The 64,663-nt window shown below is 32.2% G+C and overlaps 3 protein-coding genes across 3 annotated transcripts in view; 1 reads left to right on the top strand and 2 right to left on the bottom strand.

Annotated features, from left to right (window-relative positions):
* The window catches only part of LOC107909946 (putative disease resistance protein RGA4), a 4,224-nt gene extending 859 nt beyond the window's left edge, over nucleotides 1-3,365 (bottom strand). The window contains exon 1 of the mRNA XM_016837656.2: nucleotides 1-3,365. This exon is cut by the window's left edge and continues 859 nt beyond it. Within this exon, the coding sequence (XP_016693145.2) occupies nucleotides 1-3,193 (3,193 nt within the window). The 5' untranslated portion in view covers nucleotides 3,194-3,365.
* An 11,206-nt stretch (nucleotides 3,366-14,571) lies between these two features.
* On the bottom strand, nucleotides 14,572-16,899 carry LOC107909945 (glutamate decarboxylase 4). Its single transcript, XM_016837655.2, has 6 exons — nucleotides 16,682-16,899; nucleotides 16,388-16,592; nucleotides 15,868-16,283; nucleotides 15,512-15,765; nucleotides 15,373-15,425; nucleotides 14,572-15,268 (listed from the first exon to the last, which is right to left on the bottom strand). The coding sequence occupies exons 1-6, from the start codon at nucleotides 16,765-16,767 to the stop codon at nucleotides 14,783-14,785; spliced, it is 1,500 nt and encodes a 499-aa protein (XP_016693144.1). The 5' UTR covers nucleotides 16,768-16,899; the 3' UTR covers nucleotides 14,572-14,782.
* A 28,356-nt stretch (nucleotides 16,900-45,255) lies between these two features.
* LOC107909944 (NADH dehydrogenase [ubiquinone] 1 beta subcomplex subunit 7) lies at nucleotides 45,256-47,994 on the top strand. The gene is made up of 2 exons (XM_016837654.2): nucleotides 45,256-45,802; nucleotides 47,792-47,994. The coding sequence occupies exon 1, from the start codon at nucleotides 45,482-45,484 to the stop codon at nucleotides 45,788-45,790; it is 309 nt and encodes a 102-aa protein (XP_016693143.1). The 5' UTR covers nucleotides 45,256-45,481; the 3' UTR covers nucleotides 45,791-45,802; nucleotides 47,792-47,994.
* The last annotated feature ends 16,669 nt before the right edge of the window (nucleotides 47,995-64,663 follow it).

A 64,663-nucleotide genomic window follows, 5' to 3' on the forward strand; every position in this document is an offset into this window, starting at 1 on the left:
TTCTCAAGGTGCGGAGGCATTGCAGTTCCATGACATTCTCTTCCAAATCTTTTGACAGATCCAGCTCTCTGCATTCTTTGATTTCAAGCTCTTCAAGGGCTGTTAGATGTTTAAACCCTTTGAAAAGTGACTTGAGCATTTCACAACATCGAATATTGAAAAATCGGAGTGAAGTTAAACTCTTCAGGCCTTCCTCAGTTAGGCATATTAGATCAGGACAATTTTCTATTGATAGATGTTGAAGAGATATAAGATGATGAAGCCCTTTCTCTGGAAATGACACCAAATCGATGATACCATCAATATGCATAACCTTTAGCTTGGAAAGATACAATGGATACACCAAATTTGCTCCTGCTGCTACCATTGCTGACTGTTGCAAAAGCCTTGCAGGCGTATTCTTTAGCTCCAGTTCTTCCAAAAATGGATGCAATGGCATATGTGACAGGTTGGTGCAAATCCCAATTTTTAATTTCGAAAGACAAGGGAATGAGGGCATTGATTCCTTCTTCTGCAATGGCCTTTGTGATGATGCTGCTGCGCCATGATTATCATTGGTAACAAGAGGGGCTTCCCTCCACCATCCCTTCAGATTTCGCAAGTCAAAAAACACTAATTCTTCTAGGCAAGGGAAGAATTCTTTACCTTCTCTTCCTCTATTCATTGGATTTCCCTTGAATGATAAAGATGAAGAAGATTCGGCATTGCTATCTTCAATGTATTCGATAGCAGTTATCTCTTCAAGCCTAAGCACCTTAAGCTTGGGAAGCTGACTGAACAACGGGAGATGTATGCATTTTAAACAATTCCATATGGTGATTTCAAGTAAGTTTGGGAGTAGCAAAGCCATGTCCAAGCTCATCCACTTTGGGAACCTTTCAGCTCTATATCCATAAATGTGAAACTCTTGAAGATTTGAATGTGGCTGCAGGCCTTCCAACAATGCTTCATCTTCTTCAAAAGTTACATGACTATTACCTTCTCGGCTCCAATCTAAAGTCAACACCTCAAGGTGTTGTTTCTCCTTCAAGTTTGCTTCCTTGCATTCTGCTGCAACATTTCTCAAATTTTCCAGCTTTGCTATCATTAGTTCTCCCCTCAGCTCATTTAGGTCTTTTAGTTCCCTTAGACCTCCACTGGCCATTTCGAAGGAACTCGTGCCTACTACAAATCGTGTTAATGTTTGAAGCGAAGTTAGCTGCCCAATCCCAGATGGCATAAGTGTCAAACCAGTACATTGACCAGTCTCAAGATGCTTAAGACTAATCATGTTACTTAATTTTCTCGGAAGCTGTTCTAATCTCTTACAAGAATAGATTTTTAGTGTCTGCAAATTAAGCAACTCAGTAATGGAACTTGGGAGTTTTCTGATGACTTCATTCTTGGAGAGATCAAGATACCTCAAATGTTTCAACTTACCGATGATCCTCGGCAGGATGTGAAGCCCAGTATTGTGTAGATCCAATACACGCATAAGCCTAAAACTTGAAATGATTGCTTCATGATCAACCTTGTCCAAAACTACACGATGAATAGGTTGAATCGGAAGAAGAAATGTCCGTATTTTGTTTGCGTTGAGCAAAGTGGTTGGGATTTTCCAGGATGAATCTAATTTGGCACTCAACGACACATGACGAGTTCTTTCAGATATGTTTTCACAATCCAGATCTACCATGGAGCAGTCACTCCCTGCAATTAATTGAGCAAGGTCATGCATGAGGTCATGCAGTTTGCAACTTATTACATTGCCCCATTCATCATATTCCACATCTTGAAAAAAGGACCGCCTGAGTAGATCCATGAAATACTGGTCCCCCAATTCCTCGAGGCATTGAATTCCCTGCAATGGTTGTACAAACCCTTCTGCAATCCAAAGTGAAATAAGCATTTGCTTGTTTATCTCATAGTCCTTAAGAAACAATGAACAGTAAACAAAGCACTGTTTTAAATAGGATGGCAGTTGTTCATAGCTTAACATCAGTACGGATAATATATCATCTTCATTTCGAGTTACCGTTGACAATTGCCTCTTTTTTAAAGAGAGCCACTCGGTTTCAGTATCTTTGGTATATAGAACGCCACCTATGGTCCTTATCACAAGGGGATTACCGGCACATTTTTTGACAATGTCCTTCCCAATTGCTACTAATCTTGAATCATTTGGCTCTTTGCTTTCTTTAAATGCCACTTTTTCGAACAAGGACCAAGACATGTCTTCTGGAAGGCCTTTCAACAGGTAAGGCTGGCTTGTGCCTGTAATGGAAGCAACCAGTTGAGCACGTGTAGTGACAATTATCTTACTCCCCCTTGCACCATTCATCAATAAATCTGCCAAATTCAGCCACCTCTTCCGACTATCATTCCACATATCGTCTAACACAAGTAAGTATTTCCGGCCATCGATCCTTTTACGAAGGTGAGTTTTCAAGGAATCCATCTCAAGACTTTCATACCTGGAACCAGTAGCAGACTCCAAAATCTTCCCAACTATCATTTTCACATCAAAAACATCGGAAACACACACCCACATCCTCAACTTAAAATGCTTCACTGTTCTCTCATCATTGTACGCTAGTTGAGCTAGAGTGGTCTTGCCTTGTCCCCCTATCCCAACAATTGGTATCACTGAAACATTGTCAACGCCATTACTCTCCAACAACCTTTTCATGATGGCATCTTTGTCACCTTGTCTCCCAACTACATCTTCCTTTCGGACAAACGAATGTGTCTGCTTCCTCTCAACCTTTACAAGTGGTATGCTTATAGGGGATCGGTCCGTAAAGTGGTATTTAATTTTATCAGCAGCTATTGCATCTAATTTCTCCCTAATGGCCTCGATTTGATGACTTATTTTAAGATTGTAAGCTACTTGACTAACTTTTGAGAATAGAAAGCTTACCTGTTTTCCCCTTTTCCCCTGTTGACGTTTCAGAAAATGAGTTGAAAAATCATCCAACAGGTCATCTGCATCATAAACTGCATCTTTAAGCTTTCCAAGCCAATCCCTAACCTCATGGCTCTTGGCATGCTGATCCTCTGCATCCAAAAGTACAGCTTTAATGGCGGAAACTGTGTTTTTCAGTTTCTCAAGTTGTTCTTTGACACCCCACACCAATCCGATTTCCTGGAGGGCAAGGTTGCCTATCTTTCCCAGGATCCCATCAGCTATGTTGAACAAACCTGCTTCTGCCATTCTTCTCTTCACGTAAAACACTAACAGCAGCAATGGTTAAAATGCAAAGCTTTTGTTGATCTGGTAAGCAGTTTTGCCATAAATACAAAGTGTTGACATCAATTTCATTTTCAAATTAGATTAGCTGGCTATGTCAACAAGTCTAGATTAAATATTAAAATAATCTATGAGGAGGATAACATGGAAAGTTTATTGCAAGTAAAGGAAACCCATTTTTAATTAGGCCCCAGATAGGTAAGACAAAAACATGCTTGACCTTTATTTATGCTTTCAAGTGGTTGTGGAAAATACCCCACAATCCAGCCGTGTCAAAAGGGACAACTCAATCTTAGAAAACTACGAAATATGTGCATCAAAATGAAGGATTCCATTAAAATCGAATGAGTCGATTACTACAGTAACAGGATAACAGGATGAAACATCAATCATAAATACCATGTTTGGCTGAAGGGAATAAAATAGCACTAATCATCCTTATTCTTTGTCCTCCCATAATAGCTAATTTTAGTATTGTATGTAGGGGTGAGTGTTCGATCAGAAATAAAAAAAAATTGAGTTGATAAATCATATTTTATCATACTAACTCAATTTAAAATTTTCTCAAATCGAGTCTAGTGAGATAGAATTCAAACTGAATTGAATATATTTGTTCGAGTTAAATTAACAAAATATATTTTAGGTTCTTATAATCACTGTCACTCACTGTAATCAAATTTGTTATTAACTTTAATCCCTTTATAATTTATTTATTAATATTTTATATACAGGTTAACTTCTTTTCTTGCTTAATTGTTTCAATTATCTTCTTATCCTAGTCACTATGTATTTTGAAATTAAAAATTATATTAAATATAAAAATATAATTTTTTAATAAAAAATTATTTTAAAGATAAAATGTGAAATTGATACCAATATAAAATTTTAATATAAATCTTTTATGGCATCATCAATAATTCAATTTTAGCAAAAATTTATAAAGATTCGATATGATAAAACAATTCAATAATATAAATAATACAAAATGTGAAATTTAATTTAATAATACAAATAGTAGATGTAAATAAGTTTAGAGGGAAAATAAAAGGTTTTGGAGATTGAGGGAGTAAAATTGGAGGGAGAGGAAAGTGAAGAGCTTTAGGAGTTTGGGGTAATAATGTAAATTATTATAGTTTGATAATTGATTTATTCGAATTATTCAAGTTATTTGAATTCAAAAACCAAACTTGATTCAAATTCTAAATTCGAAAAAAAATTCGAGTTGACTCGAATAACTCGATTAATTTAGATAACTCGATTCGTTTAACTCAAAATTTGAAAAAAAATTCGATTTTTTTTAGTCGAATTAAGTTTTGCTCTCCCATAATGGTATGACCAAAGAATGACTATTTCATGTATGAATAACAAAACAAATTTAATTTCCAAATTACTCCTTTAAAGCTTGTACTCATAAAATATAAAAACAAAATATTTGAGATATTTTAACATAGTTTAATATAAAATATTTTATTTCAAAGTATAATTTAAAATAAAATATTTTAATATAATTTAATAAAAATAATTATATTAAGAATGTTATTAAATTTTTTATTTTTATTAAATTATATTAAATAATAATTATATTAAATTATGATTAAATTATTTATTATTTTTATTAAATTATATTTAATAGAAAAAATTCTTCTAAGGTTACTTTGATAATTTCAACCTTTTTTCTCATGTTATTACAACATTTATTCCATTCAATCAAGCACAAGAATATTATTACAGTTTTATTTCATTTTATTCAACCAAACAATTAACTTACTGATTACAATTCTATTTCGTTACAGTTTTATTCTATTCCAGTGAACCAAATATATCGTAAATTTCTTATAAAATGACATTCTTGTTTTAATCTCCAATTTAAACATAGTTACTTTAATGCAACCCATATATTTGCTTTGCGAAAATAGATCTTACCTTCTGTTTTTTTTTAAAAAGTTTTTATATTTAGTTAAACTACATCCAACTTTCATAAAGAATTTGTAACCCGTGTGTTTTTAAGTTTTTATATTTAATGCAACCCATGTGTTTTGGACATTGAAAAGGAATTTGAAATATTTTTATCATTTTACTCATCTGCCATTAATTTGTCACGTCTTAGTCAACCAATTTTACTAATTTTTATCATTTTGGTCTCTCAATTTATTCTTTAGAATTAATTTTTTTTGTTTTAAAAAAAGTTAAAAAAGATAAAATGAGTAACGAAAATAAAAACTTATTAAGATTGGGTGACTAAAATGAGTGTATGTAATAGTAAATTAACAGTGGGTGACTAAAATGATCAAAATATATAAGAACATTGTAAACTTTATTTTAGTGCCCAAAATGAAAACTTATGAAAATTAGGTGACGAAATGTGTAACCCTTTATTTTCTAACTTTATCTATATATATGTTTTTTTTTGGCTTAATGCTCAGTTTGGCCTCTTAACTATGTCTATTTTCCTACTTTGGCACTTAAATTTTTTTTTTGGTCCCAGATTGATAGTTAAATTATTATTCCGTGACCCAATTCAACCAATTATTTTCTAACGGTGTTAAAAAATCTTGTTGCCACATGACACTAATAAAAATATGGCACATGGCACCTTTAAACCAATTAAATAATATGCCATGTGGCACTTATGTTTATTTAAAATAAAAATTAATCAGTCATTTACTATCATTGACAAACTTTAACTGTCAATGTGGCTCTAATAGAATGTGTCATGTCACCCTTATTTTTTTAAATATTATATAATATATTGTTAAAAATGTAAAAGATCATATATAATATAAATAATTCAAAAAAATTAAAAAAATTTAAAAATAAAATAAAATTCTAAAATATATAATTTAAAATTTAAAAAATCAAAATATTATATAAAAATTGAAATTTTGTCATAATTTTTTTTCAAAAATTCTAAATTCTAAAATTAATATATATATATTTCTAAACATTTAAAATTATATATATTTGATGAAATTTGTCTATTTTGGAAATTTAGATATATATTTTTGAAAATTTAAAATTTAGAGTTTTTTGAAAAAATAAATTTTATGACAAATTTTTTAGAATATATATTTTTTGAAAATTTAAGTTTTCTTCTGCAATTTTTTAAAAGTTAAATACATTTTTATATAATTTTATAAAAATTTTCAACTTTTATATAATCTTTTGATTTTTAACATTTATATTTGTATATTTAAGATTTTTTAAAACTTTTTTGATTTATTTTATATATTATATATGATTTTTTTACATTTTAAAACAATATATTTTTTATAATATTTAAAAAAAAAAGGTGATGTGGCGTATTTTAATAGTATCACGTGAACAATTAAAGTCGATTAATCATGAGTTGATGTTTTTATTTTAAATAAATTTAAGTGTTCCGTGACACATTATGATTGGTTAAAAGTTGCCACAAGGCATATTCTTATTGGCACAATGTGGTAATCCAATTTTTTAACATTTTTAGAAAAAATGGATTAAACCGAGTAGCAGAATGATAGTTTAAGTACCAATTTAAAATAAAAAAAAATTAGGTAGCAAAGTGAGAATAAACACAATTCGAGGGCCAAATTGAGCATTAAACCTTTTTTTTAAATACAAATTATTTGAGGATACGTCGAATACAAATAAAAATAACTAACAAACAAAAGGGCAAAATACCTATAAAAGCCATTTTTTAAAAAAATTTACTGAAATGGGCCCGGTAAATAATTAATTACTGGAATGGTCCTATTTCCCCGAAAACACGTCCACGTCAGCTAATTGTCAGGTGACGTAGCAAAAAAATGCTTCCTCAAGGATGCGTTTTGTCTGTTTATCCTGCGTTTGATTTTTGGTTTTGGGTGAATGGTTTAGGGTTTTTTTGGTGAATGGTTTAGGATTTAGGGTTAGGGTTTTTAGGTTTTAAAGGTTTAGGGTTTTAAAGAAAAAATTAAATAAATAAGGGATTAGGGTTTTTCAATTAAATTGATTATAATTTTTTCAAAATTGTATTAGGTTTCGTGTTTATGGTTTTTAAAGAAAAAATAAATTAAATTAGGGTATAGGATTTCTTGAGTAAATTAATTAAAAAAATGTTTAAAAATTAGATTAAGATTTAGTGTTTAGGGTTTTTAAGTAAAAACTCAATTAAATTAGGGTTTGGGATTTAGGGTTACTTAATTAAATTATTTGTTAATTTAAAGAAGCTCCCACGTGGACGCACTTTTGCTACAGTTGCTCCTGAAAAAATAATTTCGAGTAAACATTTCTGAGCAAATAAGGTCAAAAACGCTTTAAGCAGGATGCTTTGTCAGCAAAAGTACTGAAAGAAGCTCTCAGTGGATGCGCTTTTGCTACAGTGGCTCCTGAAAAAATAATTTCGAGTAGACATTTCTAAGCAAATAGTGTTAAAAACGCTTTAAGCAGGATGCTTCGTCAGCAAAAGTACTGAAAGAAGCTCTCACGTGGACGCGTTTTTGCTAGAGTAGATCTTGAAAAAATAATTTTGAGTTGACGTTTCTGAGCAAATAGTGTCAAAAACGCTTTAAGTAGTATGCTTCGTCAGCAAAAGTACTGAAAGAAGCTCCCACGTGGATGCGCTTTTGCTACAGTAGCTCCTGAAATAATAATTTCGAGTAGACGTTTCTGAGCAAATGTGTCAAAAATGCTTTAAGCAAGATGCTTTGTCAGCAAAAGTACTGAAAGAAGCTCCCATATGGACGCGTTTTTGCTACAGTAGCTCCTGTTTGGCCTAAGGCTACAAATGAGGTAAATTTTTTTCTCAAATTGCATAAGTTACAGCCAAAAAATTTAGAGAGTGTAAGAAGGATAGAAATTGAAGATGAGTGAACGTATTTTAGCTGTTATTTACTATGATGGTAAGATTCGCCACACTGAGAACGATGTTGTTTTTTTTATCAAAAAATACAGTGCAACTGGTTTTTAATTAGAACATAGATTTGACAAAACTACGTAAAAGGATTAGGCGTAAAATATTGGGACGACGCTAATGAAAGTTCTGTCTATTACGTATCGAGTTTGTTCTTCTGTTGATCCGGTGACATATGACTCGTTCGACATAAAAGGTGCTTGTAGCTTGGAGCCAATGGTGCAGACTCATCTTGCTAGTGGAGCACCCTATATGGAGTTGTATATACAATTTACATCGCCAAATGATGCACTTACGACTGTTGTTTGAGCCCAACACTCGGTTAGTGAGTTACAAAACACGGAACAACCTATGTTTGGTAGTAATATAGAATATACATCCCCTGCACGACACTTTGTCAGTGGATAAGACATGCACCTCGGTGGGTCAATGTTTGATGCTGGAAATACGTATTGGGGAACGACATCAACTTCTAGTGGTTGACAACTAGAATCCAGTTGGGAATATTATGAAATGCCCAGAAGAAGGGATGATGTACTCCCTACGACGTCCACAGGTGAGAGGACCTCGTACGTTGCAGATGATGGTGGGTTAGAAGATGAGTCTAATATGGATCCACCTCTATAGCCCGGCCCGATGGTGCAGAAGTTGCATTATTTTCTGAATCGGAGTCTATTCTAACCGAACCTGAAGATGTTGAAGGGGGTTCAGATGAAGAAGAAGATCCACGATTTAGGGCATACTCACCTCCAGCCCACATGTATAATGTCGACCTGTCTACAGATGATGTGTTGGAGTTTTCAGATCTACCGCACAGGTTACGTGATCATACAAGTTCGCCATTGGATTCGGGTGAATTTGAAGTTGGTAATTAGTTTTACAACAAGCATAGTTTTATTGGTGCTTTGAAACAATATAGCATCAATAACAGCGTTAACTACCACGTGGTTAAATCTAAAGCTGATAAGTTTGAGGCGAAGTGTACAGTGAAAGACAGTACATGTTCATGGAAAATCTACACCTCGTAGAGGAAAAGGACAGGGTTGTGGGAGATTAAAAAGTACAAAGCTCCACATACATGTGTTGCAGGAACAGTATTTAGGGTTTTTGAATAATACTGTTTTTATATAATGTTGCATTATTTAATGTACTCTGTTTATAAGTATTTCACAAGATCATTCCAAGATGGATTCAGCTATGTTAGCTAGCTTGATACTACCCACGATGAAGGCAGATCCCAAGACTTCGGTGCCAATATTAATTGCCAATATTCGTAACCAAATGGGGTACAGGCCCTTTTACCGCAAGGCTTGGATAGCTAAGCAGAAGGCGTTGGAGAATATGCATAGTGGCTGGGACACTTCATATAATGAAATATGGCAGTGGTGTCAAGTGATAGAAAGATACATCCTAGGTTGTATAACAAACCTTGAAACGGAATATACGTACTACAACGACTAATTGCTACGTGGATGCCAAATGTTCAAACGCCTATTTTGGTCCTTTAAGCAATTCTAAGACGTATTTCCCTACTGCAAGCCATTGGCATAAATTGACGGCACCTTTATGTTTGGTAGTTATACCCATCGACTATTGCTAGCAGTGGCACAGGATGGCAGTAGGCGAATTGTTCCAATTGCATTTGCAATAACACCATGGAAGTCAGCTGATGACTGAGATTTCTTTCTATCTAGGTTAATGAGGCATGTGTGCCCCCAACCTGATAACTGTGTTATTTCAGATTGGGACACCGGCATACTAGCTGCAATTGATCAATAGGGAAGTTTATGGCAGTGCACACACTATCGGTATTATCTAAGGCACATTACTTCCAACTACTACAGGCAATATTCATCTAAGAGTGAATGACGACAAGTGACCAACATGGGTATTTAGTCTCAATTAATATAATTTTATTTTGTCATTTTTAATTTATTCTAATTGAAAGAGTGGTATGTAATATTCGCTATGAACTTATATTGGCAGGGTATGAAATAAATAAAGATCGTTTTCATGAGATGTTGGGAGTTTTTCGTTCAATTAAAGGCGAATACGCGGACTACCTTTGTAACATACCTTTCGAACAATGGGCAAAAGCATACAACGGCGGCCTACGATATGGTCATATGACCTCAAACCTGGCTGAATGCATAAATTCTGTTCTAAAAAGAATGTGCCATCTACCGATAACATCGGTTATGCGAGAGACATATTTCCGTTTAGCGGCACTATTTCCAAAGCAAGCAGCAAGTTATGCAGGCCAAATGTAGGGAGGCCATGTCTGGTACAGTAAGGTAGTGCAAGAAATTAACAAGGCTAAGGCGCGTGCGAACACCATGCACACAGCCTGTCACGATCGAGACAACCTATGGTTTCATGTGACAGAGTTTGATAGACCGCACCAAGGTGTTATTGGCGAGCAATATCGTGTACACTTGCGAAATAACACTAGCGACTGTGGGATGTTTAACGCACTTTGTTATCCATGCGCTTATGTAATTGTAGCTTGTCAGAATCTCTGTCTGGATCCGATGAGTTATGTCGACGAAGTGTACAAATTAAAAAACATGTACAACGTCTGGAGACACGTATTCCCACCGGTCCCAAAAGAACGTAAGTGGTCGTCTGTATCGCTTGCTCCCTTTAAGCTGTTATAGGATAGAGAATTACGTCGTAAACCAAAGGGTCGACCTTGCTTGACTAAAATACGTAACAATATGGATATCCGAGATCAGCCAGCCAACAGAAGTTGTGCGGATGGTGTAGGAACCTAGGCCATACAAGCCGATCATGCCCAAATCGCAATAGTTGAACATTATTATAAAAAACGTTGTATTATTTATATATTTTTAAATAAATAATTGGTACAAATATTCAAAATATTGACTTATTTAAAAGAAAATCTATTCTATTAAAAATATTAAAGTAAATTACAATTACTTTATTCTATTAAAAATATTAAAATAAATTACAATTACTTTATTCAAAACAATGTTTTATTTTATTAAATGAAATAATATAGAAATATTGAACATATTTCCTTATTTAAAATAATTTATATTATATTAAAAATGTAAAATTAAATTTCTATTTTATTACATGAAAAAATATAGAAGAATTTTTATTTTATTACATCAAATAATATCAAAATTTGGTACAAATATTTGTACAAATATATTAAAATAAAAATCAATCTTCGTGCCCACCGGATTCAGTGCTACATGGCGACCGTTGACGGTTACGCACTGGATTCCTCCTTTGTCTAGCTTCCAGTAAGAGTTGTGGTTGCTCCGACGAGATTCTGGTTCCTCCGGTGGGGATTCTGGTTCTTCCGGTAGGGGATCTGGTTGTCGGTGTTAGGAGGATGAGCCACCTTGATAGAATAGTGAATGTGGAGGTGTTTGCATCACCAACGGTGAAAGTGTTTGAAACCCCCCACAGTGATGGGATTGGAAAAAAGAAGAGCTCTTCGACGGCCACTCTTGCGATCCCTCGTGCGACGCTGGCCTAGACATTGGTGGTCCACTCGGCGTAATCGAAAATGGAGATGAACCAGGCCATTGACTCCAACCCGCTATAGGACTACAAAAAGGAAACATATAAGGGCTAGGATACATAAAAGGGCTAGGATACGCACCTGGCATCATCTGAAAAGGTTGTGCCATTGGTATCGTCAGTTGAACTGCTAGGTCGAGTGACTGTGTCGGTGCTGTTGCTGGGCCTGGTGATTATATGGGTGCTGATGATGGGCAGGAGATTGTCTGGGCCTCGTTGATGGGCCTACGTTGTTGTCTCTTCTTATTGGATTTAAAGGGCCACGTCATTTCCTTTGGACACGCAATTGTCGATGTCTCTCCTTTGCCGACAGTAAATCTGGCTTGCCATAGATCCTAAATCATGGCATGTATTCCGGCACACACGCTAACTCAGGAACAGTGATCGGTTCTCGAGTAAGTATATAATCATACTGATCTTTCCACATTTGGATGTAGTGTGACCAGAATCTCGATCAATCCGTATGCAATTACCGTAGGTCGATTTTGTGATGATCATCCAACACCTCAGGTGCCACGGGGATCGGTTGTCGGAATCTAAATTACCGTAATACTCTGTCTGACTAGTGCATTTCCACGGTCGCATAGTTGACCAATACGACTTTCACATGGCAAGCGTTTGGATTTTGGAAGTACTCATCCGGAATTACTACCCGAATTTTCGGATCCTCGTATGGTGTCCATTGAAACTATATGAACATGATAGAAATATTAGTTATATATACATAATACATAATACTAAATACTAAATATTAAATACCAATCGACTAGCTCATGATGGAAATATTTATTTTTTTAATACTTACTTGTGCTTCCGGCTGTTGGTCTAATAGAAGCCATATATCTTCAAGAGAGGTAGGTAATCGAGCATAACTTGCCGAATGGTTCCACCTAATTAAATAAATTTTTAGCATATTATTATATTTTAAATCTACGTAATAATTGTAAAATCTAATATAAAATTTACCTCGTTATGAATGGGAATGTATATGAGTGGTCCACTCGATGACATAAAAATGAAAAGCGAAATCGTGCCCATGACTGCAGTAGTGACAGGCAACTTTAATTTTCGCTTTACTTGGTCGCATCGCCCCGCACATCTCCCAGTACAATGTGGCCAAAACGGTATACCCCCAACTCAATTCACCAGCTGCTCTAAAATCAACGAGTTTCAGTAACCATCTTAGATGTACAAGGTTCTGTGACAAGTCCGACATCAGATGACCTCTAATTATCTGAAGAATGTATGCCCGAGCACATCGGATTCTTTTTAGTTCGGTAGAATCATCATCCGAATCTAGGAATGTGTCTCGTAATCAGCCCATCTAAATCCAACCTCCGTTAATATTCTCCGGAATAGCGCCCAAAAGCTCGTAGCATACCGCTCCTCAATCATCAAATTGAACAGACCCGGTGACTGCGTACTCGTCCATCGGCAATCCCAATTGCAAATTGACATCTTCCAAAGTGATGTACACTCTCCACATGGAAGATGGAATATGTGCGTCTCGGGTCTCCACCTCTCAATCAACGCACTGATGAGTTTTAGGTCAAACTTGCATCCCCGGCCTACCGTCGCCACGTTCCAAAAACCCGCCTCCCGCAAGTAGTTCTCTACCAACGATGATAGAGGACCATGCATGTTACGGATATAGCATTGCAATATCCGATCTACAGACTTTTATAACAAATAATAAATTAATAATTATTTAAAATTGCATAAATAAAAAATATCTTAAATAATATTTAAAAGTTAAATTTAACACTTACCATTTTCATTTGCTTGACGAATATGTGCTTGTCATCAAGACGAATTAATTTCTCGGCCATTGCTAACACGATCAAATTTTTACGATCTAAAAAAATTAAAAAAATAAAATTTAAAACTTTTTTAAAAATAATTAAAAAATTAAAGCTTTTTTAAAAATAATTTGAGAAGAAATTGAGAGGAAATTGAGAAGAATTTGAGAGAATATTAGAGAGAATTTGAGAGAAAGGATTTAGTTGTGAAAAAAAATTGAAGGGGGTTTCATAGTTTTTTTTTTACCGTTGGGGGGCTCACCAACAGTCAAAAAAGTAGCCGTTGCTACTGTTCACGCGCGGGCAAAGCGCGTCCACGTCAACGCCCTTCTGCTGACGTGGCAAGAAAACGCATCCTTGAGGGCGCGTTTTGTCTACGTGGACACAAAGCGTGCCCTTAAGGAGGCGTTTTCTTGCCACGTCAGCAGAAGCGCGTTGATGTGGACGCACTTTCAGGGAGGGAATTGGGTCATTCCGGTAAATATTTATTTACTGGGCCCATTTCAGTAATTTTTTTTAAAAAATGACTTTTAATGGTATTTTGCCCATGTGATTAAATCAAAATTAAAGTTCGAAGTATACATTTGAACCAAAATTAGAGTTTCACTTGTATAATTACACCAAACTAAAAATCATGTATGCAATTGCACATTAAATCAAAATTAATGTATAAATTAGATTTTTTTTCCTTTTAAATTTGCACATATTGGAATTAATTGAGTCATTGTGACTTTTCTTCTATATTCCCTCCATTTTCTGTCTTCCTGTTCCTTGACTCTATTTTTCTTTGACACGTTTTCTTGACTCATTAAATAAATGAGCTTCCATTGACTAGTTCTACATGACAGATGCGTATTTAAGTTATTGGATTCTTTTTTGAAGTATTCATTTTAATATTTATATTTAGACATGAAGTAAAAATATAATATTTTAAATATATGAAGAAATTTAAAATTTTGAATATTATTGTATTAAATCATTAGTTGAAATTCAAATAACATATAACAATACTTCCATTAATAAAGACTGGTTTGATTACATTAGCAATACCTGGATTATACTGCACTTCTTTGATTGGTGATTTACTGGAACAGAGAGTTTCAAAATTACAAAATTTCTTGAATCACAAGCATTGTATTGAAGTCAAATTTAGTATTGAGAAATTATTTCGATTACATTTAATTGTTCAACTCCGAAGTAACATGCTTCATTTGCTCACTATGCTGAAGCTTGAAGAATAATAGGGTAAAAACCAAAAGGCAAAAAACAAATAACTAAAAGTCAAAAAAAGAACAGATGAAAAATTGAGTATAGGTGTTAGAACAAGTCCTAACAAATCTGGGTTTTGTTGTTAGATTTCCTCTCAGTGACATATTTCTTCCAGTAAGCAGTGATTTCCCTTTGGGTCTCAATAGCAGTCTTCTTAACAGTGCCATTTTTAACTTGTTCCTGTTTCTCAGTGGCCAGTCTGGCATTGAGCTTTGCAGGGAGGGCATCGAGCTCATGGACCACTTTTTGGATGTCAAGCACAAGGCGCTCAGCCAAGGTTCGAGAGAAGTCTTCCCTGATGACAACACGAAGCACGGTGATGTGCTGAGCATCTGCTGGCATGGTGTATGCAGGCACAATCCAACCGTATCGGCGCAACATCTCCGATATCTCGAACTCGTCGTGCCGCTTGTTGTCCTTGAGAGAAAATGCCACTAAAGGCACCCCATCGTCCTTTGACACGATGTTGAAACGCCCTGTTTTCTCCAATCCTTCTTTAAGGACCATAGCGTTTTCATGGCAGTTCTCCATCACGTTTTTGTATCCCTGTAGTTAAATAAAAACATCATTGCACCACATTAGGCCTATACGTTGAAACGTGAAAGCAAAAATTGTACAGTAGAAAGCCCTAACTATAGCCAGTTTCTCACCTCATGACCCAATCGGATTAATTGATAGTACTGAGCAATAACTTGGCTGGAACCTGCAGATAACGGATTAAAAACAAGCTTAGCGTTGGTTTTGATTATTGTCAAGGAAATTGGGATGGATAAACAGCGAGTGATTCACCTTTGGAGAAATTGAGAGTGAAAGTGGGTTGATCAGCTCCAAGGTAGTTAATGTGGAAAATAAGTTCTTCAGGCAAGTCATCCTTGCTTCTCCAGATAACCCAACCGATTCCAGCATAAACAAGACCATATTTATGGCCACTAACATTAATACTCTTCACAAGAGGAAGCCTGAAGTCCCATTCAAGCTCTGGGTACAAGAATGGTGCAATAAATCCACCACTAGCTGCATCAACATGAATTGGAGTATCCCATCTGTACAAGAGACAAGTGGAGATGGACATATTAATAAATTTAGCACTTAATAATATATCAAATTATTGAAATTTTATGTTAGTGGAAAATTGATATATGTACCCAGTTTCCTTATTTTTCTCCACCAAGAGATCATTTAGAAGCTTGACATCTTCGAATTCTCCATTGAGGGTGGAACCCAAGATAGCTGCAACACAGATGGTGTTTTCATCAACCAATTCAACAGCTTTGGCAGGGTCCATCACATAGTATCCTTCCCTCAGCTTCACTTCCTTCAACTCCACTTCAAAGTAGCGAGCAAATTTCTCCCAACACACCTGAACATTGGCTCCTGTCACGATGTTGGGCTTATCATAAGGTTTGCCTTCAGCCTTACGTTTGTTCTGCCACTTTCTCTTGAAAGCAAGACCAGCCAACATGATTGCTTCCGATGACCCAACTGTTCCCACTCCAACAGCAGCCTCCGACTCCCCAAGCGGTGCGTTGAACAAGTGTGCTATCATGTTCACACAACGATTCTGCATTAAAAAAAAAAGTGCAGTCTGTTAAACCTTCTTTCAGGATATCAAAATAAAATGAAAATTTGCTAAAAGCAAAACGAAATATATATATATATATATACCTGGAGCTCGGTGGTGACAGGATACTCATCCATGTCAACATAGTTCTTGTTAATGGCATCCATTATAAGCTTATTACATTCGGGTTCCATCCAGGTAGTAACAAAAGAGGCAAGGTTTAACCTTGGGTTTCCATCAAGCATCAGCTCGTCATTGATGATCTGAAATGCAGCCTCTTTTGGTATTGAGTTCTCCGGCATCTTGAACCTGCAATATTTTCCATACAAGTTAGCATGAAGTCATTATCATGCATCCAGTCCATGGAACTGAAAGTTGGATTGAGATGATGGGATTACCTGGGAAGTGAGTTGCGGACATAGCGAGAGGCAAAAGTGGAGTGAATTGAGACATCGGTCTCAGAAGCTGTCTTAGATAACACCATGGTTGATGTATTACCAAATTAAGGAAATGGAAAAATGAATGAAATGAAGTTTGAAGAGAACAGAGAGAGAGAGAGAGATGAAGAAGGAAGGTAATCTTAAAGCAAAAGCTGTTTGTTTGCTTGGTGGAGGAGACATCTAGAGGCCAATGATATTTATAGTGATATCTAAACAGCGTGGAATCGGTATTGTCCAAAGACTTAGCCTCCCCTATTCGGTCAATTTTCTTTAAACAAACACAAACTACCACTTTCACACCTTTCCAAATTCGACCCATTATTATTATGTAACGTATGGACTATTATTATTATAATAAAATACAGATTTGCAAATTATTCTATACATGGAGTTGTATTATATATTGTACTCTTAGATTTATGTTATCTTTAAATAAAAATATACACGTACTTTAACGCATTTGAATAAATATTTTTTTGTAGTATAAATGATATCAATATCAGTCGAGTTAAATTAGGTTAAGTTTGGATAGGTAGTGAGGTGCCATGTGATATGTTTAGTTTACTTTTTATCTCACGTTATGATATTTAATTTTACTGTCACTGTTATTTTTATACTAATTATAAGTAAACGCATCATCTATCCAAATTTACATTTAATTGATACAATTAATTAATTTCTTTTTAATATATAATAACATGAAATATAATTATATATACAAAATTGAATTGAAAGTAATATATTTATTGTAAATATAACCATAAAAAACGTATATTATTTACTTTTGAAAATTGAAAAGGAAAAAGTTAATTTTGAATATTTTGCTTGAAAAGTAAAAGTAACAAAAAAAAACACATGGCAGGCTATGAATAGGTGCAAAGGTCAAAGCAAAACATGGGCATGGCCTCCGAATTTAGACGGTGGTGTTTGTTAGTGAAAGGAGTAGCCCACCCACTGAAACGCAAAGGAGAGAGGGGGGTCGCTCGCGGTTTTCCGCGTATCGCAACTTTAATTACGATCCGTGGCTTTTGCAACCCCACATCAAAGCATCCTTTGCTTCCTTCTATTTCTTCTCAGCTTATCTTATTTTACTTTCGCTTGTTTTATGTTTCCTTTGTGGAATAAGACCACATTAGTGGGGAATTTGGTTTAACTTTATTTCTGAAATTTCCACATTTTACCTTTATAAAACACGGCTTGAAAGTGTATATATATATATAAAATGTAGACAGGGCGAAGTTAGAACAAATTTTTAGGGGGTCGAAAAAAATTTTAATTCTTTATAGCTTATGTATTTATAATTTTTAAAAGATCAAATCAAATTTTTATAATTTTAGGGATCAAAGTATAATTTTACCTTTACTATTTAAAATTTTAGAAAAAGTTTAAGGGTTTAAATAAAAATTTTCTATTTTAGGAGGGGGTAGGGCCCCTGCCAACCCCTGTATCCGCCTCTGCGTGTAGATACATATAACTAAGCTAGATTAGATTTTCGAAGAATAAAAAGTGACGGATATATGTTTTTTTAGTTAAAATTAATAAACTTTTTTAAAATTTTAAATTACAATATCAAACCTTCAATATTTATGTGATATAAATAAAATTAAAATTAAAATAATATATTACGATATTAAAAATTGGTTTATTGATCCACCCATTTTTAAACAAGTTTAATATATTTTTTTTGGTCTTATTTAATTTTTATATTTATATTTTGTTCAAACCTCATAAAAAATAGGGAGGCTGTCAGATTTGCATATAGTGTAACCCTTAGACAAGCTTAGATATAAGATGTTTAGTTTAATCAATGATATTGTCCCATTTATATGATCCTAATTTTCTCAACTCTAGCAATTCCATAACGAAAAATTTTACATTAACCAAATTGAGTTATTAGGGTTTTTAAATTTGTTGGTAGCTGTTTATCATTTAGTCAAAATTAGCAATAAAAACAACATTAAAAGACTATTGTGATAAATTATTAAGGCTTAATTATGTTCCTAATTGGGCGAAATTGAGGGTTGGTATTAGTGGGTGTTAGATTAAAATATGCATTTTAAAAGACATCCAAACAGGTCCTTGAATAATATCGATGCTGTCACGACTTTTTTGGGCAAACTTTGAGTGGACCGGGAACAAGTCAAAAAATAGACCCCAAAGGCCATTGAACATGGAATGCTCTCCCAATCAGCCTACAAGTTTTGAAATTTATAAATATAAGTTATTTTCCCCAACATCATTACTCAAATAAATAAATAAATAAAATCAACAAACGAATTTAGAAGGATCCCATTTATTTTTCTTAGTATAGTAGGATAATAATAATAAAATAATTAAAAATATCACTTGACATCATTCTATTTTTATTTTTTTATTTTTTTTCTCCACTAATAATAAATAAAATAATTACCCTTTTAGTCGGCAATCAATATTATGCGTCCCAGCCAAAAGTTGAAACAAGTTTTGGTGTTATGGTATAGAGTTAGTAATTGAGGCCAATTTACACATGGTTAATTTGGATTGCTGGGTCAAACATTAGTCAAGGTTTATAATTCCATTCAAGCATTAATTTAATATAAAATATTTTTATTTTTAATATTATAGTTTAAGTCAAGCAAAAAGCATAAACCTAAAAAAAATAGAATTTGTGTTCTACGCCAACCCAATAGAGTTACAGATCTATTTAAACAAGGCAATGGGAAAAGAACTTTTGTCCTACCCAACTCTCCATAATGTATCTTTGGGAAAGGAATTAACGATAGAATAATGTTGGGGTGAGGTGACAACTTGATTCGTGGGAAGAGATTATCAAAAAGCAAGATTGGAATATTATTATTAAAGATAGGGTCCTTTTCCATATATTGACCAAACTAATGAAGGTCCCAAGTCTTCGGTTAAACACAATTGAAATCAAAGTCATATTTTAAAGTATAACAACTACACATTCGGATTCCAAAATTCTAGGAACATTAGTGATTTGTGAGCTTTTTCATTTTCCTTCCATTTTTTATTTCCCTTAGAAATTTATTTTTTAAAAGACTATGACACCTACAAATACAAGTTTTACCTACAATATTTTGCTTAACTTTGATATCTATGAGTGTTAAGGTCTAAATATTTTTTATAACGCCCTCAAAGTTTTCAGTGTTGTAAGTCGTAAAGTTTTAGACATAGATAGTTAAATTTTTGAGAATGTGCATCGTATTATTAGTATGATATTGTTGGATTAATTTAGACGTGTTTAAATACCAAACGTCAAATTAAGGTATGAATTAAATTAAAAAGAGATTGAATTAGAAGGAATAAAAGTGAGATAATGAATTGTCATTAATGTGTAAAGTGAAGGACCAAAGCTGATATTCTGAAAAGGATTATGGTGGTAATTAATCCATAGTACATAGATTAGAGCAGAAGCTCAATCATTTGTTTAAGCCTTCCTAATCCCCCATCGTTGGATCATAAATAGTGGAAAGTCATAGATTTCCATCAAGTAAAAAAGGGTAAAATTTTGGAACATTCTTACCATTATATTCGTCCCTTGTCGGCAAAGAAAGAAAGAAAGAAAACAAGAAAATAGAGGAACTTCCCTAGCCGTGAGTTCCATAGTTAAATTCATGAGATTTTGTTGTTCAAATAGCTAAATTGAGCCATTGAGATTCTTAAATGTTCCCTTTTTTTCTGAAGAAAAGATTCTTAAATGTTAACCCATTGTAGAGGACCAAAAACTGAAACACAAGGATGAAGTTTTGAGGGGTCTTTTTAGGTCTTTCGAATAAGAAAAAGAGAGGTAAGGAAGGCCTCGTCATCTCATGCTTTCATAGTTTAATTTATGTTTTAGGGGTAATTTGTCTTGGATTATTATTTAATCCGAAGAATAATTAAATAATTTAGCTAAAAATGAAAATTAATTAATATAGTCATTGTAATTTAATTTTATTAAGATAATTAAATAAGTTTGTACATAAATTTTAATACGATAAAATTATAAATGAAATTAGAATTGATTTATGTAAATTATTTAATTAGAATTAATTAATTTTTGGAAAAGCATTTAACTATTAAGTTAATTAAATATATGAACTTGCCTTCTTTTTTAAATCAAGAAAGTTAAGTTCACAAAATTGGATTGGTCCAACTAGCCCACTAAGGTATGTGTGCCATAGAACGTAGAAGTATTATCCCCTTGGAGCCACTAGCGATGTAGCATAGAAAGACCTAATTGGACTTCAACTCTTCCAATTTAATTAATTAATATACTTTGAATGAGGATTAAATTCTTGCAGATATCTCTCTGTAAATATCTCACAGTAGCTAAAAAAAATTATATGAATCAATATGCTAGGAAATGTTTATCAAAATTTAGTGAAAGATTATGAGTAAATTTTTTATACTCAAATTAAATTCTATTTTTTCTTGATTTTAGGTTCTCGTTTTGAAGGAATTATAATTGTAATGATCTGGTGATCATAATTCAAATTTAAAAGTTGAATTTTTAATTTTGGGATCACATGAAGGATTTTAACTTTTACCCCTTGAGAGTATCATTTTTTTGTCCTATGCTTGATTCTTTGAGTCAGAGCCCATTCTCTAAGCATGCTAAAATTTGAGAATAACGGAGAAAATCAATTGGTTGAAATCTTGAAGACTTTAGATTTCAATTCAAGTTGATCAAAAAATTTAAGCACATCCCCAAAGCCTTCTGTGATTTGAACACATCTCTCTATGACTCGGAACATAGATATTTGAACAAATTTATTACTTTAGATATCATGATAAAGTCTATTTCATAAAAATTCTATTTCACAGGGCCAACTCTAACATGTTTTCTAAACAATTTTCCAACAAAAACAACATTGACCAAGATGCATGGTGTCATTTCTATATGATCAGTTGATCGCCCGAAAAGCTCCTGAGATCAATCAATGAATAAATTTTGAAATTATAAAATATTAATGATTAATGTTAGTGACACACCCTTCATGTTGACATCTTAGGTTATTTCCTTTACATAAACTTTCAATCTTCTTCATTGTTTAATCAAATATGATAATAGAATATGAGTGAGGATACCCAACAAGCACACTAGCAAAAACAAGTGAATCAATAATAGATTTACCTAAACTATTTTCTTTACATGGTGCACCTACATGCGCTGATTAGGTAGCCTCTACAAGAACCACGCCATTGACCCAAACAAGAAAGAGCTCACAAACATTGTAAAGAGTCACATGAGTTTTCATGTTATGAGGATTGTTTTTAACAAACTCCACTTAAGACTCTACGTCATGTTTTTAATTTATTCTCTAGAAATAAAGCCATGGAAACCTTAGCTGATAGTTTTATTTTAATTACCCATCTTTTTATATATTTGTTTTATAATTTGTTTATAATCTTTATATTGTGGTATATTATAATCGCGATATATATATGAGATGATCCACAATTAATCGATTAAAGATAAGAAGTGTGGTAATACGAAAATACATGTGTTGTAATAAAGATTCATGAACTGATTGGATGTAATCCATGTTCTTGCTAGTTAATCATGGGACCGCAATGCGATGGTTGATTGGTGTGAGGATGATCGTAGCAACGGAAAAAAAATTCAAAGTTTTAATACAAGACGCATGCATCATACTGCATTTTTTATATGTTGCTAAAATGAAAATATTTGCTTAATCTAATTATAGTAATTATTGAATCTTTATTCTTTTTCAGTTCAGCTGTCTCGATGCTTTATTTTAGCGAGTATGAGTAGTGTGCTGCAAAAGAAACACGAGAATTTTCGTATTGCTAAAGAGATCATGACAAATTCGGAGGATTTGCTCGGAGGGTAAGTCGCATTGGCTAGACAATCCACTATTACAAATTTGATGAACTCCCAACAGAAACCTGGTACTCTGGTCAAATAACATATGCTTAGGCTTATGAGATTTTTTGCGGAAGCGAAAGACAATGGGGCTGAACTGGACATGAACACTCTAATTAAAATGGTGGTCAAATCCTCGACCAAGGAGTTCACTGGATTTAGGCTACTTACAACTTGGGGAACAAGGCGTGTAACGCCTTGAATAATTTAATTTTGTTTTTGTCTAACACAAATGTGTATATGCTTTAGTGGTTAAGTGTTCTGGGTGTGTGTATGGGGTCTTGGGTTTAAGTCCTACATTTGGAAAAAAATTTTATTTTTTATCCAAACCTTATCCTTGTTGGGTGGGCTTATATTATATTGTTTGTAAACTTACATCAGAATGGGTCCGTTGGTTCGAGTGGTAAGGAGTTAGCTTGTTGGAGGTCTTGTGTTCGAATTCTTGCATGAGTATGGGTGATAATTTTTATTCTGGTCGTCTGTTAGAGGTTCGGTGGAATTGGGAGATTGAAGTAGTTAGATAGTGGATTAGTGGGAAGTTAAAGAGATTATAGGATAATTTTTGCCAAAATAATCAAATGATTATTTTTTAATTTTTATTTTATTTTCCTCTTTCCTTCTAACATTTTATTCTCTGCTCCACTATCAACCTTTTTCTCTTCTTTTCCAATTTTGGTATTGTTCCTTTTATGCAAATTGTCAGTTCCTTTGCGTGGTTCGTAAGTAAGATTTTGCTATGGGTTGAGGGAAGTGTTGTCTAATGCTTTAATTTTTATGGGTGTTCTTGAACTGATTCTGTTTTGCCATTTCGGTAGGTGTTGCCTAAGAAATTAGAAACCCTTCGGTTGAGTAATGAATTTTGGAGGCTACCATCGTTGAGGGTAAGTTCTAAATCATTTTAGTGTAATTTTTTCGTTGTGGTTTTACGTTGTGCTCGAAAAGTGTCTCGTTTGTATTTGTGAATTAAGGTTAATTGGAGACGTTTTGTTTGACAATTGTAAGTTTTGTTCACTTTGGAGGTGTGATTGCTTCGAAAACGAATTAGATGCGAGAAAACGAGATTCGACAAAAGCTAAAAATTGGGTCTGTCGACGCCACACAAGCGTATGGCCTGCCATGTTACTAGCAGTGTGATGGTGTGAATGTGGCCATGTGGGCTACACAAGCTAGGTCAAGTTGGGCGTGTGGGTTTTGGGCCAGGCCATGTGGGCTATACAGGCAAGACCATTCTGGGCATGTGGGCCACACGGGCATGTGGGCTTAAAATTTTTTAAAAAAAATTTTAGGGTCGCACAGGTCGATCCGATCTACTGTGGGCTTATCGTAGGGTAGGTAAGGGCTAACCAAACCCTATTTCATGTGATCTGATATTCTAATAGTCTAATCTAAGTAGAAAATTGATATGTATGCCTGATTGTTCTGTTTGAGTATATATGTTATTTGTATACGAGTATTATAAGCATGATAATTCTGTTAATTTTGTAATATGTATCTATGTTTAGGGTGGGATTTGCATATGTGGAGGAAGTGATCTATACGACGACCTTTCGCCTATTATCTAGCAGCTTGTTGCATATTATTTGTTATGTGTTGCATCGATACTATATGGTGTGTAGGGTTGGGTCGGTGTTTTTAACCCTACATGGTGTGATGGGATGGACCGAGATAGTGTGTAGAGGATGGGGGTAAGATTCTGTATTTTTTTCTGTACATGTGATTCTGATATCTGTATCTTTTAAGGACTTAGGTCCGATTCTATTTTTGTCTGCATTTAAGATTCTGTGAATGTTGCATGACTATATCTGTTGGGTTACACACTGAGTTTACGAAAGCTCACATCTATTTTTTTGTACTGTTCAGGTAACCCACTGACTTAGGCGATTCGGTGTGACAGAGGCTCAGCAGTGACCACTCGACAGAGAATTATTTTTATTTAGTAGTAACGATTTTATTTTAAAATCTGGTTTTTCTTGAGAGTTTGTAATTTTTGGGACTCTCTAGACTGTATGGTTTTAACTTTTGGATTTGAATTTTTGTTTTGCTTTCTTCTCTGCAACATTGACAAAAACACTTTACGCAAACAAAGGGTTTTACCAAATGGTTTTTGGAAACACGAGTTTGGTTTTGTTTTAAACGATTTTCAAACTTCTACTGCGAAATAAATGGTTAACTTTAAAGAACAACATATAGCAGTTTTAGTAATATATAAATGAACATGTTTTATAAAACTTGGACGTTTTATCAAATAAGTACACATAGTTTTATCGAAGTATCATCGGTTTCAAAACCCTTCTTTGTAAAACTCCCAGATTCGGCCATAACGTCTAGGCCGTGTTATTGATTACTTAGCTATAAAGATTACCTGGCTGCAAGGAATATAAGGATTACCTAGCTAAAAATGGTAAAGGTATGGAACTTTTTGTGGTTGAAGCCTACTTAGTAGATTAATCAATTGACAATTGGGTTATTGATTTGGAGTCACTAACCATGGCCTCTCGTTGAGGACTGGAGATGAGAGCTATGTTTCAGCTGAAGCAGTGAGAGAGTTATTTTACTGTAACACCCTAAACCTGGCCTTGACGTTATGGACAAATTTTGGAGCATTACGAAGAAGGGTTTTAAATTACATTTTTTAAATTAAAACGTGTTGTTTTATTAGTTTACCAATCGAAGTCTTAATATCTAGAAAAACTTGTGCTTATAATCTTATTTGAAACCATTTTAAGTTATCAAGAATTTGCAGCAGAAGTTTGAAAATCATTTTATTCGACACCAAGCTCATGTTTCCAAAAACCATTTGTTAAAATCATTTGTTTGTGTAAAGTGTTTTTGTCAACATTGCGGAAAAAAAAGCAAAAAAAATCCTAATCCAAAAGTTAAAACCATACAGTCTAGAGAGTCCCAAAAATTACAAACTCTCAAGAAAAACCAAATTTTAAAATAAAATCATTATTACTAAATAAAAATAGTTCTCTGTCAAGTGGTTACCGCTGAGCCTCTATCGCACTGACTCCGGCCTAAGTCTGTGGATTACCTGAATAATATAGACAAACAGATGTGAGTTTTCGTAAACTTAGTGTGTAACCCAATAGATAGTTATGCAACATTTACAGAATCTCAAATGCGGACAGAGATAGGATCGGACTAACATATATAGATATCAGAATCAAATGTACAGAATAGATATACAAAATCCTACCCCCATCTTCTACACACCATCTACGTCCATCCCATCACACCATGTGGGTTTAAAACACCCACCCAACCCTACACACCATATGGTGTCGATGCAACACTTAATAGATAATATGCAGCCAAGCTGCCAGATAATAGGTGAAAGGTCATCGTACAGATCATTTCCTCTATATATGCAATTCCAACCCCAAACACAGATACTGAAATAACATATTTAACATGCTTAACATGCTTGTATACAGATAACATACATATTTAAACATGTACAATCAGACATACATATCAGTTTCCTACTCAGATCAGACTATTAGAATATCATATCACATGAAAAAGGGTTTGATTAGCCCTTACTGACCTTACGATAGGCCCACAGTGATGGGAACAACCCATGCGACCTTAGGGAAAATTTCAAAATTGTAGGCCCATATACCGCGTAACCCACACACCCAACTTGGCCTAGCCCGTATGGCCTACACGGCCACCCATTCACCATCCTATGGTCGTGTCTCGCACAAGGCCACACCCTCGATAGTCACATGATTGTGTCTCTCGCATAGTCACACGACCGTGTGTCTCACATGGCTGGCCACATGCCCCCGTGGCGTTGATAGACCTAATTTTTGACTTTTGTTGAACCTCATTTTCTCGTGTTTTAGGTACATACTTGGTTCAATTTTGATGCAACTGCAATCCCGAGACCTTCAAACCCTAAGAAACAGCATTCCAACAACAAATTTAACAACCAATTCATGAATTCCCCAAACTAAACCGAACAATGCGCAAACACTTACTGCCAGCTAAAATGACCACACGCACAATCAGGCCGTTAGAGCAAAATTTGCTGCTTCACCACCTTCACCTACGCAATAGATTTGCAAGAAATTAACTTCCCTAACCACACCACTATGCCAATCTAAAAGAAAATGAAAACAAGCAAAATGAAACATCAAAGTTTACTAAAACAGACGGGGAACCATCGGAATAACAAATCAAACAATTGGAACAATCAGTTGTTGAACGGAGTAAAGAAAAGAATCGAAAATAGGAAAAATCACATAGAAGAAGAGAAAAGGGAAGAACTAACGTTAGAAAGAAGAAAAATTGAGTAAAGGGGGAAAAAACCTAAAAATAAACAAAATAGAATTTAAACCCCACAATATCCCAACTAACTAACCCACTAACTCACAACTACCTCAGAATTTTACTTCCACACAACCTCTATCTCATAACCGAAGCAAAAATATCACCCACGCTCACGCAGGGATTTGAAGATAAGACCTCCAGGAAGCTAACTCCTTACCACTCGAACCAGCAGGCTCATTCTAATATGAGTTTACAAACAATATAACATAAGCCTACCCAGCAGGGATAAGGCTAGGATAAAAAAATAACAAAATTTGCCCAAAAGTGGGACTTGAACCCAAGACCTCAAATACACATCCAGAACACTTACCACTGAGGCAAATACTCATTTATGTCAAGATTTACAGAAACAAAAATAAATGATTCAAGGCGTTACATTTATATTTTGATAATTTTAGGAAGATTATTTTAAAAGACGTGTTTTATGTACCTCGTTTTATGAGGAATTTAATTTCTATAACATGTTTATTTAATGATGGTTATTTCGTGACATTCAATAAAGGGATTGTTATAGACAAAAATTGTTCTTTGATCTGTAATGGATGGATGAAAAGTAATCTCTACTTTATCAAACCAAGTAGCTACTCGATGCTTCAAACTTAAATGGTGAATAAAAAGCTTAAAACTTCTCACTCTAATGAGGGGTACCTATTACACCTAAGACTTGGTCATACTAACCAAGAAAGAATCACCTAGACTCAAGGAAGATAATCCCTTAAGTATGCTTAAGCAAGTTAGTCTTCCACAATGTGAATCTTGCTTGGAAGGTAAAATGACTAAGAGGTCATTTAATGCAAAAGGTACAAGGGCCAACCAATCCTTAGAACTTGTGCACACTAATGTATGTGACCCATTAACATCAGTTGTAATAACTTATTTTTCAGTGGTGTCGAAAATAATGGTTTCGAGGTCACAAATCCGACGAGTAAGTTAGTAAATGTTATTTTTTAATATTTATGGGTCAAATATCGTGTAATAATAAAATTTCATTTAATGATTTATATTAAATGAAAGAATAATTAGGTTCAAGTGGTATGACCCTAAAGTCAAGTAGTTTTAGAAAATGAGGTATCGGGACCTCGTTTCAACAAACAGAGTCGTAAATATTTTATTAAATATTTAAAGAGTGTTATTAAGGTCGTATTAAAATTCGGTTAAGAAATTTTAATGTTTAGATAGTTAATTAATTAAAAATGACTAATTTGTAAAAAGTGTGAAAGTTAATTATTATTATTAGAATTTAAGTGCCCATTTGTATAAATTAAAAAAATGGATGGTTTAATATGGAAAATTAGCGATAATTGGTAATAGTGGACAGCAATGTGGATGATTCTTAAGTTATTATTTGAAATGTTTTATTAAATTAATGTTTAAGTATTAAAATAATAAAACAAAAGTAAAAATAGATAAGTATCATATTACTTTGTTTTTTCACCGAAAAGAGAAGGAAGAAACTCCATTTGAGAAGCTTTAAGTTTCGGCCAAAGAAAAGTTTATGCATGTAAGTGTTATTTTTGTTGGTTTCTCGTAATTTTTATATTTTTGAGATTATTGTAGCTTAATTTAGCTAGCCCTAATGTTTAGCATTTTACCGTGGATGAAATTGAAGTGTTCTTGAAATTTTATGATAGATTATTAAGCTTTGTTGTTAAATGTAAGTATTTTGTTAAGTAAATTTTAGTGATTTTAAAGTTTAGGGACTGATTTATGAAAAGGTAAAATTCAAGGAAAATAGTGTAAATTGTGAATAAATATGGGCAGTTATAAGATTGGGTAAAAATTGGCTAGCATGATTTATGATTAAAAATGATGAAATTGCTAGTTTCGGGTTTAGGGACTAAATTGCAAAAGGGTAAAATTTGAGGGTAATTTTGTAAATTTTCATTATTATGGGTTATAAGCTAAATTAATTATTTTAAATGCTAGAATGAGATTAATTGAATAAAAATGGTTAATTTGCATGTTTTGGGCTTAAGGACTAAATTGTATAAAATTAAAATATTAGGGGCAATTTTGTAAAATGTCAAAAGGACTTAATTGCATAAAATAAATTTATTTTTCTGTTATAATTATTGAATTGAATGGAATAATTATTTTAGATCAAGAATGAGTGGAAAATCTAGGAGAAGAGAAAATTACCAAATAGCCTTTGTACTTAGTAATTTCTGCAATTTAGTCAGGTAAGTTCGTATAAACTGTAATCACTTAAATGTTGTTTAAATTGAATGTTTATTATATTATTTGATGTAAATGAATCAAGATATAAACATATCAAAGCTATGCTGAATTGACGGGTATTGAATCTCGGTTGAACCTTAGGAATTTTTAGGATACAAATGACGTGTCATTAGGGATTTCATATTTCAGGTGCTGGTCTTTAATGTCCTACCGATGGCTGAGGTCCTGTATTTGTTGCGAATACTCCACAACTCATGTGAGCAGCATTGTGTAGCTTACATTCCGACCCACAGCTCGTATGAGCAATGATATAAAGGAAAGGTTACAGTTATGTAAAGGCACACTTCGTGTGAGCTTTCCCGAGTATCCGATGTAATTCCAGATGGTTCAACGGGTAAGAAAAGGGAATGAAATGGTAAGTTCATAATTGGGATGTAACATTATGTTATAAACGGATTGATGAGTTAAATGATGTACTTATATATAAGAAATCTATTTATGCTATGGATGAATTCACTTATATCATGGACAAATCCACTAACTCGTGAATTGATGATGTTGTTTAGGCTTATACTAAGCATTTGGAATGGAATGGTAAGTAAGTAAATGGAATGGTTCATAATCTTGTGAAGAGGTTGATGATTATGTAATATGACTTATAAATTCATATTATGTTATGAATGAAATTATATGTGATGTTGATGAACTTACTCATTTGTGAGTTGAATGGTGTTCAATAGGCTTATACCAAGTTTAAAGTATTGGTGTTGAATCATGCTTAATCTATGTATTATAATATTAAAGTGGTAAATTATGTTTAAAGTTTATACGAGTTTACTAAGAAATCATTGCTTACGTAGTTATTTTCCTTTACAAATTATCAGAAGTTCGATCGGTTGGAAGTTCGTCGGAGATCTATCACACTATCCAATGGACAATTTGGTAGTTTTTGAGTAATTTGACTAAGGTTTATAATGGCATGTATAGGATGATTTGTAATGGTATAATGATGTATGTGTTAATGGTGTTTTGTATGTATAAACTTTGGAAAGCTATGTTAGTCTGGTACACCTTGATCCCTTACCAAATTATGTGATTTTGGTTACTTTAAAGTGTTTGTTGATATAGTTCTCTTGGCATGTTGATGATGGTATGAAAATGGTTACTTATGGTATGTTTTAGTTCATATTTGAACTAGGTTATTATGGATGGAAATAGCCTTGTTTATATGTATAGAAAGTTATGTATTTGGTAATTTGGTATGTTATGTTTGGAAGAGTACGTTTGGTTGATGGACTTAGAAGTGCATGTTAAACTATGTCATTTTGGTACTTTTAAGTAATAATGTATGTGAACCATTGGGATGTTGTGATGGCATAGAATTAGTCATCTCTGTTGGCATGTGATGGTTAAAATGCACTAAGTTGGGTAAATGTGAAATGGTTAAATTGCTTTAGATTAAGTTTTGATGTTTGTATCAAATTTAGGTGCCTTTGAATGACATATTGGTTAGGTGAATTAGGTTTTTTGAAATGGCATGTTTCTACATGATTGAATGATGTTTTGGTGTCTTCAAAGTGTGCACAAATGGTCTAAATGAATATGCATGAAATGGTGTTGGAAATGGCTTGTTTTATGTGAATTTTAGGTCCACATGGTCGTGTGACCCTTGTTTTGTAAATTTTTCATATTTTTCCTAAACTTTCCCAATTGTTTCAAATTGGTCCCGATTTGCTTCTAAGTTATTTTAAAGGCCCCGAGGGCTCGATTTAGGGACAGTATGCATGTGTATAAATAATTTATAATATGATTTAAATTATTTAATTTTAAAATGTATAAATATTTTCGATTGTATGGTAATGCTCTGTAACCCTAATCCAACGACAGAGACGGGTTAGAGGTGTTACATTTGTGCTAAGGAGGTTACGCTTATTACTTGACTTTCATCGATGACTATTCTTGATATGAATATGTGTATCTAATGCACTGGAAAAGCAAGACCTTTGGTAAATTTTGAGAGTTTCGTGCAAAAGTGGAAAATCAATTAGATTTATTCATAAAAAATCTTCGATCTAACTGAGGTGTGGAATACTTGCCCAACTAGTTCTTAGGATACCTTATAAAGAATGAGATTTTATCCCAATTGATTACATTGGGCACTCCACAATAGAATGGTGTAGATAAAAGAAGGAACAAAACCTTGCTTGACATGGTTCGTTCAATGTTAAGCTATTCACAGCTCCCTACTTCTTTCTTGGGATATAAGATACAAACGACTTGCTATAATCTGAATGATTTTTCAACCAACACTGCTTATAAGATACCTTATGAACGGACAGAATTGTGCATGTTTGTAAGATATCTGAAAGGAAAATATGGTGAATTATTTTACAATCCGAAAGATAATAAAATTAAAGTTTCTACTCATACTATTTTCCTTGAGGAAATCTACATGGATAATTTTAATTCTCGAAGTAAAGTTGTACTCTAGGAACTTTCAGGCGCTCTAGAACAATCACCAAATTTAATTCTCGAGAAAGTTATGGAAAAACTTGCAAGCGATCAACAACATAGAGAAACCCGTCGTAGTGGGAGAGTTTATAAGAAACTGGATTGCTTCATCTATAATGGTAGTATTTATAACACGGAAGTCAAATCATGAAGATGATGATCCACTCACTTACCATAAGGCTATGCAAGACGTTGATTCCAAACTCTAGAAACAGGCCATGGATGCCGAGATGGATTCTATGAAATCCAATATGACGTGGGAACTTGTAAACTTACCAGTTGAGATTAAATCAATAGGGTGTAAGTGGATCTACAAGAAGAGAAATGCAGAGGAAAAGTGGAAACACATAAATCTAGACTTGTATGGAAAGACTACACATAGAAAGATGGCATCAGTTACGATGAGACATTCTCTCTGATAGCCATGCCTAAGTTTATTCCCATACTCTTATCGACTGCGGCTACTCTTGATTACGAGATTTGGAAAATGGATGTTAAGACATGATACGAACTCATTTTGAAATAATTTGAGTAATTTAGATTGCCCTATCGTGAATTGAGTAAGGATAAGTTCGTCTCAGGGTTAAACGAAACAAAATAGGATAAATGGCTTCAAACAATAGTAGTAGGTAAAATGGTTAAGTAATTAATGGATAATTTGGCTAAGACCGAGAATGAACCAACAATATTGGATTGTTGACCCTAGTCTCAAAATGGCTCTTAGGTGATTTAGGGTTTTTAAAAAAAATAACAAACAGCAAGAACCTTGACCCGCTATCAAAAGTGATAGGAACCAAAGGTATATGAACGCCACACCAAAAAAGGTGATAAGTTCAGTTTAAACAAAAGAAAGAATGAAGCCATAAGAAAAACTTGATAAGTCAATTCAGTCTTGCAATGAACTAGGAAAGTTGGAAATCTCACAAGTTTCAGTTTAAGCATAAATTTGGCAAAAGTTCATTACAATGAGCTGATTACAAGTATTTATAGTGCTAGATAAGGCCTAGCCGAAAAGTCACAATTGTTCAGCTTAAATGAGCTAATAATGAGCTGAAATAAAACTTAATCACTAAGCACAAACTCTTAAAATTCTAGGCCTAAGTAACAACAACTATCAATAAGACTTAATCACTAAGCTTGAATGCTTAGGTTTCATTCTTGAGCAGCCAAAGAGTTTAGGATAAGCTTTAAATTCTCCATTGGACAGTCGAATAGACACCAACAACATTCATGATATTTTTGGGCACACAAACAAACCATGGAGTGTTCTTAAAGAGGCAATCAGTTATGGAATTTGTAATCACTCCTTTGTCCATTGCTATTCTTGAATAGCTCTTTGGAGAAGATGGAAAGGCTGCCAAATTTTAATGATGCATATCTCTCCTTTTATTGTTGTAACAGCCCCTTGTATGTAACCAATTCAAGCAGAATAGTCGCATTTATCACTTTGTAATAGCCCTTGTACATAACTGATTCCAACTAAATAGTCACTTACAAGCATTTATTAACAAACACATTAAAACACATTTAAACACACTAAACTTAATAAGCTTAATTAATAAACTGTAAACACTTAACTTAATTTAATAAACTATAAATAAACATATTTAACAATAAGTTATTCCAACAATTAAATAAACTAAGATAAGCATTTATTCTAGCAATTAATTAACTAAAATAAGTTTAATAAAATTAAAGTTCAGCTTGCAATAAATTGCAAGGGACGCCTATTGAGCTGCTCCAAGCATGACCAATAGATTCGGCTACTTGCTCTCCCCAAGCTCGATCAACATAGCTTGCTAACGCATCTTGAAACCTCTTAGCTTGTGACCGAGTTATAGGTCATTGTGGCAGCTCAACGAGTACGGTGGTAACTTCCCGAGCTAGGGTCGCATCAAGACAGTATTCTTAAATGACTATCTTGATAAGACCATTTACATGACTCAACCCACTAGCTATGTTGTTAAAAGAAAGAAATAGAAAGTTTGCAAACTACTAAATCCATTTATGGACTTAAGCAAGCATCCCGCTCATGGAATAAAAGATTTAATAAAATGGTTAAGATTTATGGGTTTGAGCAAAATGCCGATGAACCTTGTATTTAAAAGTGCATAAAGCACATAAAGGTGGCCTTTCTCATTCTATATGTCGATGATATTCTACTTATCTGAAATGATGTAGGAGAATTATCATCGGTTCAACTGTGGTTAACTCAATAGTTTAACATGAAGGACTTGGGTTAAGCTAGTTATATTCTTGGATTTCGAATCCTTAGGGATTGAAAGAATAAAACGATAGTTTTATCACAAGCTTTATACATCGATAATGTGTTGGAACGGTTTTCAATGAACGATGCAAAGCTAGGCGCTTAGCTGACTACATCAGGGTTTCATCTTTTTTTGGATGACTGTCCTAAGACAGTAAAAGAAAAAAAGCATAGGAGTAAGGTTTCATATTATTTGGTAGTTGGAAGCTTTATGTATGTGATGCTTTGCACACATTTAGATATCTGTTTCGTAGTGGGAATGATTAATCGATATCAGACGGATCCTTGTCTTAGGCATTGGCAAGTTGGAAAGCATATATTAAGGTGTCTTAAAAGAACCAAAGGTTATATGCTTGTGTATACTGGGGAAAACCTTACTCGTATTAGATACATAAACTCAGACTTCCAAACCTGTAAAGATTCAAGGAAATCGACATCAAAAAGTGTATTTGCCCTATGCGGTAGAGCCATATAATGGAAAAGTGTAAAGCAAACTTGCACTGTTGACCTACTACAAAGGCCGAATAGGTGGTTGTTTTTGAGGCAACAAAAGAAGCGATACGGCTTTGAAAGTTCTTAACCGATCTTGAATATATTCCTTGTATGGAAAAAGCTATAACAATATATTATGATAACGGTGCAGCAATAACTAATACCAAGAAAATAAGAAGTCACAAGAGAACCAAACATATTGACCAGAAAAAGCTATAACAATGTATTGTGATAACAGTGCTGTAATAACTAATACCAAGGAAATAAGAAGTCACAAGAAGACCAAACATATTGACCAGAAGTATTACTTGATATAGGAGGCATTAGCCGAAGAAATAATAGATATGGTGAAAGTAGATTTTGAAGATAACCTTGTAGATTCGTTTACTAATACTCTTGTAACTAGGAGTTTTAACAAACATGTCGAGGATATAGGAATATGAAACATGAGACATTTACTTCACTAGGGCAAGTGGGAGATTGTTGGGAAATGTTCCCATATTGTAGTAAATATGTAACTGTTTTCTATTTATTTGAACTGTGAATAAATAAATAAAGTTAATTCACGTTTCACTATTATGTCTTTTGTATTTTTGTCTTTTATATTTTGCATGCACAACAAAATTATGACAAAAAAATATTAGCTCATTGATTGTCTAAGTTTAAACTGAAGATAAGTGGCATTGTAAGAACGTTTACATTGCGAGAAAGACAACTTACTTCAGTAGATAATCTAAATAAATCCGTAATCCTGTAAAAGAATTGAAGTGAGCATTTGATTCAAATGCTGAGAAGGATTATTATGTCGTCTACAATTCCAATTAGGGAGATGGCTAGTCATGGCTATCAAAGCAGTTGACTCCATGGGTAGAGACATTGATGTATTCATTGGTAGAATAATACATTGGACTGGACCCAAGATGAATTAATTTTGAATCTGTTTGTGAATTAATTCACCTGTGATGTTCATGGTGTGATTTACCTAAATCTTGAGTTAGTCACTAACTATGCGTATGCAACTCATGTGCTTTAATATAAGTGGAGGCTTATGCTCTAAAGATGATCGAGCCCATAGCTGCTATGTTGGGTATATAACTTGTGTATGTCATGACTTTACTAGCAACAGTGGTATTCATAGCTCAATTAAAGAGTTGGCATTGTGTGGAATGATAAATATAGAACATGGCCACGAGTTGCTCGTTCTCGAACGAGCAATTTATTACAGTCATTTTTTGACAATAATCATATTAATCATTAAGAAGACACAATAGTGACAATGAGATAAAATAGGATTGTATTGAGTGAACGAATTTAACTCAAAGAAATCAAGGATATCATATGAAGGTAACACACACATGACGTAGTCATTGGATAAAACAGTTGGATGAATTGTTTTAGAAAAGAGTATAGAATAAGGACTTTTCAATCATGGTACTTCTTGTGGATTGACTCCATGATTAAGTAATTGCGAATTATCGGAGCGATGCTTCTAGACATAATTGTAATTATTCGAGTCTAATTGTACATGTTTGATTGGTCCCTCCGCTAACTCAACAAAAGCTCGATTAGACTATATTTGAATCAAAAGAAAATTCTATGACTTTGGAAATAATTTAATTGTGTCGATTTATTCGATGTGAAATTAAATTAGATGGTTATGAGAATTGTTCAATTAGAGAATTTAATAAAATAATTTTCTTGAAAAATTAATTTAGAAAATCTAAGTGATTTTTGGAAAAATTAATTTTGATCAAGTAAAATTAAATTAATCAAATTAATTAAAATTAATTTTCAAGTTAGACAATTGGTCTAATGGGTAATTGAACTTGAAAATTGGATCTAAGATCATAAATTGGGCCTAGGAGCCCAAAATCGAGACTAATAGCCAAAAATTGGTCAAACCGAGCTCGATATGTGAAACCGGGTCGACGGTCCAACTGGTGGCTAGACACAACTAGTTGAGTCGTCACTGACCTAAACGAAACCGACTCAAGGTTTCATAAGGGTGTCGCACTTGCATCACCGGACACGACAGTGTTGACAGTTGCGACGGCGGTGTCCTGGTGGCCGGCGGTTGTTGGTCTTCGATGGTTGAACAGTGGAAAAGTTACATTTCTACTAGACTCTATCAGAGAATTTGATTTTAGATTAACTATATCAAAAATAATATTATTTTAATAGTTTAAAATTAAATTAAATTTAATATTTATCTTAATAGTATTTTATTAATTTAATATTAAAGTGATTATCTTAATATTAAAGTGATTAAGTTTAATCATAATTGAACTCTCTAAACTCTCTCTATATAAAGAGAGTATTGGGTTGTTATTTTACACACTTGAATTCAAGAGAAAGTTGCAGAGAGAAAATTCTCTGAAGAGATTATTTCAGAAAATTTCTAGAGATATTTTTTAATTTACAACTTGACCCAAAAGTTTAGGGAAATTGTGAAACTGCCCCACTGGTAATTTTTATGAAAATTTTTTTCTATTTTGAAGCAAGCCCACACTCGGCAAACATGAGCTTGAGGATAGCGGAGAAGACTACTCGGTCGAAGTGCTCATCCTAGATGAATCAAAAAGGTACAATTTTGATTAATTATTTATTACTTTAAACATCATAACCAATATCTTGTTTTGGAAAAAAATTTAAAATTCTAGTTTTTCAAACTCATTTTTTCCAAAAATTGGTATCAGAACCAAGTTCTGTTTTATCTATAAGTATAACCAGATAATCAAAATAAATTTCTCTTCTTTTTAATGATTTAATTACATAGAAAGTAACATTCTTTAGATTTTATGCATGTTTTGAGTTATATATGGGAATGGATGTGATATTATATATTTGTTATATAATTTTTTTTATTTTCGAGATTGTGGTTCTTAAGAAATAGATGGTGGACTATCATCTCCGTGTAGGGCTATTTTTTAAAAAATTCATAAAATTCTTGTGATTCGGAAATAAACATAGGAATTAAATGTAATTTTTCCAAAAGGAGTCCATGACGAGGAAAATATGCGGTGGCGGTTGAAGACCTAAAGAATGCTTTGTGGTGAAAAATCATGTAATTTTATTTTCTAGAAATAGAACCATTGAAACCTTGGCTGGCAATTTTATTTTAATTACCTATCTCTTTATATATTTGTTTTATAATTGTTTATAATATTTATATTATGTAATGTTATAATTGTGATATATATATATATATGAGATGGTCTATAGTTGATTGATTAAAAAAATAAGTGTGGTAATAAGAAAATACCTATACCCTTATAATTTCCTTTTAAAGACAACTAGTCATGCATAACTTTCAAAAAGATTTTCCCAAGATGACTCACAAATGAGAGCATGTTCATAATGGGTGTTAAGACAATGGTTACACACTCAAGATCATCTCTTATTAAATAATTTCCCAAAAAACGATATTTAAGCTAGAGATGATGGTCAAATGTTAAACGATCATTAGCTCATTTGGAGTCTTGAGAATTAAGATTCATAAACTGATTGGATGTAATCCATGTTCTTGCTAGTTAATCATGGGACCCCAAGGCGATATAGTTGATGGGTGTGAGAATGATCGTAGCTGTTAAACTAAGCCTTATTGGATAATATGTTTTGATATAACAAATTAAAGTGTTTTTGAATAAAATTAAAGTTGAGCAATTTCATAAAAATCAAGTTGAAATGGTTTCAATTGAGTCAAACATTTTCAAACATGTTTTAACCATTTTCAAACAAGCTAGAATTGCTCTAGGACAAAAGTATCGATGTTTTTTTGTCTAAGTATCTATATTTTACAAAATATCAATACCCCTCTGATAATCTATACCAAATTGACATTCTATCATTTTCAAATCCTAGTAGGTATCGATCCAGTTTCAATAGTTTTCTTAAAGTATTGATATATTTCCTAAGGTATCGATATTCCTACTCTAGCGGTTACTGAAATCAGCATTAATTATAAAAAATATCGATACTCTTTTAGTAAGTATCGGTACTTATTGCTATAGCTAAAGTTAATGACTTGATATTTCATCCCAACGGCTACATTCACTTCTACAACAACCACAACAGTTGGAAATAAGTTACAGGGTATAAATATCATCTTCAAAAGGTTTAGCAACAACAAGGGACGTGTGCAAAGCTTAAGGATCAATCAAAACAACCTAGAGCTTAATTCTTTCACACATTTTCTTGTAAACACTTGTGAGCTTTCATTGTATTCATTTAGCTCAAATATTCTTCTTTGTATTTATGCTTAATTAGCAAACATCCTAATCTTGTAAGGATTGTTTCTTTGTTTGCTTATTTGTTTCTCTTTGAGAGAGTGTTAATTCTTAAGGTTTTGGTAGAAACCTTAAAGGAGTTGTATCTTAAGATTTGAGGCATAAATCTTAGGATAGATTGTAAGGTCAAACCTTGTCCTCAAAGGTTGCCAAATTAGTGAATTTGGGAAAATCCTTAGTTGTGGTAAGCTAAGGTAGTGAAGTAGGAATTGGGGCCAAACCACTATAAATTATTGTGTTATTTGTTGCACAATTTTTATTACTTCCACCGCAACATCTCAAAAGCCTATTCAACTTCCCTATCAATCTTCTCGAGTTGATTCTTCCCAGCTAACAGTAGCAATGAAAAAAAATATTTTTCAAGGTTTTAACACAAGACGCATACATCATACTGCATTCTTGATATGTTGCTGAAATGAAAAATATTTGCTTAATTTTGCTTAACACAAAGATAGTAATTAGTGAATCTTTATTTTTTTTTCAGTTCAAATATATCTCCTACTCCTCTTATTAGCATTCTTATTGAGAATAAATTAAACGTGGATAACTTTCGAGAATGGAAACGAAACTTACTAATAGTTGATTTATTCGATGGGGAATTAAATTAGGCAATCGTGAGAATTTTTTCAACTAGAGAATTTAATTAAAAAATTTAATTGAAAAATTAATTTGGAAAATCTCACTAATTTTTAGGAAAATTAATTTTTATCAAGTAAAATTAAATTAATCAAATTATTAAAATAAATATGATATTTTTGGAAATTAATTTCCAAGTTAGGCAATTGACCCAATGGTAACTGAACTTGAAAATTGGATCAAATATTGAAAATTAGATCTGAGAACCAAAAACCAAGACCGAGACCAAAAATTGTTTGAACCGGGCCCAGTGTATGAAATTGGATTGACAGTCCAACCGATTACTGGACCATACTGGTCAGGCCATCACTGGCTCGAACTGAACTCACAACAGTTGAATCGGCTGTCACGCCAGGGCATGCAAATGCCTAACTGATGGTGCACCTGCCATGGGAATAAGTTGTTCAAACAGCCTACTAGGGGTTTCGACCAACCCCATTGGAAATAGCCAAGCGTGCAAACGCCTTGCCGAGGGATGTTGCACCCCATGCAATTGGTCGTATGAACGACCGCCTGGGCAAGCACCTGTTGATCAGGAAAAATAGGAGGCTAGGTGTGGGGCCAACTGTTCAAATGGCCAGCCCTGTCCCAACCACGACACCAGTAGCCTTGCGAGGAGGCGTTGAGCCGACTAGGCGCATTCAGGAAAAAATAGCGACGGTTCGAGGTTCTGGGGGGAAGTTGCGTAAGCAATGGCACCATCGGGCACGACGGCAATGATCCAACAACTGAAAGGTGGTCGGCGGCGGTGGTTCATTAGCGGTAAAGTAGTGGAAGAATTATACTCCTAGTTGGACTCTATCGGGTAACTTAATTTCAAATTAACATTTTTAAATATTTATTTTAATATATTTATCTTGATATTATTTTATTAATTTAATATTAATGTGAGTAATTCCAATCCTCGTTGAACTCTCTCTAAACTCTCCTTGTATAAAGAAAGTCTAAGTCATTATTTTCACACATTTGAATTTAAGAAAAATTGTAGAGAGAAAAATCTCTAAAGAAATTATTCCAGAAAACTTTTAGAGATATTTTTTTTGTTATTTACCACTTGACCCTAAAAGCTTAGAGAAATTGTGAAATTGCCCTACTGGTAATTTTGTGATTTTTTTTTGATTCAAAGCAAACCCATACTTAGCAAACTTGAGCTTGAGGATAGCGGAGAAGACCACTCGATCGAAGCGTTCATCCTAGACGAATAAAAAAATGTACTAATTTTGATTGAGTGTTTATTACTTTAGATAACACAATCAAGTTCTTATTTTGGAAAAACAAAATTTAAAACTCTAGTTTTCCCTTAAACCTATTTTTCGCTGCATTTTTTAAATTCAATCTTCCAATAGTATAAATGATACTATATATTTAATGGAATTCATTAGGTACTGAGATTTTGTTGAAATTATATTTGCAATTAAAATTGAAAAGTTTTAGGTGTTTGCAAACAGGTAACAAAACTTGACCATTTGAAGTCAATATGTCAAGTTGCGACATCAAATGTCTACCATCACGATGAGACCATGTTGCCATTCCACAACACGACGTCGGGCTTGGTTCGTTGCAAAGAAACCTACTCAGTATGTTGCGTTGTGACGAGAAACTCCCTAACGTCGCAACGTCAACCCGATGATTTAAAATTCTTACAATTTGGTCTTATTTCGACCTCAAGTTAGTTTTAGAGCTTTCGGAAGGTCATATAAGGCCTAGAAACTATTGTATATTGTATGGTATGCATGATTAAGTTGAAAATTGATCATTTAATAGAATAAATTGAACGTAGTTGACTGTAGTTGCTTCGACAATGAATGTGACATTTTGTAACTCGAATCTGGCGATCGAATCGGGTAACAGGGTGTTACATTTAGGGTGAGTTCTTCATTGCTTAAAAAAAGCACTTCTGACTCCAAAATCACTTTTGGAAGAAAAGCTGTGCAAAACAAGCTACTTTTGGTTGAAATTTTTAGCTTGAAAAGCACTTCTAAAAAGGAAAAGCTAAAAATTTTAACTTTTCCTCTTCCAAAAGCACTTTTGGTGCTTAAATTACTTTTTCACCCCTCCAATAACATAGTACTTTCCTTTTCTTTTCTTTTCTTGGTGTTTAATTACAAATATGTTAAAATCATTAATTAAAAATAAAAAATATTTTTTAAAAATACTAATTATAAATATTTAATGGTTATATTTAAATATTTAAAATATAGTTTATATATTCTAATTAAATTTTATAAATAATTAATATTTATTGCTTAAAATATTTAAAATTTATATTTCATATATTAAAATATTAACAACAAGTTATAATAATTTTTTATATTCTTACTAAAATATAATAATATTAACTAATTTAAATATTATTTAAATGCATATTTGTTACTTGATAATAATATGTCTAAAATAGACATTTTATTTCTCAAAAGCACTTGTTGACAGTAATGCTAAACACTCAAATTTTAAACTAAACTTTTCAAAAGCACTTCTCAATAACACTTTTCCATAACACTTTTCAAAAGTATTGCCAAACTAGCCCTTAGTGGTATATATAGGGTATAAAAAATGATTAAACATTATAATATCATGTAATACTATATCTTTTATTATAATCTATAATATAGTAATAGTTATATATGTGTATTAATAGTTTTAGTAATAGTTATATACTATGGGAAATGATCCACTTACATTAATGTAAAACTAAAATATTTTACACCTTAAGTAACTTTTTGTATGATTATTATTTTGGTAAATTGAACCAGATGCCATTGAACTTTGGTTAATTTTTCATTTTTTCCACCAATTTTTTGAAACTTATTACTGTCGTTATTTGGTAAGGTACGTCTAAATGTGCCACGTGTTTTAAAAAAATATTGTTTTTTCTTCTTTAATATTAAAACATTTATTGTCTATTTTATTTTATTTATTTATTTTCTTTAATATTTAAATGTGCCACCGGTTTCACCACTGTCCATGGCTTCTCCGGACACCAAACCTGCCAGTGAATCTCCCAAGGTTGTCTCTTGATTCTGATAAGCCTAGCCGCAACCCTTTCACTCCTTCCAGAAACATAAACAACTCCACCATGGAATTGCAGACATCGTAGCTATCAAGTATCAACTTATTAAGTTCACCAATTTTAGCTCATGTAAAAGACAACCTAGTCATTCCAAATTCATCCCAATTTTCTCCAGTAAATACTACTTCTCAACAAATCGACCATCGCACTCTGTTACCTCACTTGCTAGATCCACAAGTCCCTTTCAGTTTCCAAACATCGTTGAATAATGAAAACACTGAAATGGGGAATTGCTCCAGCTTTACCATGCTCAGCCAAGGAGATAACCAAACTGATAACTCATCATCATGGGTTCTTCCATCCCCATTGCCTACCATTCCTCCACCAGCCACCGAGACATCACTAAGCAATCCAAGAGGTGTAAGTAGTAGTTCTAGAAGCAATAATGGCGCCACTTCTCCTTATTGTCCTGACCTCAATTTCGACGACTATTCGTGCATGAGATTTATTAGACAGTGTTGTTGGAGTTTGTATTTCCCATTGTTAATTTTCTGTTACTGTAGATAGCTATGACATCCATCTCGTGGTTTACTGCATGTATGATTACCTTGTATTACCCCCACCCTAAACGTCTATGTATATTTATTTATATATACAACTTATATGTGTATACATAATTTTGAGATAATAATTTTGTTCAAGCATTTTCATCCTACTATAAACAATTTTTTTGTTTAATGATTGATTTTTGGTTGTTATTCTTGTCCATGAACACCAAATCTAGCTCTGTCTCTATTGTCATAAGTAAAGTTAGCTTAGAAAATCAATATACCATCATTTATAATTGCTATATATGTTTGTGTATACACATATATACACATTATCTGAAAGGAAGGGAAAAAAAAATCTAAAACACATGATAGGTCACTACTGATGAATGGAGAGATATTAATTTGCTAATAATTCTGATAAATTAATCTATTCCTCTCGATTTAACCATCATCATCTTCGGTGAGTTGGGTTTGAGTTTGTGTTTATGTTTATGGAAGGAGCGAAAGGGTTGAGATTGGACTTATCGAAATTAAAGAACAACTTTGGGAGATCTAACAATAGGTTTGGTATCCAAGGAAGCCATCGATGGTGATAGAATTGGTAATGACTAGGGTTTTCTCATAAAGGAAATAAGATGAAAAGAAAAAAAGAAAAGAAAAAGAGAGGAAAAAAAGAAAATAAACATTTTAATATTAAAAAATTAAAGACGTGGAAAATTTAACGTGCCACGCCATGAACGTTATCTAACAACAACAATAAACGATTGAGTGGCGTTTTTGTAATAATGCGATAATGTTAGCGATATCTTTGTAAGTTTCAAAATTTTAGTGGCAAAAATGAATTACCAAAGTTCAATTACATTTGGTGTAGTTTATCCTTAAAATTTTAACAATTTGACCATCACAATTTATATTTCATTCATATAGATCATACATATCAAATTTGATGTAAATTAAAGATTTCTAACTATTTATTTTATGTAAAAAATTTCCAAAAATCAAGAAATATTAATATTAATATATATTTATTAGGGGTGAAGTCAAAAATTTTGTTTAAGGGGGCCAAGATAAGATTTTAAATTTTGGGAAGGCCAAAACTAAAAAAATTGTATTAAAATGCTTAAATCAAATCATTAACTTTTTAAAAAGACTAAAATTATAACTTTTTTTCATTTAATTAAAATTTAAAAAAGGAATAAATTAAATCTCTTAATTTTGGGAGAGGCTATAAAGAAAATTTCCCCTTGAGCCAAGAGGACCCCTACATGCCCCTGTTTGATTACACCCCTGATATATAGTATTTTATATCAATATGATAGAGATATTAGATCAGTTCGAAAAATTATATGCAATAAAATACAATTATATTGATAAATTTTACGGTTAGATTGTTAAAATATTAATCGTACAAAAAGATATGAAAAGGTGTAAAACCACTTTAATTTTACACTTGTGTAAGTAGATCCATCTCCATATACTATGTTATTAATTATAGTATGTAATAGTATATTATCTATTATAGCTAGCAATTAAAACTGATTTAATTATTAAATCGAGCCAATTCAAGCAAATTGATTGGTAAATTTAGTTTTGATTTTGGATCAATTAATAGTGATATATGTGTATTAATAGTTTTAAAATATATTAATCTATTATGTAATACTATATTACATACTATTATAGAAATAGATAATATATTAACTATTAACTATTATTGTTTATTATTATACTGGTTAAAATATTCTTTAAGTAATATATAATATATTAATAGTTGATATATATGTATTAAGATCGAGTTAGGTAATTGGTTGATTTGATGTTGTCGGTTAATATATTAGATGTAATATGTATTTAAACTCAAACTCAAACCTAAGCTCAATTTAAACTTTCAAAACCCAACCTAAATAAAAATAGGGTTAGCATTTAGTATATTGCCAATTTTTTTTTATTACATAAACATCCTTAAAAATTGTCATGTGTCTATTTTTATATATTTATTTTTTAAAATATTTTACTATATTTAATTTGACACTTGTCAGCATCTTGACCAAATGGAAACTAAAAACTAAAATCTAAATTTTCAAATAAAAAAAGAGTAATCATTAAAATTAAAATTAAAATTATTAATAATATTATTAGTATGACCTAATAACTCATGTTTAATCCTATGCGATAAGAGTAATTATATATTTTATATTATCATTAAAATTATTTTTAATAATTTATTTCACTTTACAATTTAATATAAAAATTATTATTAATTACATTTCATATAAATATATAAGATTTATGAAGACATTTTATAAAATAAATAATTGTCATAAAATTATATTATTTATTTTGTAAATTTTGGACTTTGAATTGGATTTATTTTCAACTCGGGCTAAATTGATCTCAGACCTAGTCAGATTCGAATCATTTAGAGCTCGTTTCGGAATGTAAAAAGTTTCAGGCTGGGGCTGTACTGCGAGCTGTACATTAAACGCCTCCAATTTACTTTGGGCGTACTTTAGAAAAAGGAGCTAGCCGATAGTTACCTTGGAGTTGGACTCCGAGTTCAAACAAAGCATTTTCATAACCCAATTTTTTTCTTCAAACACAAATCAAAGGGAGAAAAAAGAATGGAAGTGGAGGGTTCATCGAAGAAGATGATAGCAACACAAGCAGAGATGGTGGAGAACAAGGTCCCCATCCCGTACAGGGATCAATGTGCACATCTTCTCATCCCGCTCAACAAGTGCCGCCAAGCCGAGTTTTACTTACCTTGGAAATGCGAGATTGAACGCCACTCCTATGAAAAGTGCGAGTACGAGCTCGTCATGGAGAGGATGCTGCAGATGCAGAAGATCCGTGAAGAAGAGGCCAAGTTGACACAGGCTGGGAAACAGGGCGTTTCTGTTCCTCTCATTCCCAAAACTGCTAATGCTTAAGCTGCCTCCAGGGTCAGTCAAATTTTCTTTTCTTTCTTTCTTTTTGTTTCAGTTTCTTTTATATATAATTTAATAACTGGATATTTATCTATTGATGTTTTCGTTCATAGTTTGTTGATGGGTTCATTGATCTTTGTATTAAGGGTTGTTTAAGTTCCAAAATTTTGGGGTATTTAGCTAGGTTAAATTTTTGTTTTTTTCTTTCTTAGTTGGCATGATGGATTGGTTTAACTTTTTTAGGGCTTTGTTTTAATCAAGGTTAGCTGCTATATGTTCGATAGAATTTTCCTGTCTGCTCTTATTATTGAAATTGAAGCGTTTAACCCTTTCTTTCCCTCTGTTGGATATAAGATTAAAGGATTTGAGACTCTGTTTCTCCATTGTCAATACTTCTGATGTTTTTACTGGTTTCCTGTTTTCTATTAAGGGACTTATTTTCATTTGGTCTATTTATAGTAGGGTGTAGTGATTTGGGGGTTTATTTGTTTGGTTCTTGTGGCATTTGATTGGAAAGAAAAGGTAAACTGGAATGTGTCCGTATCAATCAGTTTCTGCTTTGGGGTCTTTTTGTCCATGGAATTTTGTTTGATTTAGAATTTCATTTTGAAGATTTTGAAATTGGTATTAGGTTGTTCTTGCCTAATGACTCGAAATATGGTGGGGGGGTACTTGTAGTGAGATTGAGAACAACATGCATTCTGGATAACCCCCCTAGATGGGTTTGAGTAAGACTATTAACAATCAAGTTTTTTTTGGTCCTTGGTTATTGAGATTGCGTATTATGCTTTAAGAGTAATTCGGTATATTCTTGATACTTTTTTCAGTTACCTGTATGTTCCTGTTTAGTAGGTGTAGCCAATGGAAATTTTTTTATTATGGTCAGTATAAGATAGTCTGATAGCAGTGTAAAGAAGAAATAGGAGTTTGACAACAAAGCACTGAGTTCATACATGCAGATGCATAAAAGTGGAATATCCCAGTTATTTACCAAACGTGAGTTCTGATTTACCATTATTTAGTTTGATTGTTCTTGCTTGTTCCCCTCAAGTGGTGCTGGTATCCTAGGAGATCTGGGCTAGTGAATATAATAATGTTGCTGTTTTAAATCCAAGATATAGCCTTATGTTTAGAGCATGAAAGGAACATAATAAAGAGTAAAGAACTTGTATGCAGCTACCTGTTTGATGATGCATTGTGCTGACAATAATCTCTATGTTGATGGAAATGTTTGGTCAATGTTTGAGAGTACTTTATAAGTTTAGGGAATGTATCAATTTCTTGACAATAATATTATAGTAGCAAAAGTCTTGCAGTGATTACAAGTATTGGTCGACATCAGGTTCAGGGTTCAAACCCTAAATAGCCCCTTCCCCTTCCACTCTTAACAATTGGCAAAAGAAAAACTTAATTGAAGGAACAAATATGATATTTGCAAATTCTGAAAGCACAAGAATGTCATACTCACAACAATGCCTAGATTAGAAGCTGAAATTAGGCACTAGTTATACTCGTTTCGTTTTTTCACTTGCCTCAGTATAGTACTCTTAAGTCCTAAGTACAAACTTTACTGATGTTACTGCAAAAGTCTATTTCAGCAGCTTTTAGGTACCTTTCCGGTCATTTAACCGTATTCACCACTCTTAATATCCATTAGACTGGTAGATATTCTCTTCTAAGTAAAAAAGTAAGTCTAACGTGCAATATGTTTCCATGGACAACAAAATGAATGATCCAAATTTAAGAATTATTGACTTTCCCTAGTCCAGAAGGTTCTTTACATATAGAAGAATAAAAATGGATGGGTGCAATGCAATTTTGTTATGTTCAGTCTCGAAATAATTTAGTTGCTAATAATACATTCCAACAGATATTGTTTTTCGATTTTCAGATTAATATTTTATTGGGCTTTAGTTTTTGTAATATTGCTCTTAAAGCTTTAATGATTTTCTTTTTCATTTGCCATGAGTTCTGCTTATAATACCTTGTTTAAATACATGGCAGGAAGGTTTAGACAGCTTTGGTGGATATTTGATGTTTGTCACCTGTCTGGGAGAAATTTGAAACTGTTTGTTGTGGACGAATGTAAGGACTCTATTTCATTTGTGATCTGTCATCAGCTCATCAACTTTGTTTATGGAATAAAGTTGCTCATCAAAGTGGACATGTTCTTTTTCAGATATATTTGTAACAATGGTTTTCACTTACCCAACTAGGTAAATATGCTTCAGGTTGGTGTTTATTTAATTGCAACAGATATACGATGGATATGCTATTTGATCAATGGGGGCAAACAGATCATGGCTTTAGCTAACAAGTTTATAGTTCAATCACTTCACCATGTAATACATCAAAAATAAATGAAAAAATACACGATTTCACCGAGTCGATGGGGGCATTGATACATGTATAATGTCTAGAAACCCAATAATTCAATGATTTTTTATTTAGAGGAAGTGACCACGACTGATCATTCAAATTTATTAGACGTTGGGGAATTCTATGTGCTTGACAAAGTTAAAGAGCTCGTTTCTATAAGAACTTTCAAGCTAAGTCAAGGCCTATTTCTGTGAGAATTTACGGGTTCGAGCCTAACTCGATTACTTTTACTCTTTCAAAAAAAAGGCATATAGCTTTTCTTTAAGTTTTTCTTAATGCTTCTTAAAGTTATCATATATTTTTATTTCAGTCCCAGCTAATCATATACTATCAGATGTCAAAGTGATGTCATTATTCGAAAAACTATAAATAATTTTTAAAAATTGGAAAAAAATTAAAAAGTTGGAAAAAAATTAGTAAAATTATTAAAAGTTAAAAGTTAAAAATATATATAATATAAAAATTTACTAAATATTTTAAAAAATATATATTAGAAATTTTAATATCTTCAAAATTTTCTAAATCGCATTACTAGATCTTGAATATGAAATTGTTAGCTTTTAGAAGTTAGAAGGATACCATCTACAACTACTTTTATTTCAATCAATTGAAATTTATAATTGGTAGATCTTTTTAGCTTATAAATTTGGATAATTTTTTTTCAATTTATTTAAATAATAAAAATAATTTTATTTCAGTTAAATAATAATTAAAAAAAATATTTTTAATTATTCCAGATATTTTTTACTATCTCAAGACAAATAATTTGTTTGTAGACCAATATCTTAAGAACTATGGTCGAGTCAGGGGCAAAACCAAAATTTTTTTTTAAGGGGTGCCGAAATTAAATTGTAATTTTTACAATAGTAAAAATACAATTTTTAAAAGAATAAATCAAAATTTTATCATTTTTATGGGGACAAAATACAATTTTACCTTTACTAATTTAAAATTTTAAAGGGTATAAATAAAAAAAATTCTATTTTAAGGGGGCCGGGGCCCCTACCAGCCCTATTGGATTCGCCCTTGGGTCGAGTGTATAACCATTCTAAAACACTTTGATACAAAATAAAAGGAACATGTGCATGATGATGGGTGACGGATGGAAGCTTACTCAGACATTAAATAGGTAGTCAAGTCAAACAAACATACTGCTAGTAACATTGGTATAGTACTAAAAATTGATATACTTTAAGATATTAAAATTTATTCAAATTTTATTAAAATATTTTTAAAACAACTTTTTTTATTATAAAAATTGATTGTATTACGACAGACAATTTTTATATGAAATAGTTAATATTTTCAATGTGATTACATAATGTATACTTTATTCCAAGTAGCAACAATTTTTACTATTTAAAAAAAATTACTATCTTTTACAATTTCTAATCATTTTTATAATTTCTTACAATATTTTACAATTTCTATTTTTTAAAATTTTTTTAAAATTTTTAAAAATTTTAACATATTTTTAATTTTTAAATAGTTTTTGTAATTTTTATATTTTTAAAGATTTTTAGGGTTTTTTTTCAAATGATGATTCATTGTGAGTCAGCATATGTCACGTGGAAATTTATGGTTGGTTGGATATCCCAACCATTTTTTAACTTCCAAAGGACTAAACTAGGAACATTGGATAACATTAGGGATTGAAGTGGTGAAAGAAAAACTTTAAGGATCAAAGTGGGAAAAATGGTATATGTTACGAACTAAAGTGTAGATTAAGCCTTTAAAAATGAAATTAAAAATTTTATATTAATATTTATATTCTTTTATAATTAAATTTAAATAAAAATAAATTTAAAATTATTTAATTTTAATTCGAACAAGCTAGGTTAACTTGAAGTTGAAAATTTTTTGTCCAACCCAACCCAAATAGATTGAATCAACCAAGTCAGATGGGCCACTTGGGTCATGAGTAAGTCTAATTAGACGATTCTTGATGTCATAAGAATTAAGTTGGAGGTAGAATCAATTATACTTTCAAATTTTAAATTAATTAATTAAACCACTTATTTTTTTTTAAAAATACTAATAATAATTAAAAATATTTTTTTTAAAAAAATCAAAGATAAAAATGAATCAAACATGATAAGAAAAAATTCAAAATTTTTTGTTAAAGAAATAAAAGTTTTAAAATCTGATTTCTTAAATTTTTAACTGATTGTTTCGATCTTTAAATTATCAGTATGAAGTTATTCTAACTTATTTTAATTATATATTATCAGATAAATCTCTAATTTTTAATTCAATTAGTAAATTCGAGTCATTCTTTACTATTAATGAATCTTTGAACTGAGTAGCTATCTAAACCATTATTGAGTTGATTTTTCAACTTGGACCTCATCAATTTTATTAGTTTCAATATTGTTGTTCACCCATATTATGCTGACTACTATGGGGCATATGTCCTTTAAGATATATTGTCGGATACTCAAGTCATTTACTCATTAATCACTAGGTAATAGCTTATACACTAGAGGCTCTTGAGGGAATTTAGGTTTCGAGATATTGTTTTGGGCTTTTGCTTCCTACTATCATAAGTTAAACTTGAAAATATTAAATGTGATATGAATTAGATACAGATAATATGAAAAAATATTAATATTTATATTACACATATTATTAATTAACTTAAACTTATATAAACATAAAATATTTCAAACATATTTTTTTTGCCAACAAATATTTCAGACATGATTGTATTATGAAACTAACATAATGTGACGAGTCTAACGTAGGTGAAGTCATCGTAGGATTTAAATTTTTAAATAAGGTGTAATAGTTAGATTTTTGTTGTTGTAAGAAAATTAGAAAAATCAATATATCAAATAAGTTTTAGTAACTATTAACCTTGAAAAGTCTTGCATCCAAAAAGACCAACAATGCTCCGAAGGTTGCATGGAAAGTATAAGCTTGGTTCCTTCCCTCTTGTTAACTTGTGTATGAAATCGACAACTCTATTTGGTTCTCGGAATGTATGTTAGAAAACCACAGTCCATTCTCTTCCACACAGCTCATCTATTTGCTTTATAATGCCCACATAGCTTCCCTCTATGTCCTCATTCAACCACTACACTATACTGACACTATCACTTTTGACAATGAAATGCTTAAACCCAATAAGCCAAGCAAAATGGAAGCCATCAATAATTGCCCATAGTTCCACCATTTCCACGGAGCATCACCCCAAACTTCTATTATATAAAAAAACCCACATCCCTTTATCGTCCCTTATAACTTTTCCTGCTAAAGCTTGCCTGTTGGCCAAATTCCAATACCCATCTATGCTAATTTTAGTGTTGGATTTAGTGCCATTAGTGTAGTATTTTCGTCTATATGTACTTGTATTTTTCAAACAAATTGGTTTAATAAAATATCCATCAGTTACATTAATATTTTTTGTATATTGTCCTAAATAGTTTTTTCACGCAAAGCAAAATGAAAGCAAATATTGACTCAATGATCATCTAACATTTAACTAATACTAAATGCTATTACGTGGTCGGATCATAATACGAAAAGACAACTTATATAATAGATAATCTAAACATGTCCTTAGTCTAATTGAAAATGAGCATCTCTATCAGATCCAATTGGGGAGATATCATGTCTTAGGTATTAGAGTGAATGACTCCTAAAAGATAGAGACATAGATGTGACTGACTGGACTAACAGTACATCGAATAGGACCCAAGTAGAATAGATCCTAAATTTGTTTATGATTTTATTCACTTGTGACATTTATAGTGTGACATGCATTAATCTTGAGAGGATGATGGAATATTATACATGACTCGTATACTTTGATGTAAATGAAAGCCTGAGTTCAAATAGAAAAGGAATCGAAAGTTGGTACATTGGGTATACAACTTTTGCAGTTCGTAACATCATTCAAAATAGTAGAATTCATAACTCAACTAAAGGGTAAATGATATCCTCTTATTGGCATTACATGATAGATGAAAACTGAAACATAGTCATGAGTCATTTTTCTTTGTGATAAATGATTTAATTATTATTTGATAGTAATTGACTTTTCATGAAGAAAGATATAATGCTTAACATGAGATAAAATAGGATCATATTGGAATAACAAATTTATCCCAAAGAGATTAAATATATCCTATGAGGGTAAAACACTTATGACAAGGTCATTGGACAAACACTTATTGAGTAGCTTTCGTAATGGTATATAATAAAGGAGAGCTCGGTCACGATACTTTAGTGGAATGACTTTGTGATGCATGCACGAACGTGGTGAAATTTGTTAAATTCCATTCACCGAAGCTGCCAATTTTCAAGTTTGGAAAATCAATCGACTTCCAATGACTTTTTGGATGGGATCTAGACATTTCTGGGCTGTAATGTCTCATAGAGTTCGAAGATATATCTCTTAGCTTCAAAACTCACTTTGAATCACTTGATTTCGAGTTCACGAGCTCAAGTTATGACCATTTTAGTGAGACTGCGTAAATAGAATTTCTGATTATTACGAAAATTGCAAGTTTCGAGATTTTAATTTAGGTTTATATCATATTTTGTTTGATTTTTGGCTTAATTTTTATTATATATGAGCCTAATATTGTATTTATTAGGTCTTATCATTTCATTATTTATTTATTATGAATTTTGGATATATTGTTTTAAGTATTTTAAGTTATTTAGGGATTTTATGTTTCTTAGTCAATAAGAAAGTTTAGAACTACTTATTTAGATTAACTAGAGTTTCAGTATACTTGAGAGTTTTATTTGGATGTACTTAGCTAACCTATATAAAGGCTTTTTCATTGTGCACAATTCATAATTCATTCAGCAACTTCTCTCTTTAAGTTAATAAAATTCTCTTTAAGTTTTTTCTCTTCAAGAATTCCTCTTAAGTTTTCTTTTAGAAGAGTTTTAACAATCTTTTCAGATTGTGAGGATAAACTTCAAGCTTCTTATTGCCAAGTTTTCTTTCTTGGAGCAGAAACTAGAGTCGTTTGGAGGGGGTTATAGGTTCATCTGGCTTAATTTTTATAATATATAAGCCTAATATTGTATTTATTAGGTCTTTTTATTTCATTATTTATTTATTATGAATTTTGGATATATATTTTTAAGTATTTTAAGTTATTTAGGGGTTTTATGTTTCTTAGTCAATAAGAAAGTTTAGTTTAAAACTACTTATTTAGATTAATTAGAGTTTCAGTATACTTGAGAGTTTTATTTGAATGTACTTAGCTATCTTATATAAAGGTTTTTTCATTGTACACAATTCATAATTCATCCAACAACTTCTCTCTTTTAATTTAATAAAATTCTATTTAAGTTTTTCTCTTCAAGAATTTCTCTTGAGTTTTCTTTTAGAAGAGTTTTAACAATCTTTTCAGATTGTGAGGATAAACTTCAAGCTTTTTATTGCCAAGTTTTCTTTCTTGGAGGAGAAATTAGAGTCATTTGGAGGGAGTTATGGATTCATCTGGTTTCCAAGGCTTTTTTCCAGCATGTAGAAGTCCTAAGGAGCCTTGGAAACCAGATGAATTCATAACCCTCTTCAAACAACTCTAATTTTTCCTCCAAGAAAGAAAACTTGACAAGAAAAAGCTTGAAAATGATCCCCACAATCTGGAAAGATTGTTAAAACTCCTCTAAAAGAAAACTCAAAAAGAATTTTATTAACTCAAAAAGAAAAGTTGTTGAATGAATTATGAAATATGTACAATGATGAAGCCTTTATATAGGCTAACTAAGTACATCCAAATAAAACTCTCAAGTATACTGGAACTCTAATTAATCTAAATAAAAAGTAGTTTTAAACTAAACTTTCTTGTTGACTAAAAAACATTAAACTCCTAAATAACTTAAAATACTTAAAAATATATCCAAAATTTGAAATAAATAATGAAATAATACGACCTAATAAATACAATATTAGGCTCATATATAATAAAAATTAAGCCTAAAAATTGGACCCAATATGATTGAAACTCAAATTAATAGCTCGAAACTCGTACTTTTCATAATAATCTCGTTCAGAAATTATGTTCGCATAGTATTTACTAAAACGGTCATAACTTGATCTCCCAAACTCGAAATTGAGTGATTCAATGTGATTTTCAAAGCTAGGGGATAGATCTTTGAACACTATGAAGACATCTCAATTAAGAAATGCTTGGATTCAATCCAAAAGTCATCACAAGTCGGTTGATTTTCCAAACTTTAAAATTGATAGCTTTATTGAATGGAATCTAATAAATTTTACCCTATCGGTGCATGTATCACTTCATGACTAAATAATTTTATAATTAATAGGTGAAAAGTTAGAACTTAATTATAAATTATTTTAGCCCTAGTTATTAATTGGTCTCTCCACTAGCTCGAGATAACTAGAAACGAATTACATGTAGAACCAATGAATGAAAATGATGAAATAGGAGAAATAGATCGCATGTATCACTATTCGCAGTGAATGCATTTTCTCGCTAAGGACAAGAAATGACTTAGAAATTAGCTTAATGTTTTTTAATTATAATTAAATAATTGGAGTTCGAAGATAAAATTAGATTAGTCAAGTCATTATGAATTTATTGAATAAGGAAATTAAATATATTTTCTTTATAGATTCTATTACGTTAAAGTTATTATGATTTTAACGGAATTATAATTGAGCTGAGAAAATTATTTAATTGAGAAATTAATTTAGTTAACGTAATTAGTTAAATTAATTGGTCAAATAATATTTTTTTTAGATAATAAAAATAAATATTGGGTTGGATAAATTATAAGTATTGGATTAAAAGTCCAGAAAACACATATAATTGGACTAAATAAATGATAGGCCCAAAGTGGAGCTTTGTATGAGATACAATGGGTAGCAACCTTGGTATTTCTAGGTTGTCGTTACCCCCTACTTCATTTAGAGTAGAATTGTATTTTCTATTAAAATAAATTATTTATTTAGAACTTATTCAAGCAGAACTCTTATGCATTTCTTTATAAATAAAGACCACCGGTTGACCTAAATACACACTTGATAGATGTCGTTATTTTGCCAGAAAGTAGTGGTAATTTATTTACAAATAATGAAATCAATTTTCTGGGAATATCGAATAATTATCGGTTTAATAAGAGAATTTACTTTCCCACAAAAAGTAAATAAATTGTTTTCATTCTGTGACTTGGTTTGTGTTGCTTGAGCCTGCACACGAGGCAATTTGTGGTTCGAGGATAGCGGAGAAGGTTGTTCAGTTGAAAATAAGGATAAACTTTAGTCCCCATCGCACAAAGTACATCTACATCTACATCTCAGTTATGGTTTATTGTTATAAATAACATAACAGACTCTGTTTAAGAAAAATTGTAAACTTGCGTTATAGCTAAAATAATTGTTTTTTTAACCGAATTTTCCAACTTTTGATCGATCCAAGGTTTGGTTTCATTCACTTGTTATCTTCATTGTTTCAATTAAAGGGTCCTTTGCCTCTACTATTGGTAGCATTGAAACAAATAGTCTAGCTTCGATAATACAACAAGCTGAAACACTTATACATTGCCTTGTTGGAAAATATAGTTGTTCTATTGCTCCCATAATTTCTAGCAACGAATAGCAAAAAATATTTCCCAATAAAACTCATAAAAAACAAAAGAGATAAAGAATTTTGAAGGTTTGAGCAAATCCAATCATTCAGAGACAATGAAAAGAACCTATCATGTTCAGAATTAAGGATTACTTGGGTCTGGACAGATCTCGTTATATTGCAGTCCTTAAGAACATGGATGATATCCTTAATTGGTACACCATACATCAAGAAACTATTTGACCTAGCTAGTCCCCTCCGACATCTTTCGACATTAGTTATAATTCTATTATGAAAAGCTAGCGATAGGAATTGCTTAGCTCTTTACAAAATAGGTGATTTCCAAAGCAACTCCCATTTGCTAGACTTTGGCTTCCATTAATGCTTAGCTTTGAATCTATAAGTTTATATAGTGGTCAACTTACCATTAATAGATATTGACCAAACACATTGGTCCTCTTTACCATGCGCATTCAACTATCGTATACTTGCAATTTGCATTATGAGGGAATCATCCAACATGCCTTTAATTCTTAACCAATCCCAACCACGATGGTTATTGACATTTCTTGAACCAATATTCATTGCATCGTATTAGAGCATAGAAAGCAATAAAACTTTAATGGCCCAAAATTACGAACCCAAGAATCCATCCAGAAACTAACTTTCGACCCATTCCCAATAGACCAAATCAATGTTTCTCTAAGCATATCATATATTCTCATAATCGAATGCCAAAAATACATGGGAAGAATTGCTTCTCTTTATATCGAGAAGGCATCCAACACTAAACTTATAATTTGATTTAAGCACTCTAACCCACAAAGTTGCATTATTATTTACAAGCTTGAATCCAAGCTTTAGCAAGAGTGAATCATTCAAATCTTTTAATTTCCTTAGTCTTAAAACCCTATTTGTAGTAGATCGACATAATGTATTCCATGCCACAAGAAGCTTTTAGATTATCTTCTAATGACCTTCAAATAAATCTTCGAATAACCTTTTCAATCTCTTCACATTTGCCCTTCATAACCTTGGTTGTTTGCATAAAATAGTTAGCAATAAAGAGTAACACTAATTTAGCTAAAGTAACTTTACCCGCTAAAGATAAGAGATGAGCATTCTGACCATTGAGCTTTTGACAAACTTTATCCAGCACAAAGGAAAAAAAACCTCTTCATAAATCTTTGATGGAAAAGTGGCACTCTCAAATACTTGCCAAGATCCTTCACCTATCGAAAACTCAATCTAGCACTTAAAGAAATGACAACTTCTTCAAAATTATTATTAGAGAAGAAACTCACTTTTATGACCTGATTTGATGTAGAATTGGTCTAAAATTCTATGGATGAGTGAAGCATGATCCAAATCCTCTATACCCAAAAGCACTAAGTTGTTAGCAAAATATAAATGGGACAAAGGAGGCCCATTCATCACAAGTCTAATTGGTTTCCATGACACACCCTCTATAATCGAACTAATGTAAAAGCCCAATTTCTCCATACCAAGGACAAATAAGTATGGTGAGACAGAATCACCCTAGTGTAATCCTCTAGAATGTATGAAGGTTGTCATCGATGACCAATTCTAAAGAACCTACATAGACAAAGGTAAAACACAATACATGATAGGACAATGCAGTTTAACAAGAATACCAATGTCAAACAAACACTCATCCAAGAAATCCCAATGCATGTGGTCATGTCTTCTCCAAATCAACTTTAATAGTCATCCAAGCAATATTGCCTTTCTTGACTCACATTGAATGAACAACTTCTTCTACTATCATTGTTATTATCAGATATATGCTTCCCTAAAATGAAGCTTACTTGATTCGAAGCTATAAGATTAGGAAGGAATTTGTGAAGTCTAATTAGCAATCACTTTTGTCAGGATTTTGTACAGCACATTACATAAACTAATGGAACAAAATTTAAAAATCTATAATATGCGAAAAAGGATATAACTTACTCATCACTCATAAATAGCAACTTGTTCATCTAAGTATACAAACTTTAAATTTGATATCATTTAATCTAAAACTTTAAACTTGTACATAAGCCTCAAATGGAATTGACTTTCAACCGATGTTAACAATAATTTTATTTGTGATATTTTTATGTATTTTTTTCATGAAAGAAAACAAACTTGAAATTCTAACCATTTATGTGTGGAGGATTTGTTGTTCACTTTGAAAAAATAGGAAAAGGTTTTACCAAATCAATCGGTTACAAGTTAATACCAAAATTTGTAATGCAATACCAATATCTCCAATGGAAATTGTTAGATATTTTACTATACCAAAATTTTCCTTTTCCTACTTGTGTGTGGGGACCAATAACATGTACCAAAACTTTCTAATGTTATACCAATATTCTAATGCATACCAAAATTTCCAAGGGATGTCGTTAGATATTTTGATATACCAAATTTTATAACGTAACCAAAATCTTTAACAGATACCAAAATTTGTAACCAAATACCAAAATTTCTAATGATACCACCAAAATTTCTATCGGATACTAATATTTCTAATGGAAATCATTAGATATTTTGGTATGCCAAAATTTTCCTTTGCCTGCTAATGTATGAGGACCAATAACTTGTACCAAAATTTCTAACGTTATACCAATATGTTGGATCGTCGGTACACGCTTTGGTGTGGAAGAAAAATTATTCTAGAAATCACAACCAAGGATCCATGTACGAGGAATGAACACGAGTTTAAGAAAGATTGAAAATATACCTTTAATAATTTGGAAACAAGTATAGTACCAAGGGGATCCTTCTGCCTGTCTCGCAAGCCACAATCACAATGTAAAGTCCTGGCCTCTATGTGACTCACCTGGAAGAGAATGACAAGAAAGTTCTTTGAACTATTTAGAGGAAAAACAAAATTTTTTCTTTTTGCTAGTAAAGATAGATTTCGGGTGAAAACAAAAACTAAGATTAAGCATTTTTCAAAAACAAGTTTTAATTGCCTTGAAACTCTTAAAGGGAAAATAAGATATATCTTTTAACCCTTCAACCAATTTTTTTATTAAATACAATATTTAATAAATTTAATTAGGCTGGCTTATAAAATTAAATTATATGAAACACATTTTTCATATTATTTTAATTGAGTTCTATATATACATATGCTTCAAGTATGTACATATATTATGTTTAATTTTAACATTTTTAAATTAAATTAATTATTAGAACATTTCTATAATCAATTTAACTTTTGTGACATTTTAAACATAGTCTCAACTTTCATTACATTTTGATTGTCTCAACCAAAGGGTGTGACCTATAGGATTCTATAACGTTAGCAATAACATTGAAAAGATTATAATTTTACAAATAGTGAGTGACATCTAGCAATGCATCATTGCTACCCAAGTCACAAGAAGTCATGGTTCAACATGGTTTTCTGTGACAATATTATTACGTGTAACATCCCTTTGTCCTTTATATCTATATTGAACACAAGTCATGAAATAGTCAAACTTGTATGGTCTAATCTCTTATTTCTTGATTCCCGTGTAGGCTAAGATAAACAAATAAGTGTGATATATCATATAAACTAATTTGAGCATGGTCATGTATTTTTTGTCTCATTTGATCAAGAGGCCTAAGATGTGTCTCTCATTATGTAAGAGGGACAAATCCTATCTTGATCAATCACATCTCACTACATAGATTATGGCACACCCAACATTAGTCCTTAAAGTACAACCATTTACGGAAGAGGTTTGATTGTGTCAAAGCATATGACTCAAGATGTTGGAATAATGATGATCACAAGTCTTAGAATCATACATATAATTATCACTATGAGAAATATTATGACTATTACATAATAATCCAAGAAATATTCTCATGGCAGGTCAGTCCAATACGTTGTTCTCAAACATGTACTTATGCATTGACTTTGACATGTTGGGAAATGTGTTTGCATGGTAGTAAACATGTAGTTGTTTTATATTTATTTGAACGATGAATAAATAAAAAAAATTAATTTCACATTTCACTGTATTTTGTGTTTGTCTTTCATGTTTTGCATACAGAGCGAAATTGTGATAAGCAAATGTTAGCTCATTGATTTATCTAAGTTCAAGCTGATAATAATTGGCATTGTAAGAAGGTTTACATTGCGAGAAAGACAACTTACTTCAATAGATAATCTAAACGAGTTCGTAATCCCGTAAAAGAATCAAAGTGAACATTTGATTCAAATACTCAGAAGGATTATTATATCATCTACAATTCCAATTAGAGAGATGACTAATCTTGGCTATCGGAGTAGTTGACTCCATGGGTAGAGATATTAATGTACTCATTGGAAGAATGATACATTGGCCTGGACCCAAGTTGAATTAGTATTGAATCCGTTTGTGAATTAATTCACTTATGATATTCATAGTCTGACTTACCTAAATCCTGAGCTAGTCATTGACCATTCGTGTATAACCCATATGAATTGATATAAGTGGAGGCTTATGCTCTAAAGATGATCGAGTCGATAGCAGTTATGTTGGGTACATGACTTATTTATGGCATGGTTTTACTAGAAATAATGGAATTTATAGCTCGATTAAAGAGTTAACGATATCCTCTCATTGAATTTGTGTGGATTGATAAATATGGAATGTGGCCACGAGTTGCTTGTTCTCAAATGAGCAATTTATCACAGTCATTAGTTGACAGCGGTCATATTAATTATTAAGAAGACACAATGGTGACAATGAGATAAAACAAGATTGCATTAAGTGAACAAATTTAACTCAAGAAATCAAGGATATCATATGAGGGTAACACACATATGGCGAAGTCAATGGACAAAGCAATTGGATGAATTGCTTTCATAAAGAGTATACAATAAGGAGTTTTCAATCATGATACTTCTTGTGAACTAACTTTATAGTTAAGTAAATTTCAAATTATCAGATCGATACTTCCAGACATAATTGCAATTAACTTGAGCTTAATTGTATATGTCCAATTGGTCCATTCGCTAGAGTGACAAAAGCTTGATTAGACTACATTTGAATCAAAAGAAAATTATACGACTTTGAGAATAATTTAATTGAGTCGATTTATTCAATGTGGAATTAAATTAGGTGGTCATGAGAATTATTCAACTAGAGAATTTGGTTAAAGAATTTTCTTGAAAAATTAATTTGGAAAATCTCAGTGATTTTTGGGAAAATTAATTTTGATCAAGTGAAATTAAATTAATCAAGTTAATTAAAATAACTATGATATTTTTTGAAATTAACTTTCAAGTCAGACAATTAGCCCAATGAGTAATTGAACTTAAAAATTGGACCCAAAATAAAAAATTGAACCCGAGAATCAAAACTTGAGACTGAAAACCAAAAATTGGTCAAATCGGGCTCTATGTATGAAACTGGATCGATGATCCAGCCGATGGCTAGATCGAACCGGTTGGGCTGTCACTGGCCTGAACCGAATCGATAGCAGCCAAATTGGTCAAGCCCATTTGGGAAAAACAAAAATAGTTCAGGGTGCTGGGGGAGTCGTGCCAGTGATGGCACCGCCAAGCACGACGACTATGACAACGACGATCCAACAATCGACAGATGGTCGGCGGTGACGGTTCTTCGGTGGTAGTGTGGTGGAAAAATTAAACTCATAATAGGACTCTATCAGGTAACTTGATTTCAAATTAACTTTTCCAAAGATAATATTATTTTAATGAATTTAATATTAAATTAAATTTAATATCCCATATTATTAAATTTAATTTAATATTTATCTATATAATATTTTATTAATTTAATATTAATGTGATTAATTCTAATCCTAGTTAAACTCTCTCTAAACTCTCCCTATATAAAAAGAGCATGGGTCATTATTCTCATACACTTGAATTCAAGAAAATTTGTAGAGAGAAAATTCTCTAAAGAAATGATTTCAGAAAATTTCTAGAGATATTCTTGTTATTTACAACTTGACCCCATAAGTTTAGAAAAATTACGAAATTACTCCACTAGTAATTTTGGAAATTTTTTTTAATTTGAAGCGAGCTCACACTTGGCAAACGTGTGCTTGAGGATAACGGGGAAGACTACTCGGTTGAAATGTTCATCCTAGACGAATCATAAAGGTACGGTTTTGATAAAGTGTTTATTATTTTAGATAACACAATCAAGTTCTTGTTTTTGGAAAAAGAATTTAAAATTCTAGTTTTCCCTTAAACCTATTTTCCATTGCATTTTCCAAACTCGATCTTCCAACATGACATCCCTATGTCAATGACAACATTTTGTCATCAATCAACTACATATCAGTCTCAATGTATTATTATTGCTTAAGCTCGCAATAATACTTGATTAAGGACATTTAAGAATAATCACATTATTCTTAGGACTAAAATAATAATGGCAATGTCTTTTATTAATAAACTAGGTAAACAAGTATGTGATTACAATCATCGCATGATTAGTCTTCGGGCATACTCCAATATAATATTGTTGAAAAATTTGTTTATGAGAACGATTTTGTTGCATAGAGAAATTTCAAAAACTTTTATAAAACTTGAACCTTTGTTGTGATATCTATGGCTATATATTTTACCAAACATAATACCTACTTTATTGGACTAGCGAAATTTGTTGGTTCTTGGCTTTCAAGCAAATGATTTTCTCAGCCATCCTAAACCCTTAATTACTAAGGAGTGGGCTATTATCACAAACCGATCACGGAAGAAGAACTAAAACTTTCTAGTGGAGAAAGTTCACTCTTTCTATGGGAAATCAAACCGAAATTAATGACTCGAGTACTCATGAAATATAGAATTCATTTTGTAGCTAAATAAATTTTCCTAAATTTCGACAAAGTACCTCATCTTAGAAGTGTGTATCTTCAGTTACCCCATAGTCACTTTATATAGAGAAAAATATGAGTTCTACTTGAACAAGAAGAGAAGAAAAGTAATATTTTAATAGAAAACCAAAATCCTACTAGGAGTTATAGGAGTTAATGCACTAGACAACACATGCTAGGTTTCCCAAACCTAGTGTGCCTCCCACCCCTAGTGTTATTGGGCTCATTTAACCATTCATGTATTTAGTAAAATTATATGTGTAGGTCCATTTTAATTAAAACAAGCTCATATAATTATCCAACCCAATAACTAGTTTTCTATTCCTAAAATATTATTTATTCAACTAATTAATTCAATAAAATAATAATTTGGGAATAGAAATTGATTATTAGGTTGGATAACTATATGAGCCTGTTTTAATAAAAAACTAGATTGTAAATACAATTATACCCAATACAATAAAATGCCCAAAAAGCTCATCTTACTAAACAGGTGGGCGGCACATTGAGTAATCCTAGTAAGGGTGTGTTGCCTACCACAAGCACTCTTAGTAGGAGTATGAGTTTTCTATTAAAATATTATTTATCCCTCTTCTTGTTCAAGTAGAGCTCTTGTATTTTTTTTCTCTATACAAAGGAATCATGGGAAGTCGAAATACAAACACTCATCGATACGTGGTTATTTTATTATTTTATTAAAATTTAGGGAAATTTATTAGCTACAAATAAATTTTAAATTTTGTTAGCACTTGAGTTTTTCGATTTTGGTTATTAAGAAGAGAATTTATTTTTTCATTGGAAAAATTAAAGTTTTCGTATTGGTATCGATTTAGGACTAGGAGCCCTCTCTTTGCAACTAAAGGTAAGAGGATAACGGAGAAGGTTGATTGGTAGAAAGTTAGAAAATCGACAGATCGCACTAGACCAAAATGCATATATTAAATTTGGTAAAATTTATTGCCATGGATAACACAACAAAGGTTTAGTTTTATGAAAATTTTTAAAATTTTCGTTGTGAAATAAAACTCGTTTTCGTAACTAATTTTTCCATCAATTGGCATCATACCAGGTTGTGTTATGTTGTAAATTTATTATCGAATTACCTCGTCTCTCTATTGTTTGATTAAATTGATAGAAAGTGACATTATTATCTTATGCGTGCTTTTGGATTGTATATGTGAATGGATGTTTATAGATGTTATAAAAAATTTTAATTATTAATTTTGCTAAAGTTGTGGTTTCTAAAATTAGATTGGGTATATTTTAGGTTAAATTTTTTATTATGTAATTAGATCGTAAACTATCATCTCCATATAGGTTTTTTATTTTTCCTTAAAATAAAAAGTCTTGTGAGTTGGAAACAGACTAAGGTTTATGTAACCAATTACAAACCAGAGACCTCGAAGTAGATTAGACGAAAAAATGGATGAACAGTTGAAGAAGGAGAAGTTGGCGTTGTGGACAATAGTCGGAGCATCGCAATTGTTGAGGCGATGCGAGGGGCATCACACCCCATTGTGTGAGCTAGGCACACAGCATCGGCCGAGGCCTCGTGCCTTAGCAGAGCAGTCTTGCGAGGCTACCGCGTGAGAGCAAGGGCATCACACCCTAACAACATGCAAAAGGTGCCAAGGATGGCCGAGGCATCGCACCCCTGTCCGGCATCCATGCACGTAGCAAGTTGCTCTTAATAGTTACATATTTTATCAATTTAATCTTAATTCTAAAAAAAATCAACAAAATTAATCTCTAACATTACACGTTTACACAAAGAGTCTTACTTAGCTGACCGTTCGTCATTTCCTACATGATTAACGAACAAATATCAACCACATAAAATGTTGATTTGAAATGGCTACTTAAATAGCCAGTTTTGTTAATCTCCCCCCCCCCAACCCCCTTTTATTAAAGAAGTATATATTGTCTGGATTTTAGCATTGGGAGTCTGACACTGCACTCTCCTTTCTCAAGCAAAACTAATCTAAAGCAAACATCAACCTTCACTTTTTTCTCTCTAAAACTTCCTTCCTTAAACCACTACTTGTCTTATTATTTGATCAATATTTCATAACCTTCATTAAAAATCCAATCATACTAG

This window comes from Gossypium hirsutum, chromosome D02 (assembly GCF_007990345.1).
Source record: "Gossypium hirsutum isolate 1008001.06 chromosome D02, Gossypium_hirsutum_v2.1, whole genome shotgun sequence".
NCBI lineage: Eukaryota > Viridiplantae > Streptophyta > Magnoliopsida > Malvales > Malvaceae > Gossypium > Gossypium hirsutum.

What these genes read in the sequence shown, in the direction of transcription:
- LOC107909944 (XM_016837654.2), top strand. Translation starts at nt 45,482, where the DNA reads ATGGAAGTGGAGGGTTCATCGAAGAAGATGATAGCAACACAAGCAGAG.
- LOC107909945 (XM_016837655.2), bottom strand. Translation starts at nt 16,767, where the DNA reads ATGGTGTTATCTAAGACAGCTTCTGAGACCGATGTCTCAATTCACTCC. An exon ending in GAGAAAAATAAGGAAACTGG is followed by an intron (nt 15,766 to 15,867) that starts GTACATATATCA and finishes TCTCTTGTACAG; the next exon opens with ATGGGATACTCCAATTCATG. An exon ending in CACTCTCAATTTCTCCAAAG is followed by an intron (nt 15,426 to 15,511) that starts GTGAATCACTCG and finishes CGTTATCTGCAG; the next exon opens with GTTCCAGCCAAGTTATTGCT.